This window comes from Myodes glareolus, chromosome 12 (assembly GCF_982192425.1).
Source record: "Myodes glareolus chromosome 12, mMyoGla1.1, whole genome shotgun sequence".
NCBI lineage: Eukaryota > Metazoa > Chordata > Mammalia > Rodentia > Cricetidae > Myodes > Myodes glareolus.
In genome coordinates this window covers 34,939,298-35,007,812 of record NC_142037.1, presented here as the reverse complement: position 1 = coordinate 35,007,812, position 68,515 = coordinate 34,939,298, and the positions used below count along the sequence as shown (strand labels likewise).

Here is a 68,515-nt window from a genome sequence, read left to right as displayed (position 1 = left end):
AGCACTTGCCGCTGCTCGCTGCCCTTTCAGAGAACCGAGCTTGGCTCCTAGGACCCAGGTTAACCAGCATGTCACGACCTTCCGTAACTGTAGCTCCAGGACGACCCAAAACCTCCTGCCTCCACAGGAACCTGCATTCATGTCCACACCTGCACGGACCAGTACACCTGCACGTAATTAAAAATAATTTTGAAATTAAATTTAAAAACTAAGTAACCTGGTTTACTTACCTTGTTTATCTGAAAGAATGTCCCGGAGCGGGAGAGACGGAGCAGTGGTTAAAGCACCAGGTGCCCTTTCAGAGGACCCAGGTTAAGTTCCTAGCAGCCACGTGGTGGCTCACAAAGCTTAGTAACTCTAGTTCCGAAGGCTCAGACACCTGCTTCTGATCTTCACCGGCATCGGGTATGCATGCATACGGTGTATATTAGACACAAGCAGAGCATTCATACTCATCAAGCTAAATAAATCTTTTAAAAATCTCCTTATAAAATGAAATTTAGGTGGCTGCATGAGCTACATTATTTAGATTAGGGAATATGAGAAAGGCTAATACAGTTCAACTCAACATTGCAAACGTTCCAGCCCCAGTCACCACAGTTTGTCGTCTTTAACCTCCTTGCTGGCGATGTCGTTAGGAAAGCGAGCACTATTTTTGTAGGCAAATTTGATTTTATCAGTTGTGGTATGGTCTCATACTCCCATACAGATTCTGAGAGTAACTTTCCATGTTCCCTTGATGTTTCCTGTCTTCCTATGATGAGTCACTCTGACCTGCCCGCAGCGTGAACCTCAGAGCCAAGCAGGAATGTTATCACGTTGTTTTGAACAATATCCATCCCCCACTCCTTGGTGTGTGAGGATGAGGCTTGCTAAGCCTCCATGAGTGTGAGGCTTGCTAACCCTGACCCTGACACGAAGCAAAGGACCTTAGAGGTCACAGGATCCAAAACCTTTCATTTACAAAGGAGAAGGCTGCTCCACAGAGGGAAGAGAGTTACTTCATCTGTCAGTAGCGGCATGGTGGGGAAGCTGCCCAGTGCTGCCGCCTGTCACCAGAGGCCTTTCTTTTCTGCTTTCCCCTTTGCTGTCGCTTCTATTCGAGTAAACCCAATCCTTGACTCCTCAGCGATGATGAGAAAGCTTTTCTAAGGAGACCCCCTCCACATACACGCACGCACACACACGCACACACACACACACACACACACACACACACACACACACATGCACGCTCCTACTTACCCCAAATAGAACGCCCACAACAAAACAAAGTAATGATGGCACCAAAGTCCAGCCTGGCGAACCAATGAGTTTTTACTGGTGTTAATGGTTGATGTGGGAGGGCCCAGCCCTTTCAGGCAGTGCTACCCCTGGCCTGGGCACTTGGTCCTGGAAGTGGACTGAGCAAGCCACGGAAAGTGAACCTACAGACATAATTCCACCATGGTCTCTGGTTTAATTCCTGACTCCATGTTGCTCCTTTGAGGTCCTGCTCTCACCTCCTTAATTGATGGATTCTGATATGGAAGTCAATGCCAAATAAATCCTTTTTTTTTTCTCAAGTGGTCTTCAACAACAGAAACACAGAGGTGCCAGCTACTGCTGCTTGCTTCTGTTTGACTGCAGCTGAAAGCTGAGGATTTGCTGTAGTCTCCGCATGCCTGGATCTATTAGGAGCAGTAGACTCAGGCCAGAGTCACAGCCCCAGGCTGTGGCCTGCAGCTGCCTGAAGGGCCCTTTCCAAAGGCCATTCTATTCGAGTAAAGATCCAGTCGTGGCATCACTGCAGGATGAGCTAGTATGAGGTAGCTCTGTAATTTATCAGGAAGAGATCTTTGGGGAACAGCAAGATAGCTCAGTGGTAATACATGCTGCTAAGTCAACTGACCTGAGTTAGAGCCCCACATGGGAAAGGGAGAAAACTGACCCCCCACTCCACCCTGCCAAGTTGTTCTCTGACCTCCCTAACATATGCCATTGTATGGACATGCTCACAAAATACAAACATTAAATAATAATTATAACGTTGAGTGTCAAGGTCAGGGTTAGCAAGCCCCACATTCATGGGATTAAATTATATCTAGAATAGGAAGAGAGGCATTCAGGGAGAGAAGAACTCACACCCAAATGTGTAAGTGAGGTGTGAGCTTCTCAGGAAAGACTCACACTTCAAGTCTCCTAGAAGTAGTTATATAGACAATTTTGGTGGCTCTCAAGTTATTTTTTTTGTTTTGTTTTGTTTTTTTGGGTTTTTTTGGTATTTTTTTTTGAAACAAAGTCTTACTATGTAGGCTGACCTGGAATTCACAGAGACCCACCTGCCTCTGCCTCCTCAGTGCTGGGATTAAAGGTGTGCACACCATGCTAGGTCTTCTCAAATTACATATTGAAGGATTGCAAAGGAACTTTCTACTGTCTCCTTTCTAATAAATAAGATTGTGTTTTGATTATTATGTGGCGAGGGGACTTCTTTTGTAGCAAGGCTCCTGAGGTGCCTTGGATAGATCTACAGTCTGATACAACACAACCACAGATCACAAAAGGGTTACGACGTGTCTTTGACTGCAAGCAAGATTCCTTGTAAGATTCCTGGAACTAGCCGCGGCCTGGAAAGGAGAAAAGCTGCACACCGTCACATTCACGTGGGCCTGGAGCATGGGCTCTTTGCTCCTTCAGCGTTCTTATCTGAAACATCTCTACACAAAAGGAACGTTATCTCTGTGTAGGCAGCTCTCCCAGAACGTTTTCTTACCCATGCTGGGTTCTCAGCTGGTGAGAGGCTGGGAGCAGACTCTAGGGTTCGTAACTGTAATTTTACTACTGTTATAAATCATAATGTAAATATCTGATGTGCAGGATACTTGATATGTGACCCCCGGGAAAGGGTGGTTTGAACCCCAAAGGGGTGGTGCAACCCACACACTGAGAAGCACGGCTCTAGGGTGAGGTGCAACTTTTTTCCCTTCCCGTTTTCCTTCTCTTTCTGTCCTGACACAGGGCCACTGGAGGTTGAAATTTGGAGTGAAAAGCTCCCTGTTTGCGTGCCTCTAGCCAGGAACCTCTGGCATCTAAGGCCTGGACCAATAGGCCCTTGGCTCTCAGGGCTTAGAGCTGTCTGTATCTGGGTTCACCAATCCAGTCACTAGAGCTTGGTCTCTCTAGGGGGTTTTTAGTGCCCCTCCACACGGACTTTCTATTAACCTCTGCAGCCACCCTGGGAGCCAGCGGCATGCTCTGCACCTCACACAGGTAGGTCATCAGTGTTTGTGACGTGCACCAGCTCAAACTGAAAACGTAAGCCTCTAAGACGTGACAGAAGTCGGAACGGCTTTCCTTGGTATTTATTGAGTCTCCAGCTCCTGAGGATGAAGTAAGAGGCGTAAGCTCATACAACCGAATAGGTTCACGTGCTCTAGTTGTCAATATAAAAGGAGGCTGAGCAAGGAACTATACAAACATTGGTCCACACATTTGGGAAAGAGATCTGGAAATGTCTCTCAGGGAGGGGTGTCTGCCTCATCTGGCCTTGGGGAGGGGATCGTGGCCTCTTATGTCACATAGTCCATGGTGGACAGACATCTAACCAGCCCTGTGATCTGGCTTCCACGTTTCTCATGATCACAAACCTGCAAATCTCTCACAATGCCTTTTAGCTGAGTACTGATTGAGACTAAAGAGGCTGCGCCCTCTAGTGGTAGATCCTTGCTCAACAATGAGCAATGGCTCTCCTGGCTACAGCAGAAAAGGTATCAAGAAAATTGTGCTTAAAACTACTGTGTTGCTCTTGATAACATTTACAAAACAGAATTGGCCTAGAGGACAAGATTTTGTGTTCTGTTAAGACAACTGTTGGTGTTTTCTTCTGATTTTGTCAGACTTTTGACTACTCAGGAAACCGAGTCTTAACCAAGTCAAGGTTCACATACTTGCGTAGGTTAAAGCCTTCCAATGTCCACATTATAAACAACTATTACTTTAAGGTGGCTCCGATACATTTAATGTCCTATTGTTGCACACATGTTTCCAGGTCAGAAATGGTTTGGCCACCTCGCCACTTCCACAGTCATCTCTTTACAATAGTTGAGTTAGTTTTGTGTTGTCTCGATACAGCCTTGTTGTCTGGGGACTTTCTGCAGCAGTGCAGCTCTGACAATATAACCCAAGCAGTGTGTTTGGGGGATGTCAGAACTTCAGCCATAGGGCAGAATGAACTCATCAAACAGAACAAGACAGTGACAGCCGGGTCTGTGATACCTCATGGGTGGGAGAAGAGAGGTGACACAGTACCGTCACCTGAGATTCCAGCCTTCCAGAGGGAGTTCTTCCCATTGCCCACCCTAGCTGCAAGTGATCCCGTTCCCACTGCCCACCCTAGCTGCAAGTGATCCTGAGAGATGCTAGGGTACATAGGAAATGGAAGGTCGACTGAAAGGAGACTCCACAATGTGGCTTCCAAGAGGTCATCATCCATGATGGGGTGAGACTTTGTAGTGCTGTAGCTCTTGGGGGCGGAGTCACCTCGCTCCTGTAAGTAGCCCCTTACCAGTCCTCTCTAAGCAAGCCCCTGGTTTACTGAGTTGAACTTTGTGGCGCTGTCTGCCATTAGTTCTCTGTCCAGGTGAACAGATGTTTGCTTGTGTCTCCCTAGGAAAGTTAACGCCACACATTGATGCACAGATGTGGAGCATGGAAACCAAAGATGAGTTTGGGAGGAGCGATCCCATTGCCCTTGCTGTGGGTAGTGAGGAAGGCTCGTGGCTGAGACTGAACTATCTGAGGGTGTAGTTTGCAGGGGGCAATCCTGACAGGGCTGTTTTCCCCCGGGGTATGCACTGGTGTGCCTTCCTGCTACAGCAGGTCGCTTGGGCTTTGCTATGGGTAGTAACACATGTAACAAAGCTGAGCTACATGGTGGCAGGGTGTCCCTGGGAAGAATCCTGGGGTGACTGTTTTCTTTGCGGTATGGGGCCGGGTGTCTTTTTGATGAGTGGGTCTGTTGTGTGAATGCAGGGACACCCCGAAAGTGGTTGATGGACTTGAAAAATACACTGCAGTCCCAACTGTGGCAGTTGCACGGCTGTTGTCATGGATAATAAGACACGCAGCTGAGAACAACATAATTTTATTCCAAAATGTTACGCCCGCAGGAGAAAACTGTGCTGCAGCATTGTCCGGACAACTTCAGTTGTCAGCTTCATGCGGCCTAGAGTCACCTGAAAAAGGGGTGTCAATTGAGGGGGCGTGTCTATGGGGAACCGTGCTGATTGTTAATTGGTGCAGGAGCACCATGCCCTGGACAGGTGGTCTCTGACTGTGTAAGAAACCTAGCTAAGCATAACCCTGTGCCAGCCAGCAAGCAACCTTCCTCCACAGTTCCTGGTATTTAAAACCTGGTCCATGTGTATCTGTCTTGACTCGGTAGGCTTTGTTATATATATGAACTCATTCCAGACCTCTGGTTTCTGCCAGCTCTGGGCACAGCTGAAGCAGGGAGAGGTTATGCGAGCTTTGCTACCGAGAGAGATGGGTTGGCATCTAGCAAGTTCCATGCCCTGGGTTGCAGGCCAGCTCACCTCAGGGTTCTCCGAGGTATGCCAGCAGCTCGCCAGGTGGCGTAGGGTTGGCTGAGGACAGCATCTGACTCTTGCATTCCAGCTGCTGGTATTTATGAGGTTGCTCCGTGCCCAGAGCCAGCCAGCTCAGCACCACGGGAAGGGTGGAAGGGTTATAAATCCTGTCCCATCCTGTGCTCCCTGCTCCTTTGATTTCGAGATCAGATGAAATCAGATCTGTTCTAGGCGCTGTAGCCGAGGATAGGCCTTACAGCTGAGTTTGAAGTGGCCACGGGTCTGCTAGAATCTGGGAGCATGAGGGGACATAAAGAGGAAACTGCCAAACCTTTGCAGCCTTAACCGCCAAAGCAGTAAGGACACCATGTGGTCATAATGGGAACTGCAATCCCTGTGATAAAACTGTAAATCCCAGAGGAATGGCATCTGGAAGTAGGGCTTTTGGGAGGGGTAGCAATTAGGGTTGGTGGGGGTCTTTCCTGGTGGGATTCACAAGGGAAGAATGGACAAAATATCTCTCTGATGGTAAGATAGGGAAAGACAAGCTTTTATGAATCAGGTAGAGGGCTCCCATCAAAAGCTTCTCAACCCTGCACTTCCCAGTGTGACCTAGACACGCCTACTTCTAGACCCCCCCCCAAGTCTATGGTGTTCTGTGACAGCATCCTGAGTTGACAGAGGACCCACAGTGGGTGCTCCTCCTACCCAGATCTCCCAGCCATGACCACCATGGTATCAATTCTGCTGCTCTGCCCAGTGTCTCCAGTTACTCATGATTCCCCACACAGCTCTCCCCTGATGCCCTACAGTACTTCACAGTAAAGAAATTAATCTCTTAAACCACAGTCCCCTCAGAGGCGGGGTGGGCAATCATATCGCCTCTCCTCCGGTCTTTCAGGCTCGCTGAGCTGTCATTCTCACACCCGAATCATTGACCTTGAGCCCCAGGTCCACTCCAAACCCTGCTGGCCCTGCCTTCAAAGCCCCCAGAATCTTCTGAGGCTTTCTTTGCCTGGCGCCCTCTCATCCCATCATGGACCAGGCATACTGATCCTTATACTCTCCCTTTGTCCCAGCATTCAATGTTCAAGTCCGAAGCCAAATGATTCTTTTGAAATGTAAGTCTGGTCATGTCACTCCTCCGATGAGCATTTTGCTGTGGGCTTCCCTCATGAGACTGGCGTGAAATCCTACAAGCTCCTCCCTTCTGCCTATGCACGCTTTCCCAACCTTTGCGGGGGCTTTGATTTTCTGCGCGTGCTCCACCACACTCCGAGCTGGTTTCTTCAGTGCCCCACTTGGCTCCTGACCCAGAGTCTGCACGTCTTGCTCTCACATCCTAGAACCCTCTTCCTTGGGTCTCCTTGGGCTCCATCCCTTTCCTCTTTCAGATCTTTGCTTGAGAGCATTTCATCTGGAGGAACACTTGGCAGCCTGTTCAAACTGCTCCTCCAGGAATTCCGGTTCCATTTCCTACCCTCTTGCTCTCTGGCTCAAGTTCCTTAGCAGGCGGTAAACGGTGCTCTGTTCTTCCTTAACGGAAAGTAAGCTCCACCAGGCCCTTTTTTTCCTTTTCCTTTTTATCTTCTCTTTCCCCTCGCTGATGTTTCAGGTACCCAGCGCCCAGTCCTGTAACTGTTTGTTGAAGGAATAGATGTACTTACTTCTTTGATGTCTCTGGCTCTCAGTACTGTCTGGAGGTCCTTGGGACAGTCAGTAATCCTTGCCTGCTTAAACCAACTCCAAAAGCAACAACTACAAAAGAATAATGGTACATTTTACTGCATTAAAATTAAGAACCATCCATCCAAGCACAGCTTACGGAGAGGGGAGCTATAAAACGGGAGAAGACACTTGTAAGAAACATAACCCAAAAGGATGAAGGCCGAGTTAGGTAGCTTTCAGAAATTGTGACCCAAGCGCTGGGAAGAAAGAACAACTTAAAGGAAGGAATTGTTTATTTTGGCTCAAGGTTTTAGAGATTTCGATCATGGGTTGGCTGGCTCCATGGCTATGGTAAGGCTTCAAATCACAGGGCAGGGATGTGTGGAAGAGCAGGCTGCTAACCTCTGGGTAGGCAGGGAGAGGAGTGGGGAGGGGGAAGGAGAGAGGAGGGAGGGAGGTATAGATGGAGGGAGGGAGGGCGGGAGGGAGAGAGAGAGAGCACCTTCAAAACAGCCCACACCAGGGAACTACTTCCTTCAGCTAGACCTTATCTCCTACTTTTCATCCTCTCTTCACAATGCCATCACATTAAAAATCTATCAATGGATTTTTGATCTATTGATCAGGTCAGAGCTCTCAGGGTGCAATCCCTTCCCTAAACCCTGCCAGCTGATGACCAAGCACTCACTGCATGAGTATGTGGGGAACATTAAATACTCAAACCACAGAAATACGATAATTCCATTATTTCATATATTATATAATACAAACATGTCAACATATAATATATAATAGAACATATAATACAAACATACAAACATAAGAAAGTTTAAGGCAGGATGGGGAGATGACTCAGTGGATAATGCGCTTGCTGTATAAATCTGAGGCCCAGTGTTCAGATCCCCAGAGCCCACAGAAAAGTCATAAACGCCAGACCAGCATGGAAATCCATTCGTCCTCCCAACACTTGGGAGGGGAGACAGGGAACCGATGAGTTCTGGGTTCAGTGGGTCCCTGCCTCACTAAATAAAGCGGGGAGTAATGGAGAAAGACACCCAGTGTCAGCCTTTGACCTACACACACACAATTGTATGTATACCCACAAGCATACACACATGCACACACACACATTCACACACATCACACGCATATGCAAAATTTAAGACATTTGAAAATTGTCTAATGGTGTGTGGATTACCTGCAACCTGCTCATCTACTTGGAATCAATTCAGGGTGGGGGGGGGGGGTTCGGAGCTCACGCTTTTGGAGTAACTCCCTCAAATCACTGCAGCATTTCCCAGGGCAGGCATCTCAAGGGTGCATTCAGGCTGTCTGTAGGGGTGAACACAAGCATCCTCTCTGGCAATTCCTAGGTAGTCCCTGGCAGTCCCCAAGATCTCTTGCCATGGTGACGTTGACAGGGTTTAAGTGGAGACTCTTTTGTCACTAATCCTGTGCTTTGCCTAAATTTCAGCTCTTTACCCGATACAGAGAAGGACAGCAACTGTTGTGCCGTAAGCTTGCTTCAGAGATCGAGATCAGCGTGCAGGGAAGAAAGCAACTCTGTGTCTGGCTGCCTCGTGCATGCTCAGAAACACCAGTTCTCTCCCCTGCAATGAACTCTCTCTCTCTCTCTCTCTCTCTCTCTCTCTCTCTCTCTCTCTCTCTCTGCCAAGGTCTCACTATGTAGCTCTTGGCTGGCTGGAGCTCACTAAGGTGGCGCGTGCCCACCACTCCTGGCTTGTTTTCAACTCTTTCAGGGGAGTTCTGAGAGAGGCATGACCGACCTAAAGGTATGAGTATTTTCATTTTTTGTTAGAGTCACGTGGTTACTTGTCTCAAAGCCTGACTCAAGCCACATGTGGAGCAACAGCAAATGTGAGATTGTACGGCACTTTTACCATACATCTGCTGCACTGAAAGGTTCTAGGTTTTGGTTTGTCAATGTGATGGGAAAATTTAATCAACTACCTAGTTTAATTTTTTGTCCTTATTCAATCACCCTGATAGATATATAGTTTTTATTTGACTCAATATATCTAAAATATTATCTCTCAAGTACCTATGGAAGGTTGGTATGTATAGGGCCTTACGGGGCCATTTTCTTTCTTTCCTTTGTTCTCTCTCTCTCTCTCTCTCTCTCTCTCTTTCTCTCTCTCTCTCTCTTTCTTTTATTTGAGACAGGGTTTCTCTGTAGCTTTGGAACCTGTCCTGAAGCTCACTCTGTAGACCACGCTGGCCTTGAACTCAAAGATCCTCCTGTCTCTGCCTCCAGATTGCCGGGATTAAAGGCGTGTGCCACCACAGCCCCATTTACAGGCCATTTTCACGGCAGCTTCAAGCGTCATCACAAAGCTCATTGAAGAGTTTTTTTTCCCCAGACCAATCACATAATCTGAACTAACTTTTGCAAGTTTGTCATGTTAGAAGACAGGCAACTGCAGGTGTGATTAGGCAGGGTTCTCTAGAGGAACTATGGCGTGTGTGTGTGTGTGTGTGTGTGTGTGTGTGTGTTTGCATGAATGCTAGCAATAAAGGAGATTTATTAGATTGGATTACATGATATAGTGAGGAGAAAGAGAGACAAGAGACGAGGAGAGGAGAGAAGAGGAGAGAAATGAGTATGAATCCTTGTGTGAAAGAAATACCATGGTTTTTCGGCTTTCGGCTCAGAGGAGGCAACAGTACAACTTTCTTCTATTGTCCTGAATCCGGGTTCATCTGACACCTGTCTCCACCATGCGGCCAAGTTCGACCCCAGTGAGATCAAGGTCGTGTACCTGAGGCACACCTGAGGTGAGGTCGGCGGAACATCTGCCTTGGCCCCCAAGATCGGGTCCCTGGGTCTGTCTCCGAAAAAAGTTGGTGATGATATTGCCAAGGCAACCGGCAACTGGAAATTCCTGAGGATTACAGTGAAACTGGCCATCAGAACAGCAGGCCGATTGAGGCGGTGCCCACTGCCTCTGCTCCGCTCAAAGCCCTCCAGGAGCCACCAAGAGACAGGAAGAAGCAGAGGAACATTCAACACAGTGGAAATAGCACTTTCGACGGGATCGTCAGCACCGAACGTCAGATGTGACACAGGCCTTTAGCCAGAGAGCGTTCTGGAATTATTAAAGAGATCCTGGGTACTGCACAGTCTGTGGTCGGCAATGTGGTTGGTCGCCACCTTCATGACATCTCTGATGACATCAGTGATGTAGTGGAATGCCCAGCTAGTTACGAAGCAACAAGAGAAAATAAAAAAAAAACCCATCTGATAACCAATAAAAAAAAAGATGAAGAGGAAGAAAGAAAAGAAAAAAAGAAATACCATGATCAGAGTACAAGCACCTGGAGTCAGAAGATATTTCGTAGCGCCACCTAGTGGAAAGAAGACTACATAACAACACTCGTTGACCACCAAGGCTGTTCTTCCTGCTTTTGCTAGAACAACCTGATCTTCACTTTCCCCCCTTATTATTATTGTTGTGTGGGGTATGTGTATGCCCTTGTTCCATGGCACAAAGGATGGGCACATGTATGAGACAGTCCTGTATGACGGGGGGGAAGGCAGTGTAAGGGTTTTCTTTTCAAAATCTTAGCAACAAGAGATTAGAAAGTGTTCCCTAGGCAAAGCATCCCTAGAACCCACTGTTAAAGTGATGCTAAGAGCAGGCGTTGGATTTGTGCAGAATTCCTAAAGACCACAGTCACAACACCATAGCCAGTTCTGCTGCAAAGCAACCTTGGTTGTAGCAGGACCACTTGGGTGCTGTGTGCTGTGTTAGGGGAGGGCTGTGGCATTGTGGCAGAGTGCTTGTCTGGCATTCCAGAGGTGCATCCTCAACACTGAACACCAAATTGAAACCAAAACCCCCCACCCCACCCTACAACTATGCTGGGTTATTATTTGGGGGCAAGTATGTTCTTTTAAATTGAACAAATTACAAAAACATAAATATTTTGGGGACCAAAAGTTCTGAGTTCATTCTTTCCTAGAATTTCATTTCTCTGAGGCTTCAATCATGTAGAATACTAAGAATTGTATTTTAGCATTTTAGTTGGGGATTAGGTTTTCAGTGTATGAACTTTATGGACATATTCAAGTTAGAGTAGAAAAATGACTGGGGTGTCTTAGAAAATTCTATGCTACCATAACCAGAATAAAAAGATTCCACAAATCTGAGTAGAGCTCATTAAATGTTTAAGAGTCAGAATCTTTTTTGGTTCTAAAATAAAGTTTATGGTGAGAGAATATAACTCTTTAAGAAAAGAAAATGCCCAGGCTGGTTCCTGGAGTTCAAGGCTTGGGAAGACAAAGCAAATCAAAGACAGGGCAGGCAATCTTTTCAGAACTATCTAGGGCAACAAGGATAAAATGTGGAATTCACATAGCCAGTGGTAAACCTGAGCGAGCTGGGATTTTTTTTTTTTTTTTTTGTTGAACTAATACAGTAAGGGCCAGTGTTATGGCTCAGTGGGAAAAGGCACCAAGCTCAACGACTCGAGTTCCATCCCTGAGACCTACATGGTAAAAAGAACCAACTCTTCCGAGTGGTCTGTAACCTCCGGGTGTATTCTGTGCTGTGTGCGCACACCCACACTCACAACAATCAATGTAACCCCAAAGTCATAATTCAATAAGCATCAGCCCTTTGCTAAGAACTCCAAAGATGCCTCTTTTGTCTTTCGGAAACTTTGTCCCACATCAATGTGTCCTTTTCCTGTCAGTCAGGGTCACTTGAATTCCCAGCTCCCATCAAAACAACATGATGCCTAGGACATTTATCAGCTGAGTGGCTGGACAGGAAGGAAGCCCTCTCCTTCACCCTCCATTTGGCTGAGTTTATTGTTTAAACAAAGAGTGTGCCTTTGAAACCTATCAACACTGTACTCAGTACAGAGCTCTCTGAACTTTACTCTGGGTAGAAACCCCTAAGGCCTGATTTGTTGTTGTTGTTTGTTTCAGTCTCTGACAAGTTACAGACCCAGGCTGTTGATAGAAGTGTTCAAGTGGCCTAGAAGTGTGGAGCCCAGTGTGATCCCCCTGCAGACAGGATTGGCGGGAGGGTGAAGATCAAAGACCAGTGTGGCCCCGCAGCAGGCCTCAGCCACTCCTAATGGCTCTTTTCATAGAAAGAGGGGCCTGCGGATGAATGAAAGCATGTCAGCAAATTCTTCCGTTGTGAAGGGGAGGCAAAAGGTTGAGGCCATCAGACCCCAGACATGGTGAGCTGGCGAAGATTCTCTGTGGTGTTGTGTTTCCAAATTGCCTGCATCTTGCAAGTTGTGCTTGGGGATTAGCAGGGCAGCCCTTTGTCTTTTGATGACATTTCTGAAAGAGGATTTGCTGACAGGTCAGGCAGGAACTTCTGGGCTCCTTGGCCAGCATGAGCCACAACTCCCCACCCTCCATGCAAACTCTTAGCATTTCAGGATCTAGAAGAACAAAGCAAAGTATAATCTAAAGTCATAGGACAAATGGAAGAATACTAAAACCAAGCAAAAACCCAAAAGCTGTGATTTGTTAGTGATGTTAAAGCTTTTGGATCTGGCACCTCCCTTCTACCCAAATGAATAACAGACACATCTTTACTCACATAGACATTTCTGGGTATTTATCTTTCTGTTCGTTTGTTTGTTTGTTTTCAAGACAGGGTTTCTCTGTACAGCCTTGGCTGTCCTGGAACTTACACTGTAGACCAGACTGGCCTTGAACTCACAGAGGCCCACCTGCCTCTCAAGTGCTGCAGCGGCTGCTGCCGCTGCCGCTGCCCTTGAAGGTGCACGCCCTCACCACCCAGCTGATTTCTGGTATTTACCTTTAAGCACCAAGCCTTGTGTTTAGTGCATGGTCTCAAAATGGGTTGTCTGTTTTCACACTCTATGCTTTTTCTTCCCAGCAAAGGCTGGGGCACCCTGCTTTAGGTTGTTCTCCGGACTCCTATTTCCCTTCGCTTTTCCCTTACATCCTTGCAGACAAATGCCTTAGGCTTTTTCTCCGTAGCTGCCATCAACCAACCATCTGTCTCTATATCTATTTTAAGTATGGCTCAGGCCCACCCTCCGCCTTCAAGAAAATCTGTTTATATAATTCTAAGAATGGCTGAAAGAGGTTTAGCTTCTAATTTGATCTTTTCTGGCAGTTGGTGGTTGGAACTGAAGTTCTCTGAGGAAGCCACACGTGTGGTGAAGATCCGTCAGACGGACCGACTGACTGCAGCTCTCTGTTGCAGATTCAGAGGCGAAATTATCTTGTACTCTTTAGCTCCCTAGTCTTCTCGCTAGCCTCTTACGACCAACCTCCACATCTTTGCGACTGTTGGGTAAATCTTTGGAAATTCACGGTTAACCTTTACCAACCTCCAGCCTTCCCTTACCCTACAGCTAATACAACTGGAAGAGCCAAAGTTAACCTGTAAGCCCCACCGGCCCAAGGGCAAGGTAACTTCCTGGAATGCTGGGGGCTGTAGTTCCTGGGAAATAACAAGTACACGTGTGCGTGCGTGCGTGCGTGCGTGTGTGTGTGTGTGTGTGTGTGTGTGTGTGTGTGTGTGCCTTCACTCCCTTAAACAAGTTTGTTTGACCCATCTGCATGGGATGTGCTTGATCACATGTGGATAGGCAGAATACAGGAAGAAAATACATCAGGATGTATGCTTGTCCCTGACTGGGACCTGATAGGAAATACTATGAACTGTGGGGTTTGCCTTCTCAAATCCCTGCAAAGAGGCCATTTCCTGGGAACCCAGGGGTGGGCCTGGCCAGAGTCCATGAGCCTGGTTGGTATTTAATTAAAGTTTGCTTTAACTTTGGCTCAGAATTGTGGAACTGGTTTCCCTCTCAAGAACCCCAGGATTAACAATGACATTTGAATCTTTCAGGAGAGGTTTTCCCTGCTGTAACCTGCTTATCTGATGCTGCCACCAACATACGTGGCAAATACACTGACTTGTGACTTTTGTTCTCTAACTATAAAAGGTTATGTGATCACTTCCACAGCATAAGGCATCATCCAGAGCAACCCGAATCCATGCTTCCAGGCCATGGCTGCTCAAGTTTAGCTCACAGCAAACTCAGAGCAAGTGATTCATTCTGATTTCACTTCTGTTGCTTTGATAAACTACCCCGACAAAAAGCAACCCCAGGGAGGAAAAGAGTCAATTTGACTTGCAATTCTGGGTCACAGGTCAACCACTGAGGGCAAGTCAAGGCGGGCACTTAAGCAGTTAGACACATCACATTGACAGTCAAGAGGAGAGAGAAACTAGTGCACCCCGTACCACCTGTGTGCTTTTGTTCTCAGCTAGCTTGCTCCTCTTTATACTGTTCTATACCCAAACCTAGGGAATGGTGCTGCCCACTGTGGGCTGGATTTTACTTCATCAGCTAACAAGACAGTGTCCTACAGCCATGCCAACCTGATGTAGGCAATTCCACAATTGATACTCTCTTGGTGATTCTAGGTCATAGCAAGTTGACATTTAAAATCATCCAGTGGGCTGGAGAGATGGCGCCACCTTTAAAGGCTGGGCTCATAACCAAAACCCAACCAGCACAGTAGTATTTTTGCATCCCTGTGAGCAATAGTAATACTAAAAAAAAATCTCTAGGAATAAAGGCTTTAACCTTAGCACCCTGTTGGTTTTTCTTGTCACCTGGGAAGAGGGTGACAATTCTATGGAAGAATTGCCTTGATTAGATTGGCCTGTGGCCATGTTGTTGAGAGACTGTTTTGATTGACGCTCAATGTGGAAGGGCTCAACCCACTGTGGGTGGTACCACCTCTGGGCAGGTGGTTCTGGGCAGTATAAGAATGCCAGCTCAGCACGAGCCAGAGAGCAAGGCAGTAAGGAATAGTCCTCCAAGGTTTCTGCTTCAATTCCTTCCCTGACTTTCCTCAATGATGAACCATGACCCGTGACAAGTGTAAGCTGAAACAGATTCTTTCCTCCCCAGAGTTGCATTTGGTCATAGGTTTCTTATGACAACAGAAAATGAACTAGAACTGCAAAGTGCTAGGGTGGAACTCACACTCCATTGGCAAACCTGAGGGGACAGCCAGGACCCACTGGGCATCTCTTAGCAAGGATACAATGAAAGCTGGCACCACACAAGGCACTGGAAGGCATTGGCTGTTACTAATATGGATATCGAATGAGAATGAAATCAACCCAGTGAAGAACAAAAATATATGTTTTTAATTTGGTGCTAATCAGGCTTCTAACTTGAAAGACACAAATTCAGTCTTGAAAATGGTCTCTGAGATGCTCCAAAATAGTGGCTGTATTGATAGCTTTGCTGACAGGGCAGCTGGAAATTACACTGTTTGTCAAAAATTATGATAGACACTGGAAAAAGCCGGGCTGTCTTGTAGAAATGGTTTTGGGTCGCTCTCTCGGTGTCTGTGTAGTTTGCATGGTATCAACAGCCGTGTGAAGCTGCAGGCCACCTCCGAGCAGGGGTTGCTCTGACTCAGACTCCCTTGGTGCCACATGAGCTTCCTAAAGAGTTTTGTTGTTGTTTTTATATTTGGGGAAGAGCAGGTTTCCTGATTTGGCAAAGTGGACCTTGGGAGTAATCCCCATGTGAGGAAGTGAGATGGATCTAAGCAGGTATTTTAAGACTGACGTGTGGTCACTTCCCATGTGGGAGCTGACAGTAACTCACAACGCGGCAGCTCCCTTGGAGGAGCAGGTTTAGAGCCACAGTTGGAATCTGCTATGTCCCCAAAAGCTCCTGTGTTAGAGGCTGGCCCCTGGCTCCGTGTTAGGGGAGGCAGAGGAACTTTTAAGATGAGGCTTGCTCAGGATGCTCTCAGGTCACTAGGGGTGTGCCCCTGAAGGGGAGCGTGGGACTCTAGCCCCCTTGCCTCAACCAAGACCACCCCACCCCCCTTTGCTCTTGGTTAAGAAGCAGGTGGCTCTGCTCTAGGCCTTGCTCCTTCCTATCATAGTGTGCTGTCTCAGCACCAGCCCCAAACAGCACCAAATGATCCCACAGAAACCCCGGAAGCCGTGAGATAAAGAAAACCTTTTCTCTTTGCAAACTGATTGTCTCAGGAGTTTGTTATAGTAACAGGAAACCCACATGGCAACAGTTAGCAAACTTTTCTATAAACGACCTTCCAAGGCCATGTAGAGTCTCTCTTGTACATTCTTTAACTTGTTTTAGTGATGGGGATAGAATCTATGTAGCCCAGGCTGCCTTGAAATCTTTATTCCTTTGTCTTAGCCTCCCTGTACTGGGATTACAAGTGTGTGCCACTTTGCCTAACCTTTTTTTTTTCTATTTTTTTTTAAATCCTTTTCTTTTTTGAAATAGTGATAGCCTGGAACTCCCTATGTAGATCACGCTAGCCCTGAACACACAGAGATCTGCCTGCCCCTGCCTCCTGAGGAATTAACATCAAGTTCAACTAAAGCAATCCTTTCAAAAGTCTTAGCTCCGAAGTCTTCTAGATTTCCAATAGTTGCAAGGTTTTGCTCTGGGAACTACCAGAGAAACATGGGTGGTGTGGCCCTGGGAACCCTACGCAGGGGTGGGGTTAGGGGCTGGGGATGTGGGGTGTTACTTTGGAAAGTATGGTTGGTCTTTGCAGCAGGGACCCTGTTACAGGCTGAGAGCGCCTGCTTCCATTCTGTCCCCAGACTGCAGGAGCAGGACCAGACCAACACCCTCTATGTGAGGACTGGCTATGTAGGAGCAGAAGTCCTAAGGAAGGCAGACTTCAGTAAGTTCTTATACTGGCTTTTCCGTGCCTTGGTTTTAAAGGCAAATCCCCCCAATTCGAGGCATTTATGAATTTTCATCACACAGATTATGAGGTCTCACTGTTCCTATGGCCCAACAGTGGGAGAGGGGTGCAGACTAAAGTCTAACATACTTCGTCTTTAGCACCAACGCCACAGAGAGTTCACAGGGCACCACCCCCTGTAGGAACTCAAAGAAAAGATGCCGGCATGACGACGGCTAGAAGCCCAGTGACAGGCTCTCCTGCGCTGGGCCTGAAGCTGCCGGTGCCCAGCTCTTCAGAAACCGGCCCTCTCAAATATGCAGCAATATTCATTCCAGGGCAAGTCCTCTGGGGCACGATCCACACGGGGACTGCTCAGCCCCACACCGTCTACCTCTCCACGAGGGCTTTTCATCTAGCACAGTCACTTTGAAGAGATGCGGAATCTGCATGGCTTTCATCAGTTTGAAGTTATTTAAGTGGTCAGTGCAGCGTGCACCACATCTTTTCTCTAAAGGTATCAGGGCTTTGGGAGCACCATTCTTCTCTCATCTCAGAGTTTTAAAGTAGCTGAAGGTTCTCAAAATAGCCATTTGCTACCAACTCTGTCAACTTAAGTGCTGTGGAGTTGGGAAATATGTGCTGCACCACCACGACCACCACCACCACCATGACCACCACCACCAAAACCAATGCCTTCTAAAAACAACCCCCCCCATAGGAATCCCCTGGATTTCAACTAAATGAACAACATAAAAACAAATGAACAAATGACACTCCACCAGCCTCACATGTGTCCCCCTATCGTCCTTCTCACGTTTCTGCTTAAAATGTCAAATGTGCTTTCAACATATGCATTTATTTTTTGTTTTAAATTCAGGCTCTTCCATGGTATGAGCTTACAGTGGCAATGCCTATGACGATGCAACCACAGGTGACAGTGAGAACTGTTACGCAGTGTGTGGAGTGTCCCAGAGAAAAGCACTGGAGCCATCTGAAAGTAGAAGAGAGCAGCCCAGCATAGGCCTGCTTCTCGGAAGTGCTGGAGCACCCGCAGGGGACACTCCAGTTCTCAGACCACTAAACCAGGGGACTTTAAAAACTTTCTGGTTTAAAAACAAACAAACAAGACAAATGAACATACAAACAAAAACCCCTACTGCTGCTATAAGAGGGCAACAGTTTCCTAAACCCAGGGACAAGAACGGCAATTCACAGGCAGGCATGTGCTTCGGCTGCAGCCAGACAAGGCTCTCCTCAGTGGTTTGCATCCGTCACGACTCTTCATTCAGTAGTACCTCCCTGGACCAACATTTTGTCAATTTTTGCTATGAATGACTGAATTCTTTAATCTGCAAAGAAAACATGGGTAGTGATGGACCTGAGTAGCAAATAAACTCAAACACCTCTCTCCCAGGTTGGTGATTCCAGAGAGGAGAGAGAAGACCTAACTCACTTCTAGGTTCCGTACCAGGCCCAGCTGAAGTCCCATCCTCACTGATGGAAACTTGCCCACTGCCCTCCACTATCCAAGTCATGTGCTGAGAATGCAGCCCATCCCAGAGACAACCAAAGACCTTACGGATGTGTGGCAGATACTGTGCAGTACAAACCAAGTGAATTCCCTTTCCCCACTCCTCCAGTTAAAGCTGTACTCAGAATGGCAACACCTCTAGACAGAAGGGTTTACAATCAGTGGGTTTCGTTGTAGCAGAAAGGAAAGGGGTCACAAAACCGTCTGAGCATACAGAGAAACCCTGAGGCGAAAATGGCTTTTCCTGTAGAGTCCTCCTCAAGCTGACACAGTGTCACAAGGGACCAGGGCCCTTCTGGGAGGGCAGGCCTTCCTCCATCCACAGAGAGCCAGTCCGGGGTGTCCTGCGGTGGATGCGCCGCAGTCGAAGCAGGTAGAGAAGGATGGACAGCAGGACGACCAAGAAGCAGCCGGAGAAGAGATAGTGGTTGTAGACGAAGGACACACCCCGCCAGTGCCCGTGGCCAGCTCGGAACACCTCCTGCCGGATGTCTCTGCAGGTGTGGAGACAAACAGAAGCAGTGAGAAGGGTGCAGGCTAGTTCCTGGCGTCCCTAACCTCTGAAACGGGACAGTAGCCCAAAGTGAGCTCCCTGCCAACGCTATGCTCCTAATGCTAAGACAATGACATGTGGAGGCATGTCCATAAGACCCAGCATTATAATCTCATAAATGTAAGGGCCAGGGTTTGCTTTACAAGGAAGCTAATGGAACGAACACATTCACATGGGAATTATACATAATCAATAACAGCTACTGTACAGAATGTTTGGAGCTGACTCAAATAAAACACCAGACAAAAATAGTTTTTAATGTGAGTCAGCCGAGCTGTGAACTTGAATGGGGAAATCTGTATGTCTATTTGACCAACCATGGACTGGAATTTAGAATTTCCTTTGGACATGAATCTATGTAGACAATGTCATAGTCTTAAAAGTAACCGACACTTCGATACTATGGACAATGACTGATGGTTTTAGTCCATTATGGTAGCCAATGTCTCAGCCGCCAGTCATCATCACGCTGAAGGAACAGACATGATGGTTCTGCTGCCAGACACTACAGGTTAGTGTGTAAATAAAGACGTCCTCCTACATCACAAATCTGTTTGCATCTCAAAATGATTTCTTCTGCAATCCCAGCCACTATAATAACCAGCGATGGGGCCCAAAGCCATAAGGGTCACCATGGAACAGAGCCTTCTGCAGGGTTAGGGAACAGACAATTGGGATGCAGAATGGCACCAGTGTTATGTGCTGTGGGATGGGCTGCTTTGAGAGAACAGGAAGCACTTGGGGAGGGAGGCAGAGAAGACCCAAGTTAAGTCTGGCTGGGCTCACACCTCTGAAAACACGGCCACAAAATGCAGTCACCAAGAGGCACCGTGCTTCAGAGAAGCATCTTCTGTGACCCTCCCAAGCCCATAGCCTACCTCAAGGGCAAAAAGCGGGTCCTGTAGAGGATGGCCCCCAGCGTCCACTGCACTTCCTTGTCATACACCTGCAAGGCTGTCTTCAGGTTTTTGTATGTGACAGGAAAGGAGAAGCCCCTGTGGAACACCTCAAACATCCAGGCTGATTTGAAACATTGATACCTACAAATGCCAAGCACAGGCACAGGTCAGGCAGGCACTCCTGTCCAAATGCACCAGGCAGAGACTGTCTCCAGCCTGCAGCAGACAGTTGCATATGTGCTCAGGTTCACCCGCACACAGGCGGGTCACCTGTCAAAACTGACAGCTGAAAACAGTGTCATTTCATCACTGCTGTGGACACTACCCTCCACGCACCTTCTCCATCATTTACTGAACAACACCGTCAAGTTCTACCCTCTTTACAACAAAATAAAAAGGTGGGAGGATCCTTCTCAGCTCTGATATTGCCTACTCCGAATGTTCATTAGAGGCTTTTTTTTTTACTGAACTCAGTAAGTGATGAGCAATGGCAGTAAATAATAAGGCCCAGTTGCTGCCTTATTAAACCAAAAGGAATTTTATAAATCAAACCAGAGTGGCTTCAGTTATCAGAGGAGTATTGTGAGTGTTGTGGGGTGGGATGGAGTCTGGCCGAGGGGGCAGACAGAAAGGGGCAGCAGCTCACACAACTCAATGTTCGTCAGGACATGAGCGAACAGGTACAAAGAACTTCAAAGCTGAGCAGCAAGCCTGTAATGAGAACTCGTCCCACTTGAGGGAGGCCAAGAGTAGAGGAGGACAGTGGGTAAGGAGGGTCAGCTGGCAGCTCAGGACTTGACTGTCCACTACTTACTTAAGCCGATGGAGGTCAGCGTGAGAGGCATACAGTCCTCGGTCAAAGCGTTCCCTCAAGATCGACCACTTTGTTGCACAGTAATCCTAAAAATAATTTCACCCTAAATAAATCATCCCTCAAAGTTTATTATTAAAGTACCTTTCCTACTTACAAATGGTTGACCATGTTCATCATCATAACAAGCACAGGAAACTCACAAGCAGAGCAAATGTCTGTACAGTTAACGTAAGACTCGGGTCTCAGTCCCTGGCAACCAGCAAACTCTGTACTTGTCTGTGCCCTGAAATCCTGCCCACGCAGGATGCACTGACCTCTCCAAGCCCATTTAGTTCTTCCGCCGTCACTGCACCAGAACAAACGTGGGCAGGGTGAAACAGCATTTGCCTGCTCAACTGAGTCCTCGGGTGAGGGGAAGACTTAGCCCTGGGTGAGGACGGCGATTTGGAGTCACACTGACTGCTCACAGCCCTGAGCACTGCGTCCTTCTAAAGGACACCTGAGCACTAACGCAGCTCCTCTTCTCACCTCTCCAGGGTGGCAAAGCTGGGCTTAGAGAAACAGTGTAACAGGGAGCACGGGGAATGTGCTCGGCCTGGGGCAAGAGTCAGGAAGGGAAAACATCAGGAAGGAAGACACACGAGAGAAGGTGCACAGCATAGGGGATACACCCCCGGCTGCTTGCCATGCTGAGAGGACACAGAGCTGGTGGGAGGAGGAGTGAAGGCTGAGGTCAGTGGATCCAGCCTGTGAAGCCGCAGAAGACTTTAAACAGGACAGCGAGGTGACAGTGTGAGAGCTCAGACAGAATGCCCTGGACAGCATGCAGGATGGACACCAGACACCAGACAGAGGACCAATTAGACAGCTCCGGGTGAGCTAGAGACTTGGCAAGGACAGTGACAGTAGAACAGGAAGCAGGGACAGGCTAGAAAAATACTCACGAGAGAAACTATCACTGATTATATGGGGTGAAGCATATTATATGGTGGGACAGAGAGAAGCAAAGGGGTTGGGGATGCAACTCAGTGAGGCAGCATTTGCTTGGCACATACAAGGTCCTGGGTTCTATCCCCAGCATTATAAATAAAACGTAAGGGCCACGTCTGGAGGTAAGGGACAGGATGCTTGGCCATACTGTCAACTAAGATAGCACACGAGAGAAAGAAAAGTGAAACACTGTGTATTTGTTTGGAATTATGAAACTCAATGGGTAAAAGACAGGGGTTAAGATTAGAGACCGAGTGTCAGCATCCAGACAACTATGGCATGGATGGGGCAATCTATGAATCTATGAACCTGGAGGGCAATGGGCTGTGGCTGGAAGACAAGGGCCATCAAGACTGAAGAGGTGGGCTGGAGAGATGGCTCAGATGTTAAAAGCATTGCCTGCTCTTCCAAAGGTCCTGAGTTCAATTCCCAGCAACCACATGGTGGCTCACAACCATCTGTAATGGGGTCTGGTGCCCTCTTCTGGCCTGCAGGCATACACACAGACAGAATATTGTATACATAATAAATAAATAAATATTTTTTAAAAAAAGACTGAAGAGGTCTGGCAGGAAAAACTTCTGACAAAATGGGAAAGCAAAGGGGCTCTGATCGTAGGAGTATCCTGGCTGCTATGTGGGTGGGAGCCTGCTGAAAGGATTTTGAGATATGGCAATCATAAGTCAACTTAAGACTCTGGTCTGTTCATTGCTGGTAACCAATGTGGTTAGTAGAACTTAGGTCTTCTGATGACTTCCCTCCCACAACAAAAGGGAAAAGATATCGCAGGGATGCACTGTAACTACCTTTCCCTCCGAGTATGATGGAAGCTGGACCTGCAGCCCAAAGGTCTCTATACAGCATGGACTTTTCCTGGCGTGTTACCTTGGCAGCTTTAGTAAATTTAGCAGCATTGTAGTCTCCTCCCATTCGCAAGACGTCCTCGGTGCAGTAGTAGAATTCAGAGAAGCCATAGAATTCACTGTTCTGGAAGTGGATCGGGGGCTGGTAGACTCCATTGAGGGAAGTCTGTGTCTCATTGGTTTTGTTCATAAAAGGCTGCAGGGTCTCCCGACACAGGTCAAAGTCTCCTGTCCCCCGAAGGTACAGGGTCTGCCCATTTTGCTGGATCTCATCCTTAATGTCAAGAGGCAAGCAGGGGTCCAGGAACGGAGCATCAGGAGTCAGGCCAGTCTGCTTACCCAGGAGCCTGTGGTACAAAGAACCATTTACCATGAGATTTATGCTACACTGTGCTCCTCGCATGGATCCACAGAAATGTGTGTGGGAACACAAAGGGTTCCAAACCAAGTTAGAAAAATGGTTACCCAGCCCTTTGAGGAGATCCACAATGACATACACATAACTATGGTTATGGTATTGCTGAGTCCAAGTAAACAAGCCATGATCTGACTCATTTATTTATTGTGTGTCTACACCATAACACGTGTGTGGAGGTCAGAGAACAACCTGTAGAAGCTGGTGGTCTCCTACACGTGCGTCTCAAGGATTAAGCTCAAGTCATCAGGCTTGAGCAGCAGGTGCCTTCAGCCACAGAACCATCTCGGGGTTGACCTGATGCTTTTGATTCCCCTCAGTACAGATATGATGTCTGCGGAGAACCCAGCAACCGTGTGGCCCACACCCCGACTCTGCCACTGCTGCCTGACTTTAACTGTACAGAGTTGGATGTAGAGTGGCTGAAAAGAAGTACCTGGTCCTGGAACACCAGGTTGATGTTTCAGAAAAACAAGACACACACTGCTAGAAAGCTACTGTCAGACTATGCACGGAAGATTAGAAAACTGGGGAAAAGTAATTCTAGAAGGAGGTGTACCAAATTGCTTGACAAAATGTCATTATCTTGCTGGTATTCTTTAAATAGAACCAAATTGACAGCTCAATGAAGACGCAGTGTGTGCAGGAGGATATGATTGGAGTCCAGAAAGGCAGTGATTCATAGCTAAAGACCACCCAAAGAATATGGGCGAGCTAACACAACGTGTAAGGTTTGAGCCTCTTCATCCAATTTTATCATGCCCACCATCATCACCATGAATCAACTACTGACCTAGACTGTAGTGGGTATTATTATTGCTATTGTTATTCATGAACTATTGGCCTAGACAGCAGTAGGTATTATTATCGTTGTTATTAATCAACTATTGGCCGAGATGGCAGTAGGTAGTAGCTGTTTTTGCTGCACTACAGGCTCTGAGAAGCCCTGTGAAAAGAACTGTTAGCCTTGCTATAACTGAGATACACCAGGCTTGTTACATCCCAAAGAGATACCCTGGTAAACTAACCCCTGTCCTCCCAATGTGTGTGCATATTCAAGCAATCAATAAAAAGAAACCAAAGTTCTGAAAATGGAAGTGATGTTCCCATTGGATACCATGACTCCCGGTCTGAGTGCTAGGAGCTGAATACTGCTGGAGCCACTCATTCACTGACAGCCTTTCCTGCCAAGCTGCGCATTCTTTAGATCTGGGTTATTCAGAATAGACTTGAGTGCAATCCATAGAACTATGTGCTCTAAAGAAATGAAGCACCACTGTAAGTGGCAGAGATGGGTATGAATTTCAAGGCTCAGTTAACGACATGCATATAATTATGAGGAATTCTGAGCAGTTAAATGTGTATCTCACACTTCTGTTTCAGTTGTTCTACATCTAGCTAAGGCGTGCCACTGGACTATACATTATGTAAAGCTTTTTCTTTTAAATTGGTAATAAAACCCAATTAGTAAAACTCAAGAGTCAGAAGAAAAGCGTTGAGTAAATCTAAGAAAGTGAGATTCAAACTTATATTTCTATTTAAAAATTTTAAGACTATTATAAAAATAGCTATCACAAAATGTTCTAGACATAATTTTAAAACAAAGCAAGCACCATGGGACTACTGCTGTTGTAATTAACATTTCTCAATTAGCTTTCAAGGTAATCAGAGAAATCACTTCTTACTTATGGACATGAATTCTGGGTAAACTTATACCAAGTAGCTCCAACTTGGTCTTCATTATGTCTTGGGCCTTCATGAATACATTAAGATTAAATTGGTCAGGGCTGGAGAGATGGTTCAGTAGTTAAGAGCACTGGTTGCTCATCCAGAAGACCTAGGTTGATTCCCAGCACTGACAGGGCAGCTCACAACCATCTGTAACTCCAGTTCCAGGGCATCTAATGCCCTCTTCTGTCCTCACACAAGATGTACAGACATACATGCAGGCAAAAAACATACACATAAACACAACTAATAACATTTTTAAGATGGATTAAATTGGTCAACGAAATACACTATTACTTAGCTCTAAGATCACCATTTCTCCTAAAAAATGTTCTATCCAAACAAACAAACCAGACGCAGGAAGATCAAGGTGTCTGACCTGCCAGATGCTGCTCTTCTGCTTCTAACCCATTCCCCGTTCTGATGACATATTTCAGATAAGTAACACCCTGGGTGGCCTAAAACCGTGCAGACCAGGCTAGCCTCAGATTCACAGAGAGCCACCTGCCTTTGCCTCCCAAGCGGTGGAACTAAAGCTGTGCACCACCACACCCAGCTAAACCTGCAACACTCAAGCTGACAGGAGTGGTGCCCTCTTTCACCTATTTTTCTATACCAGAATTTCACATACTCATTTTTTTTTTAAATTTCACTCATAGAAATAGTAGAAGGGGTTAAAAGCAAGGGATGATCTTTACTCATCTGTTAGAGTGGAAACCTCCCCATCACTCCAGACTAGTTCCCGGATACTAGTTGCAGATAGTTCCCTCTGCGACTGATTGCAGAGGCCTGGGAAAGCTCAGATAGTGACACAATGCTGCTGGTGCCCCACCCTGCAGGTCACACTCAGCAGGTGCCCCTGACCTCAGAAAGTCTCAAATAAGGAATATTCTACAGACATTGGACACCAGTATATGAGAACCATAGTGAAAGGGGTTAAGAGTAAGGAATGATCTCGAAATAATTTTAGTGGTATTAAAATATTTTTAGTCAGGCATTGGTGGCTCAAGCCTTTAATCCCAGCATTTGGGAGGCAGAAGCAGGAGGATCTCTGTGAGTTTGCAGTCAGCCTCATCTATAAAGTAAGTTCCAGGATATCCAGGGCTATTACACAGAGAAACCCTGTCTCAAAAAAACAAAAGCAAAAAACAAAAAACAAAAAAATCAAAAAAAACCAAAACCAAAAACAAAACCAAAAACAAAAAACAAAACAAGAACTGTGTGTGTGTAAGCTCAGTGTAACAGTACATGCCTGTGAAGATCAGGCAGAGAGAAGACAGGAGAGGGAGGGAAGAAAGAGAGACGATGCAGGTACAATAACTGTAGGACAGGGCTGGCGGCAGGACCCTGAGGGCCTCTCAGTCCTTCCAGCACAATGGCAGCTAATAGAAGATGCCTGGCCTGGATCTAGTTTTGATGAGGAGCAAGCTAGGCCTGCAGTGGTTTGCTGAGGAGCAGCAGGTGCTGTACCTATTTTTCTGAACCATGCTGGCAAACAGTCTGTCTTCATATCTCTGCCGAGCAGCATTACCACCGAACCCGAGAAATGTGGCCACATAGACTCGGTACACATGCTCAGTCTGGTGGACATCACACCCCAGGTTGAATTCAGCTAACAAGTTTTTAGCTACTTCCTCCTGTAGGCACAAGGACAACACATTTTAGTATTTTAAAGCAACTTTAGCTCCGTTAAAAAAGAAAGGTCTAAAAAGAGTTACATCTAAGAACAGCAAACTCTGTCTCTCTACCTCCCAAGGATACTCTGAGCGCTTTCATAATTTGGTACACTAATTCTAATTAGGGCCTGCAGATGCTGCAAATGGGGGTGTCAGGGCTTTCTGAAAAGGAGGTCAGGGCTACAGTTCCTCTCCTCTGACCCATAAGTCTATGTATGGTACGCCCTGCTGTGGAAATAGACCCAAACGCAGCAAAGTCCTGACACACAAAGACGCTTTTATAAAAACAAATAAACAAACAAATAAAAAAACCCTAAAAGGAAAGGCATCTGAGTATGCATCATTAAGGGAGGGTTAAATTAATTAATGGCAGTAATCAATAGTTTATAGAGGAACACATTATGAAGTTTAAATAAAAGGCACAAAATCATACAAAAGATAAAAGCATAAAAACCACATTGTGAAACTATAACAGGAATAAAAATAATGGAAAGAACTTCTCCAAAACACTAACAATGCCTTTTTTTATTATTAATGATGGTGAATCTAGGGGGAATTTTTATTCTTCTATTTGCTCTAAGCTTCCTTTGTGAGTTCTTGGTACCTCAGAGTGAGGGGAGAAAGCATGAGTGGTAGTCTCTGGAGGCCTATCTGGGATGGGAAGTGGGAAACACAGGCTCAAATACTTGGATTTCCAAGGACTTAATAAAGACAGCAATAACACCCACTGAGCACACACTAGGGAACAGAGTGCTAATCTCTCATCAGCCATTCAACGACCCCATGCTATAGGGCTACTGTTGGCATTTTTTTTTCCAGAGGAGACTGGCTCACAGAAGTTATAGGACTTGCAAGAAGGAGGAGCAGGGTGATGCTACCTGCTGGGCTTGTCCCACTCCATGGCCTGACTCTGAACCACTACCTGGTACTGATCCCTACTTTGGGGGAAACAATGTAGGAGACCATACTTTGGTGTCAATTTACATCTGGACATAAACAGTAACGAGAGATGTGGCAATTCTGGGACACATAAGGAAATGGCTCTGGTGTCCTCTTTGCAAGGATCACTGAGGTCCACAGACCTTGGCTGACAGCACTGAAGGGATGAAGGAAAGATGGAATGAACCAGATGTAGAGTAACAGGTACCAACATCAATATTTTCCAGAAGAGTTCAAAATTATTAAAAAACAAAAATGATTCTCCTGATTCTAAATTTAGAAACCTGATGCTATAGTAACTTTTAAGTGACCAAAGATAAAATGTAAACAAAAGCTCAAGCATGCGACTGACATACACCAGAGAACTCTATATTCCGAAAACAAACCAGCTAGGCTCAGTGTACAAACGTAATTGGCTTGGCTGAGGCCTGCCTCATTCTCCAGCCTCCTTCCTCCTGGGTTGAGAAGACGGAACCTCAGCAAGCAGAGTAAGGATGTGTTCAGACTCAGGAAACAAAACAAAAATGGATGGAGACATGTTAAATGAAAACGGAAGCAAACAGGAGGCAATCTGTACAGATAATAACCTGCTGTGAGGAGGCAAAGCTTACAGTTTTGGGGACTTCGTACGCTATCTGAGTGGACACGCCTCCCATGTCAAGAATACCGGCTGTCCTTTTCCGAACGATGGCCTCACTGCTCTCACTGCCAGGAACGTTGACTTCCACAACTGCCTCATCATCTGGAGAGAGAAGGGTCCACTGAGCAGGCACTTTGGGAGCCACACTCTGCTTTGAAGACCATGCAGTCCATCCTCCCGATGAGCTCACTGTGGTGTAGACAGCAGCTCTGCCTGCCCGGCCCCCACACTCAGCCATCTCACAACACTCAGCTCTTCTGCCCTTGGACATGAATTATGATTGATTGTAACTCAACCAGAGCACTAGAGGAAACAAACAGGCACTTACCCTCCTCAATATGCTCAAACCGTCCGAGGACAAAATTAATGCCAATCCAAGCATATACACCTAGACATTGCAGAGCAAAATTAAGAAAAATCAAGTTTTAAATCTCTGATCAATTTTGTCTGCACAAGCTTCTCACTTATTTTAACCTGACAGCTTGAGACAGAATCACCAAATAACACATTTCTACTGATATTTTATCTTCTTAGTAGTTTTATAAGAACTCTCAATTTTAATACTTATATCAGGTGTATCTGTTGAAAATATAAATTCTACGGGGATCCCACACTAGCTTCCCCTAATCTTCCCTCTATCTTTCTCATCCACAACAGCTGCCAAACCCTATCCTGTACATGTCCGCATTCCGTACAGTCTGTTTTTATCCATTCCCACTGCCACCTTGACTTGTGTCCTTATGCAGTGGAGATGACAAGCTAATCAGTCTTCCATGGCAACCTCCTCCATTCTATCCTGTTGGACTGGTCCACAGACAAAGTCCAAAGTAACAGGCTGATAATTCAAGATGTATCTGTTCAACATCACCACCACCTTTCCACAGAGCCACAATCCAGCAAGCGAAAACCCAGTGGTCCACAGTGGCATCCCCTCCCACCTGCAGTAACAGTGACTGTTTCTTTTCATTGGGCCATGCTTCCTCTACCTGCTCAGGTAACTTCCTCTGCTCCCCTCCCAAGGGTTCAACTTAGAACCATTCCTGGGCAGGGGGAGGAAGAGATGCCTTTCTCTTTCACACTCTCAGGATATTTTTTTTTTTCTGCATCTTCCTTTGTGTGCCTAATGTGACCTCTTACAATTCTGAGGGCCTTCTTTGTAAGGTGCTCATTGCTGATTGGCCCAATTCTGCATTTCCCAAGGCCTTCCCGTAGGGAACACCTGCTGGAGCAGTGAGTGTTCTAGAAACAGATCCCACACTTCTAGGTCTCTGCTCCTAGCAAACCATTACACTGACTGGTTGTTTCTTACTCAAGCGAAATAATTTGTCGGAAACAGAATTAATATTTTCTCAGTTTATCAAAGGCAAGAATTCCTCCTTACTAGAAGTCAGAGGTTCATGGCCTAAGACTTTTTAGCAGCCAGGCAAGGAACACAGTCTTCTTCTATCAGTCTGTTCAAAATACAGTCCCTAAATGTGGTAAGGACAGATGAGGTATGTTTAGCAGCTTTAGGGCTGTATAATAAAGACCGGCTATATAGGGCACTAACTTAGTCATTAACGTGTCTCTCAAAAATATGGTCTCCAGTGGTTCAATACAATGCACAGTGGGGAGGGGGCCTCTGAAGTAGGGGCCTCTCTCACTCTGTGAACTGAAGATCTGATACCAACCTTCTTGTTTCCCTGAGATGACTTCAGCATGGGAGTCAGAAAACAGGAAATCAAAGTGCACAGGGATGTCGGTCAAAAGGTCCTCCAGGATAGCTTTCTGCTGGCTTCAAGGCAAACCCAAAATTTACATGTCAAAATCTTATGCTTGATTTTTTTTTTCATTTTGAAAACAAAAACAAACAAAAAACCTTATGACTTTGTTATATCCTATATGAAATAGTTAACTGTAAAACTAAAGTGATTCATTGAAAAAATTGCTTATCTCAGGAATGTTCTTTTCCAAATGAAAAAGCTGTGTGAATCGTGTGATTCTTGGCTCGCTGGGTAGAATGCTTGTCTAGCATGTACCAGGCCTCAAGTTCCAACACCAGCACTGTATAAACTGGGTAAGGATAAAAGCCCATAACCCCAGCATGCAGGAGGTGGAAGTAAGTAGAAAGGTTGGAAATTTAAGGTCAAACACAGCTACATATTTAGTTTGGGGCCAACCTGGGATACGAGACTGTTGTAGGATATTTGTACACTGTATGTAGGTGACTGCTGTGATTGTTGAAATAAAAAGCTGAATGGCCAGTAGCGAGGCAGGAGGTATAGGTGGGATTTCCAGGGAGAGAAGAGAAGAAGAGGAGGAATCTAGGCACGCAGGAGACGTCAGGAGACAGGGAAAGGAAATAGGAGGTATAAGACTGAAGAGAGGTAACTCCACGTAATAGAACGTAGATTAATATAAATGGGTTGATTTAAGTTATAAGAGCTAGTTAGAAACAAGCCTAAGCTAAGGCAGAGCTTTCATAATCAATAAGCAGTCTCCATGTCATTATTTGGGAGCTGGCTGGCAGGACAGAGAGAGACTTGCTACAGGAAACTCTGCCCCCAAGCCCAACAAAGTTAACCTTATTATTTTAATCACAAATAAGTAGATTAGAAACTCTTTGATGAGGTTTAAGAGACTAGCTCTGAGACTAGTCCAGACTCAAGAAAGGATTTTCAGTGTCTGATGATAACAGTGATGCCCCCCCCCCCCGAGGTCCACTCTCCAGGCAGATCACCTTTCAGGAAGGACTCTCATCCCAGCAGTGCAGAGAATGTAGAGAGGTGTTTCTTTGTGTTTTGCCCGTGGCACATGTTCTGCAGCGAAGTTCAGAAGTGGAGAAATGTAATCGCTGACTTTTTCTGGAGAGGTAGCAAACTCTGAGATGCCTGCAGAAAGGGAGAGTCTGCTTAGCAGGGACATGGTGGAGCTAAGAGTAAATTTCTTCAGTGTGCTGAGTCTGTATTCTAGTTTTGCCTGTTCCTCTGCTTCCCACACTCTGCTGAGGCATGAAGGGTTGTTACACACCCTCTTCTTTCATGGATACTTATCCAGCTAGCATCTACTACGTGTCCCACATAGGAGCATATTCTTGCCCTTGAGAAATGTGTTCCTTTCTCCTCAGGCAAACTCCAATGGCTGCAACACCATCCACACACCATAGGTCTTCAGATTGTAGCACCAGCCCCCAGTGCACTCCCAACCTTCAGGTCAGTTCACAATGGCTACCTAATGCACACAGCACACTCACAGACTCCCTGAACATGACACTTGTTCTGCAACTGGTCCTACAGATTTGTCTCTGCTGCTTGTTCTACTTCTGCTCTCCTTGTTTCTTTGGACACTACCATCTGCTGCTGGCCTAGTGTAGCCAACTACCTTCCAGGCTCCACCGACCCCTCCATCTCCTACCCCAAGGATGATTCGTTTCTATTTTAAACCCTTCTATGGCTCCTCTAACCAACTCAGACAAATTCAACTTAGAGATACATAGCTACTCACACAATGGCCTACCTTTGTTTCCTCCCAAGTCCCTTCCTCCCATCTCAAAGCACCAAACTAACACTTCTGGCAATGTAACCTACTGTGGTCTTCAGGCCTCTGAGTCCCCAGCAGAAAGAGCCTTCTCTTCCCCTACCTCTTTTACCCAGCCAGTTTACACATGCCTATTCAGCTCTGTCTTCCACAGAAGTCTTACTTAGTAGAACCCCGATGGAGACTAGCTGTCCTGACAGCCCGTGCTCACCCTGCTGCCAGCTCTCTATCTAGTCACCACACCAAATTACTCACTTGCCTCATTACAACTGGCCAAGGGCACACACTATGTCTTGTTCAGTTCCTATCCCAGCACCGGACAGTGCCTGGCAAGTGGAGTGCTCAGGAACATCTCTTCAATGTCTACTATTAAAAGTGAGTGGGAGCCGAAGAGATGACTCAGCAGCGAGAGCATGGGCTGCTCTTGCAGAGGACCTAGGTTTGGTTCCCAGCACCCACATGGTAGCTCACAACCACCTGTAACACCAGCTGCAGGGGCTCCAGTACCCTATTCTGGCCTCCCTAAGCACTCACATATAAGTATACATGTACTCACACATACATGGTAAGCAAATGCATCTTTTTAAAAAGAAACTGAGTATTTACAGCTGTCACTGACCCTACACTATCAAAACAATGAAGGCCTGAGAAGTCCCACAGTTTCTTACTTCACACATTACAGAACTGTAGACCCATAAAGATGGTGTGTGAAAGGAATCATCAGAAAAATGGAGTAAAAGGCAAAACTTTGACTCTGCACACAGAGCTATTTCAGTAGAAAACCAAATCCCAAACTAACCAGAACCTATTTTTAAAACGCTTAGAGCCTTGTTTATATTAATTCTGGGAAACTAGGAGTGCTATAAAAATGGCACACTGAGGTCTCCTTGGACAAGGATGATGCTAAGCCAAACTGGCTGAGCTTCTAGCGTACACCTCAATGGGGCAGCGTCGCTCAGCCGATCCACCCTGTGAGGAAGAATCATGCTGACCTGCTGTGACTGAGATCCTGGGACACCTCCATGAGGACATACATGGGTTTCCTGCTCTCCGTGGAGGTATTCAGCTAGTGCTGGGGCTGTCGTGTGAGGCTTGGAGAAAGGCAAAGTGTTCTACTGAGCTTGAGTTCTGAGTCTCTTGGTAAATTTTTATATGATTATACTTTTATTATGTTAACCTTCAAGATGTTTCTTTATTAAGCATACATACAGAACAATGGAAAATTAAAAGTTACTACTAAATATTAAAATCTCTATTTATGGAAATTCATGGATGTTATTTGTGCTTCTCAGATGGAAGGTAATAAGCTTTACTCATTATTACTTATCAATATTCTACTTTAAACTTTTTAATGTCACATTACAATTATCTGTACTTGTGGGGTATAGCGTGATTATCAGACACATGAGCAAAGTGCAATAATCAAAGGGAGCAACTAACATGTCCATCTCTTTGAACACTTACCATTTCTTTTTGTCTTTCTAACATTTAAAAAGATAAATTCATTGGATAGTCTGCATTTAATATTTAGGTACTTGCACACTAGTGAAAGACAGATGTTTCTGTTACGTTCTATAGCCTACTGTCTTAAATCAGATCTTAAATGGAATAGCCCACTTGAAAATGCTCCATTCCCAATGCTTCTGACATGGTGCCAATCATGGGCAAGGCGGAGATCCTGAGAAGGTGAGAGGCTGAGAAGGTGAGAGACTGAGAAGGTGAGAAATCATTCAGTGAGGAAGTCAAGACTGGACTTCACAATGTTGCACTGGTTTAGAAATTTTTAAACACTGGGTGTATTTACATTCACTTTTTTTAATTCCCAAGGTTACTCTTATGAATAATCTAGAACATAAAAAATTCATCTGGGTAAATGGAGCCTAGTGACCTGAGGCAGAAGGATTGGATGCTGAAGGCCAGCCTGGGTATCTTAGTAAGATAATGTCTCAAAAAAAGAGTGGTAGGGATGTAGCCTGGGGTAGAGCACTTGTCTAACATATGTGACTGTTAGTATCAATACCACAACCATAAAAGAAAGAGAAAGGGGCAAGGGAGGTAGGGAAGGAGAGAGAAAAGAGAAGAGAAAAAGAGTAGGCAAGGAAGGAAGATAGATATCTGGGCAGTATTTTTTTTTAAAAAAATCACTAATACATACCAATATTTACACAAATAATATGCTAATATTTAAAGTACAGATTGTTAGAAGTTATTGAAAATGTCTGTCTCTACGGAAGAACTACCAAATAGGAAAAACAAACAACAATACCTCCCCAACAATGTTAACCGGTGTGAGCAGACATCATGGGGCTACAGTGATGATGGTCACAGGTGATGAAAAGACACAGGCTGTGGAGGTTTGATCAAGATGTTGGTCACACACACAAAACAGACAGAAAAGGAAATGGGAAGGGAAACAAAGGCAGCCATTAGGCCCTGTCTCGAGCTCAGAAGAGGGCAAGGCAGTGTGGGGTGGGAGGGGAGGAAGTGAGTGGTATCACAGGATACTGGAGCCCAGAACCTGGTGCCAGTCCTCAGCCATTCTTGTCCCGTACCAGGTTTAATTTTCATCACCACCGGCTTTCGGTTTTTGTCCCTCATCTGTCTGATGTCCAGCAGATCATGAGGATTGCCGTTGTGCCGAGGCCAGCAATAGACAAATATCCGAGAGCCACTGCTGCCGCAGTCCACCACAATGCCATAGTTCACGTTGGGGTTGTTGGTGTCGGTAGCCTCAACGTCTGTGACTCGGGACAAGTACCTTGTTCAGAAACACACAAGTGTTGTCACTGAAACAGAGCATCGCCCGCTCTAACAGAGAAGGCGCCCTACAGAAGCCCACATCACGACTGCCACGTTGTGTAATGACTCTCTCTCTAGCACTCCCTTCATGGCCAGATGAAGAGTCAAAAGAAGACCAAACAAAGGCTGCCCACAGGGAACCTCTCATTCAGGTCTGTGCTAACCTCTCCATAACACAGCTACAGGCTCCAGAGAGAAAACTGTTTCCAAAGTATAAACATTAACTCAGAAGGCAGTTTAAAACAGGCAGAGGAGCTCCTGACTGTGCCTATCGCAGGGCCTTCCCTGCGGCCAGCTGTCAGGGACATCCATACAGGCTAATTTCCTAGCAGGCAGTCAGCACCAGGCCCAGTTCCCACAGCCACATGTCCCTTATATGCCAGTCCAGTCATAACATGACGGTGCCTGAGCTGACCGTTCCTGTCCCTCTGATGTTAGTTTGCTGCGAGTCTAACCATGAGTGCAGCACTGTCCTCTGAGAGGCGGTCAGATCAGGAGGGAGGAGACCTCAGAGCTACCTCACCCCTTCCCACCATGCGAGCTGGGACACGGCTTTCACCAGATACAAACTTTACTGAAACCTAGCTCTTGAACTTCTCAGCCTTGAAAGCTATGAGAAAACAACTCTGCAGCTTATCAGCTACCCTGTGTTCTGTTATAGTCGCTGGAACACAATCGGGCAGAAGGTGTCAATTCCTTCTAGAACAAATCTTTATCTCTTACCTTTGAAATTTCTTGTCCTTCGACAGCCACCCATACTTGCTGCGTATGATGACAACAGAGAAGTACAGAAGGGAGACAGCGGCAGCCAGGATGCTAATGACGATGATCTGGCGTAAACTGGTGTTTAGGAACCGAGGACAGCCCACTGGAGAGATGCTAAAATGCCAAGAAGCAGGAAAGAGACAGGAAATGCCAATCCTGAAATTCCAAAGAAACAGATTTTAAAACAACACACTTGGATGAGACCTGGCCTCACCTGAACAGGTGCTCAGCACGCGCTCCCTCCGCTTGCTGTTTGCTGGGCCTGCTCTCCCCATGCTCCAGGCTGCTGTCTGGTTAGGAGGCACATTACGATAAAATGGCATAATAAGAACGACACCCTGCTGGTTATGATATTCCGCATGCCCCCTTTCTTAGGAGTATTACAAAATTTCCTGCTTTTTTCCAAAAAGAAATCCCAGTTCATAAGTTTAGCCAGATAAACACAGAAATCTATAATGAAACCAGGTTAAGAATGAGGACACCAAGGGAGACTGAGGACACAGCAACGGCAAGCTGCCAGCTACCCCATAAATGCCAGCAGCCGAGTGGATGACACATTGTGCATTAATGAGTCAATGGCTTAGGAGTAGTGAGATTTTCTTAACAAGCAATTCTAGAGTAAATTTATCCCCAATGGCCCAATAATGGGAAAGACAGTATTGCCATAATGAAGTCAATAAGGGAACTCTGAATTTAGAAAGAGTCCCCTGAGATATGCTTTATAAACAGAAAGGATTTCAATTTATGTCATGAAAAAAGAAGCAAACTGTAGAGCCATCAGCAGGCACTGCCTTTAGGGTAAATTTCATTACTTCATACTTTCTATCTTTGTGTTAAAAAGTCCTTTATGGACTAAAATCTCTCACTGAAGGAGGTACACTGCCAGCCCACTGGAAATTCCCTTCCTAAGAGTTCTGAGGACACTCCATGGCATGTGCCTTCCTCTTCTGCACCTCAGAGGCTCTAGACAGTTATCCTATGCTAATATAACATCCCAAGATGCCATGTGCATGCTGAGACTGTAATTTACACTAACCTGGCTCCATTCTTTCTGTGACAAGGGCCGTACAGGGCTCTATAAGACCAATGGTTTTAGAGCAGTACAACACAACTTCAAACACTTCTCTCTTCGGATTTAGATTTACTTCTCTCTTAAGACCCATTATTTCTTCAGCACCAAAATCTCAGGTTTACAGGCTAGTGACAAGACTCATCACTCACCTTCCCATACTGAAAGGCTGCGGACCAGGCAATGTTGTGGGAGTCAGCTCTTGTCATGCACAAAGACAGAATCAGAGCTAGGGTCTTCATGGAGCCAGAGCTTCCCTGTTTCAGGGTGAGAAAAAAAAATCAACAACAGTGAAATCAAATAAAATGTCTGTGGCTCTACTAAGTACATGGTTAAACTCAGCCATACATCATCTGACTGTGATCCCTATGTGGAGACCACTGGGTTAGAGTAACATGTTTGTACACCAATTTCATGCAGCTAGAGATACAGGCCTCAATCAAGAGATGCTAAGAGTAGCATGAGTTATTACTCCAAGCATCCCTATAATCTCAAATTTTCAGGGCATTGCTGAGGGACAATGGTCTGTATTCTGTCAATTATATTTTAAATAAACGTTGATTGGCCAGTAACCAGGCAGGAAGTATAGGCGGGACAATCAGACAGAAAGTAGAGGTGGGTCAATAAGAACAGGAGAATTCTGGGAAGAGGAAAGCTTGGTCGCAGGCATGACTCAGCCACAGAAGAAGTAAGATATGACTGCCTCACTGAATAAGGTACTGAGCCACGTGGCTAACATGGACAAGAATAATAGGCTACTATAAGTTATAAGAGTTCAGAAGTTTGAGCTAATGGGCCAATCAGTTTAGAACTAAGGTAGACCTTTGTGTGATTTTTTTTGGGACTTAATGATTATGGAAATCAGGCAGGACAGAAACCCTGACAATAGGGCATGAAATAATTATAGCACTGAAATGTTAAGGAAGATTAGGAGGTGGGGAACTCAACTGGAAGCATGCACTCACTTGATGGACTACCCAACTTTGCTTTGTTGTACAAAGTACAGTGTGAGGTGTCCTGTCCCTGACAGTGCTCCATCCTGTCACCATCCTCACTCCTCCAGGCCTCAGCCCTCATGTCACAACACCAAGGACTCCTTCCAAGCTTCTGGAGCCTGAGGATGGTTGCAAAGTTCTCCTTGCCTTCACCTCCCGGGGCCTCTGAGGCCTTCCACAGCCTAGTCAGCTTCTCAGCTCTGCCATCCTGTGGGGGATCCTTGGCTCTGTACCAAAGCTGTCTGTTCTTGAGTCCCCCAAAGTTCTGCCTAGGCTCCATTCTTTCCTAACTTAATCACTCCTGCTCTGACTCCATTCCCTCTTAATTTAATGCCTCTGGCTCAGCTTCATAACCAGAACACTTATCAGATAACTTGTTTCTTCAACCCAGCTCCTCTTCTGAGTCATGTACACATCCACCTTCAATCGCCAGGATCTCCATCTGGATGCTGCACGACCATGACCCACATTGCTAGGACCACACTCCCCATTCTATGTAATCCTAGCCACTGCTCTCCTCTGTCCTGATTCTCATTCCAGGCTCCTCTAATTCCCAGTATCACCATATTCCCCATCCAACTTCTTAGAATCCTTCCAGTAACTCCTGCTTACCTAAAACCTGTCCCTTTCACTTATGAATCCAATCCAGGCTCTCTCCTCTTCTCTGCACTCTTTTCTCCCTGAAGACAGGCCAGGACTCAAAACCTTCCAGTGGCCCCACGTTCTTCAGACAAATGCTGAAGGCTATCCTGTGACTTCCAGCTCTGGGCAGCCACTCTGCTCTGTCCTCATCACCTGCTCACCTCTTTTCCCAGCATCCCAGCTGTACCAGCAGCCCCACCAGCTTCTAGCAGTCACTCACTCTGGCCTGTGGCCTCCCTGCCCTCTGCTTTGGAGCAATCTTTACAGCTTAACACCTGACCTCCTTCAGGTTTTTACTCAATGTCACTGTCTAAGGGATCAGGAAACACACATATTACTTCCCACCCAGCTCTCATCCTTGATTTTTCTCCTTTAACATTTATCTTTTTGGTGCTTTTGTTTTTTTGAGACAAGATCTCTCTACACAGCCATGGTCGTCTTGAAACTCACTTTGTAGATCCCGAGAGCTGGGATTAAAGACACGCCACCACACCTGGCACAGTATTGCTAAATACCCACAAGAGTGCTCACGGTTATTCAGTCTCCCAACAGTAGTAGGGAATGCTACTATGATGTTTCACAGATGAGGCAGAGAGGTGAGGCTGGGATTCCAGTGTGTGACTCACACTGCCGCCCTGTCCTCTAACACACTATGCATGTGGTGTCTCCATTTCTCTTGTGCCGTGATTCCTGCTCTAGAATGATGTCCCACGGGGCCCTTAGCTGGTGCTGCATTCAAGTCACCCAGCTCTGGGAAAGGGCCTGACAAGGTGGCAAGGGTCAGAGTTCTGGGAAGAAGAAGGCTCTTTTCAAAGCAAAGAGAAACCACTGTCCCCTCTGTTTCTCCCTCACCGAGGGAAAAAGTCCTAACTCCTTAGATGTGGAAGAAGGCCCCCAAGACCTGTGTGGCTCATAAAGCAGCTGCCTGCTATGTGTGGCTATTTAAAGGAACTAAATGAAACATTTCATCCAGACGTGGAGGCATAGGTTTGTAACTCCAGCTACTTAGGAGACCGAGACAGGAGGGTTGCAAGCCAACATCTGCCTGGGCGACAGAGTGAACGCAGGAGTAGCCTGGGGAAGCTAGAGAAACCTGCTTCTGATAAAAAGTAAAAAGTAGGCTGAGGATATAGCACAGCTGTAATGTTTGCCTAGCATGGGTGAGGCCCTAGGTTTATGCCCACTAGAACAGATAATAACGATAATAACATTAAATATGAAAATGTAAATATAAAATGTTTAAGATCTTCATTGTACTAGCCTCATTCCAAGTGCTCAATAGCATACATGGCTTCTGCATGGTCTGTGCAAGCATTGGACATGGCATCACAGCAAAAAGCTTTTCAGACAGTGTCATGAACCCTAAAAGACCCCCTACACCAAATGCAAACTGTGGATCCCCACCTTCTGTAGAATATCCCTCTTTGGGGTCTTTGGGTTGGGATTCCTGCAGCACTGGGGCACAAAGGGAGCATGAGTCTCCGGGGAGCCTCTCTAACACAGCAGGGGACTCTGTGGTTACACTGTGTTGACTTCTCCTTATAAGGCCATCCCAGGCAAGGACAAGTGCCTGTTACACAAGCGATAAACAACTAGTGGCTAGGAGTGAGAACTGTAAAGAAACACACACACACCCCATTTGCACTGTACAAATAAATAAATGTAGTTAAAAACATTTTAAAAATTCATATAAAATTTAAAAAGTATTTTGATTAACTAGATATTTAAAATTAGTTTTAATGTATTTTATAAAATAACTTTTTAAAAGCATTTTAATATAGTGAGAATGTCAATGCCCTAAAGATTTAAATATTTAAAATACCCACTAAAAGGAAAAGTGATACTATAAGCAAATATTGGCAGAATCTTAAAAGAATTGAGGCCTTTCTCCAAATGATAGCAATGCCTCATCTATAAATATAAGAGAAAATATAATTTTAAACCTTCCATATGTTAAAACAATAAACGCTTCTCAAACACACATAGCTTGGGAACATAACATTTGTCACCTGAGATGAAAGGTAACCTTTTTGAGGCTGGAAAGATGGCTCAGTGGTTAAGAGCACTGGTTGATCTTTCAGAGGACCCAGATTCAGTCCCAAAAATCCACATTGAAGAGTCTGTAATTCCAGCTCCAGGGGTCTGATGCCCAGAGTTCTGATGGCAGAAGCCTCCAAAGGCACCCCCATTCATGCACACATACCCACATGTATATATACATACATACATACACATAATTAAAAGCAATTAAAGTAATTTTTCTTTTTTACTAAAAAGGTAATCATTCTTTACTTATAAAGCATTCACATGAAGTAATAAAAGAAATGTACTAACACAAAAACAGGCAAGGATAATAGAAGTTAACATGAGAAATGATGCAACTTCAGGGGTATCCAGACAGACAGAAGGAAAACAAGACCTGACAACTATCAGATTCATAAAAGTTTTAGGGGTAAGAAGTCAGGGTTATAAAGTACAGTTGGCTAGAATCTGAGCAGGTACTAACCTTGGGGCATTTGAGTGACATATATAGAAGGTTCAATGTTTATATACACGTCTATAAGTCTAGAAATTTACCCTTGGGAAATAACAGGATGAAATTTGACTAAAACACGTATAAAACATTGTCCTGCTATCTACTGCAAAGCTGGAGATGGCACTCTGTGAATGTGTATATGCCTTGCATGTGCAAGACCCTGGGTTCCTTCCCAGCACTATAAAAACACACGGAAAGCTAATGTGATTTATGGTGGTGAGGGCGTGTTTACACACGGGACAAAATATGACAATTAAAGGTGATGGTGTCACTCTATACTTGACTGGCAAGAGCACCACCATGTACAAATGAGAAGACTTCACTACACAGAGAAGGTGAGAAACAACGTTAACAGTGTTGTTTACTTCTGAATGACAATCAGATACCTGACAATCTGTACTTTACCCCCCAGGCTTGTCCATGTTTTCAAAGCGCATATATTAATTTCATCATCAGAACAAACCATGGAATTACTTTTGACAAACTTCCTGTGACCGATGCCTTTCCTCTTTTGGAAATATGAAGAAAGATTACTTGAAAAACTCAAGCCTAGGGCTGGAGAGATGGTTCCGCAGCTAAGAACACTTGTTCCCCTTGCAGAGGACCTGGGTTCCAGTCCCAGTACCCACATGGTGGCTCCCAACCACCTGTGTAACTCCAGCTCCAGAGGATTCAATGCTTTTGACTTCTTCTGATCTCTACAGGCATCAGACATTCATGTAGTGCAGACACAGAGGCAGGGAAAACATTCACAAACATAAAAGAAAAATAAATTTAAAAAACTCAAAAAAAAACCCTTAAGACACAGGAACTGAAATCTGAGTACAAAAGAATCAATGACAGTTGTGTGATGGTTGAGCTAAGAACCAAAGAAAAGAACATTGCTAAAGCTTCTATTAAACATAAATTAGTCATGGGAGAAGAAAAGTCATTAATGGCTCAGCACTATGAACATAACCATAAGGACAAACAAACCAAATTTCAAACAATACTAATATCCAAGAAATGATGGAGAAAGCAACTAACAACAATGTTAAATTCTATGAATTCTTGGCTATCTGCACTCAGAGCCCAAGAAGGCTGGTACCAGCAGGAGGTGGAGGTGGAGAAGAATCTGGGTGGGGTCAAAAAGGAGAATGTATTTCTAAGAACTCAGCATACTGAGCAAACTTTATGGCATCTGGCATTTGTCTTAGGATTTTCTTTTTAAAAAGATTTATTTTATTTTTCTTTATGTGTATGTGTGCACGGCCTGAGGCAGTCAGAAGGGGGCATGAAATCCCTTGAAGCTGGAGTGGTTATGAGTCACCTGATCTGGAAACTAACTATGAATTCTCTGGAAAAGCAGCAAGCACTCTTAATCACTGAGTGATTGATACTCTTCATCCCCAGAACTTTTTTTTAATGCATGAGAGAATTTTGACAAAAATGTCAGTTCATAAATTACTTATTACTTTCAGTTAGGACACATGTAAGGCTGACTGTTGCCAAGAAGTCACAATCCTGTAACTTGATCTTAAGATGTAAATTCTAACTGCTGCTTCAGCATGAGAAATCTGGGCACCAGAGCTCAGGCACGCAAACACTAATATTGCTATTTCAAACAAGTTCTAAGTTGCACCATTACCTTTGTGTTTTAGCATCAGGGTCCTCCCTGGCAGAATAAAGCCTGTGGTAATTTGAATAACAATGGCTTCATTGTATCTGATGCTTAATCATTAGGGAGTGGCACTATTTGAGAAGGATTAGAAGGTGTGGCTTTGTTGGATAAAGTTTGTCACTGAGGGTGACCTCTGGGAGTCTCAGCCTCAACCTTGACTGCAACTGGAGAAGCAATCTAAGAACAATAGCCACTGACTGCACCAGGAGGACCGCCCATCTGAGTTGCTGGCTGTAGTTAACTGGAGGAACAATTACAGAAGGTGCTGCCCTGCTTACACCTGAAGGAACGATCAAAGGAGCCACAGATCCCAACTACACCAATTGGAGGGTTAGAGACACCTCTAAAACACAGGCTCCACCTGTTCCAGTTGGAGGAAGAGAAGATTACACAACAGGGTAAGAATACACTCAATGGCATAAAGAGCAATCCAGCACCACCAGGAACGAGTGGTTCTACAACAGCAAGACCTGAGCATCTTAACACTGATAAAGCAGAAAAAAAATGACCTTAAAATAACTTTATGAAGATGAATTACAGAGGAAATAAAAAATTCCCTTAAAGTGGAGGAAAAGACAAACAAAAAATTGAAAGAAATCAACAAATCTCTTAAAGAAAATCAAGAAAAAGCAACCAAACAGGTGAAAGAAACAGTTCAAGACTTGAAAAAAGAAATAGAGGCAATAAAGAAAACACAAACCGAGGGCAATCTGGAAATGGAAAATCTGGGTAAACAATCAGGAACTACATAAGCAAGCATAAACAACAGAACACAAGAGATGAAAGAGAGAATCTCAGGTGTTGAAGATATGATAGGTGAAACAGATACGTCAGTCAAAGAAAATGTTAAATCCAACAAATCCTTAGAACAAAATATCCAGGAAATCTGTGACACCATAAAAAAAAAAAACCTAAGAATAATAGGAATTGAAGAAGGAGAAGCCCAGTTCAAAGGCACAGAAAAATAAATTCAACAAAATCATAGAAGAAAATTTTCCGACCTTGCCATATAATAAAACACTAACATACAGAATAAAGAAAGAATATAAGAGCTGCAAAGGAAAAAGGCCAAGTAACACATAAAGGCATATCTATCAGAATTGCATCCAACTTCTCAATGGAGACAATGAAAGTTAGAAGGTCCTGTCAGGAGTCATGCAGACACTAAGAGATCACGGATGTCAGCCCAGACTACTATATCCAACAAAGCTTTCAATCAATATCAACAGAGAAAACAAGATATTCCATGACAAAACCAGATTAAATCAATACCTAGTCACTAATCCAGCCCTACAGAAAGTACTAGAAGGAAAACTCCAACCAAGAAAGTGAGCCACACCCACAAAAACACAGAAAATAGATAATCCCACACCAGCAAATTCCAAAGAAGAGAAACACACATAATACCACCACCACCACCAACAACAACAAAATAACAGGAACTAGCAATCACTGATCATTAAAACCCCTTAATATCAATGTACTCAAACCGACTATAAAAAGACACAGGCTAGCAGATTGGATACTAAAACACAATCCATCCTTCTGCTGCATACAAGAAATATACCTCAACTACAAAGACAGACATGACCTCAGAGTAAAGGGGTGGGAAAAGACTTTTCAATCAAATGTACCTAAGAAACAAGCTGGTGTAGCTATTCTAATATCTAACAAAATAGACTTCAAACTAAAGTTAGTTAGAAGAGATGAAGAACACCATTTCATATTTTTCACAGGAAAAATACATCAAGATGACATCTCAATACTGAACATCTATGCCCCAAATACAAGGGGACCCTCATTCATAAAAGAGACATTACTAAAGTTTAAATTACACATCAAACCCCACACATTAATAGTGAGAACTTCAACACCCCACTCTCACCACTGAGCAGGTCTACCAGACAGAAAGTTAACCGAGAAATAAAGGAACTAATAGATGTTATGATTCAAATGGGCTTAATAGACATCTATAGAACATTTCACCCAATCACAAAAGAATATACCTTCTTTTCAGCACCTCATGGAACCTTCTCCAAAATTGACTACATACTCGGTAACAAAGCAAATTTCAACAGATACAAAAAAATTGGAATAACCCCATGTCTTATAGGATCATCATGGCTTTAAGATAGAGTTCAACAACACTAATTGCGGAAAGCCACAAACACATGAAAACTGAACAAAGCTCGAATGAACCACCACTGGGTCAAGGATGAAATAAAGAAATTAAAAACTTCCTAAAATTCAGTGAAAATGACTGCACAACATACACAAATCTATGGCACACAATGAAAGCAGTGCTAAGAGGAAAGTTCATAGCACTAAATGCCTACAAAAAGAAGCTGGAAAAATCCTACACTAGTGACTTAACAGAACACCTGAAAGCTCTAGAACAAAAAGAAGCAAACTCACCCAGAAGGTCTACACGACAGGAAATAATCAAATTGAGAGCTGAGATTAACAAAATAAAAACAAAGAAAACAGTACAAAGAATCAATGAGACAAAGAGTTTGTTCTTTGAGAAAATCAACAAAATAGGAAAACTAACCAAAAGGCTGAGAGAAAATATCCACATTAACAAAATCTGAAATAAAAAGGGGAAAATAACAACAGATACAGAGGAAATTCAGAGAATCATCAGGTCATATTTCAAAAACATGTACTCCATAAAATTGAAAAAACTTAAAGGAAATGTACAATTTTCTGGATTAAGTACCACATACCAAAATTAAACCAAGACCAGATAAGCAAATTAAACAAACCTATAACCACTAAGGAAATAGAAACAGTCACCAAAAGTTGCCCCCAAAAAGCCAAGGGCCAGATGGTTTCAACGCAGAATTCTACAAGAATTACAAAGAACTAATATCAATACTCCTTCAAATTGTTCCACACAATAGAAAGAGAAGAAACATTGCCAAACCCTTTTTAATGAGGCTACAGCTACCCTAATACCCAAACTATGCAAAGACACTACTAAAAAAGAGAATTACAGACCAACCTCACTCATGAATATTGATTCAAAAATACTCAGTAAAATACTAGCAAACCAAATCCAAGAACACATCAGAAAAATCATCACGAAAAGTAAGCTTTATCACAGAGATTCAAGGATGTTTCAACATATGAAAATCTATCAACGTAATCCATATAAACAAATCGGAAAAACAAAACAAAACACATGATCATCTCATTAGATGATGAAAAAGCCTTTGACAAAATTCAACGCCCCTTCATGATAAAGGCCTTGGAGAGAGCAGGAACATATTAAAGATAATAAAGGCAATATACAGCAGGCCAACAGCCAACATCAAGCTAAACAGAGAGAGATTCAAAACAATCCCACTGAAATCAGGAACAAGAAAAGGCTGTTCACTCTCTGCATATCTATTCAACATAGTACTTGAAGTTCTAGCTAGAGCATAAGACAGCAAAACATCAAGGAAATACAAATTGAAAAAGAAGAAGTAAAACTTTCATTATTTGCTAATGATATATATATATCTATATATATATATGTATATGTGACCCCAAAAATTCTACCAGGGAACGCCTACAAACTGATAAACACTTTCAGTAATGTAACAGGATACAAGATTAACTAAAAAAAAAAAAATCAGTACCCTCCTATATACAGATCATAAATGGGCTCAGAAAGAAATCAGAAAAATATCACCCTTTACAATAGCAACAAATAATAGAATATATCTTGGGGTAACTCTAACCAAACAAGTGAAGAACCTGTATGACAAGAACTTTAAATCTTTGAAGAAAGAAATTGAAGGAGACACCAGAAAATGGAACGATCTTCTATGCTCTTGGATAGGTAGGATTAACATAGTAAAAATGGCAATCTTACCAAAAGCAATCTACAGATTCAACGCAGTACCCATCCAAATCCCAGCAAAATTCTTCACAGACCTCGAAAGAACAATACTTGACTTCTTATGAAAAACAAAAAACCAGGATAGCCAAAACCATCCTGTACAATAAAGGAATTTCTGGAGGTATCACCATCCCTGACTTCAAATTCTACTACTGAGCTACAGTACTGAGAACAGCCTGGTATTGGCATAAAAACAGACAGGAGGACCAATGGAACCAAATCGAAGACCGATTATCAATCACACACCTATGAACATCTGACTTTTGACAAAGAAGCTAAAAATAAAAAAAAAGAAAGCATCTTCAACAAATGGTGTTGGCAAAACTGGCTGTTGACATGTAAAAGAATGCAAACAGATCCCTATCCATCATCATGCAAAAAACTCAAGTCCAAGTAGGTCAAAGATCTCAACATAAAACCAACCACACTAAACCTCATAGAAGAGAAAGTGGGAAGTATTCTTGAAATCATTGGCACAGGAGATCACTTCCTAAATATAACACTAGTAGCACAGACACTGAGAGCAATAATTAATAAATGGAACCTCCTAAAACTGAGAAGCTTCTGTAAAGCAAAAGACCCAGTCAACAAGATAAAATGGCAGCCTACAGAATGGGAAAAGATCTTCACCAACCCCACATCTGACAGAGGACTGATCTCCAATATATATAAATAACTCAAGAAACTGGACACTTAAGTACCAAATAATCCAATTTAAAATTGGGTACATATCTAAACAAAGAATGTCAACAGAAGAATCTCAAATGGCTAAAGACACTTAAGGAAATGTTTAACTTCTTTAGCCATCAGAGAAATGCAAATCAAAACAACTCTGAGATACCATCTCACACCTGTCAGAATGGCCAAGATCAAAAACACTGACGACAGCTTATGCTGGAGAGGCTGTGTGGTAAAGGGAACAATCCTCCATTGTTGGTGGGAGTGCAAACTTGTACAGCCACTTTGGAAATCAGTATGGCGGTTTCTCAGAAAATTAGGAATCAATCTACCCAGCAATACCACTTTTGAGCATATACCCAAAGGATGTTCAATTTTACCACAAGGACATTTGCTCAGCTATGTTCATAGCAGCATTATTCGTAATAGCCAGAACCTGGAAAAAACCTAGATGCCCCTCAACCAAAAAATAGATAAGGAAAATGTGGTACATTTAACACAATGGAGTACTACTCAGCAGAAAAAAAAGGCATCTTGAAATTCACAAATAAATGGATGGAACTAGAAAAAAACATACTGAGTAGGTAACCCAGGCCCAGAAAGACAAATATAGTATGTACTCACTCATAAGTGGATATTAAACATTAAGCCTATAGTCCACAACCACCAGAGAACCTAAACAACAAAGAGAACCCTAAGAGAGAAAAAAGACAAGATCTCCTGAGTAAACTGGGAGTGTGATGGGCAGGGGAAAGGTAGAAGGGGAGAAGGGAGGAAGGTAGGGGAGAAATGTATAGCTCAATAAAAACAATAAAAATAATTGCTTTGGTCATAGTATTTCTTCACAACAACAAAACAGTGACAAATACAAAGTCCATCTGGTTCATGCAGCAATTTTTTGGTGAGTCTCTCCCATTATGTCTACAGGAAGATGTCAGATCCCCTGGAATCGGAGTTACAGACAGATGTGAGCTGCTATGGAGGTGCAAGAAATTGAATCTTGGTCCTCTGGAAGAACAGCTAGTGCTGTTAACTGCTGAGCCATCTCTTCAGTCCTGTCTCTGCCATTATGAGAAAAGAAGAAGGAGGAGGAGGAGGAGGAAGAGGAGGAAGAAGAAGATGAAGGAGAAGGAGAAGAAGGAGAAGGAGGAGGAGGAGGAGGAGAAGGAGAAGGAGAAGGAGAAGGAGAAGGAGAAGGAGAAGGAGAAGGAGAAGGAGAAGGAGAAGGAGAAGGAGAAGGAGAAGAAGAAGAAGAAGAAGAAGAAGAAGAAGAAGAAGAAGAAGAAGAAGAAGAAGAAGAAGAAGAAGAAGAAGAAGAAGAAGATACACATCAGCCTTGAAGCTCATTTGGTGAAAAACACACACATAGTAAACAAGTATTATGGGACTTGGGTTAGTCTGACTCTTCATCCCGTAATAAGCCTCTGGGAGAAAGCCTTTTACAGTGGAAGGCCTCATTTTAGCTCACGGTTTCAGAGGTCAAGGCAGAGCAGCACATGGCATGGCAGCCAGGAAGTAGAAAGAGGGCACAGAAAGAGCATGCTGAGCTATCCCTAACTGGCTTCCTCCTTTTCCTCTTCAGACTCCATTGATGTACCTAGCCTATTGGGTAGTAGCTCAGATTCAGAGTGAACTAATCTGCTCTGTCAATCCCCCTCACAGACATGGCTGAGAGTGGCCTTACTCATCTCTGAGTCATTTCTCAATCCAACCAAGTCAACAACAGATACTAACAATCACAGCGCGTCTGAATATGGCCAATCAAATCCAGGTTAGACTAGGAGAGTCTAACTCCGGAGCTAGAAAGCTTGAGATGAGGTGAAGAGTTTCAAAACAGGATCATTTAAATATCAAAGGATTAAAGGAGAGCCTTGAACAATTGCAAACAAGGAAGAGCTTGTAAGAAATGACTGTCTGCCAGGGCTCTCGGAAGTGGAGGCTGCTGTGTAAAAGTGACTCAGCTGTTGGCGAAAGGCACAGCAGAACACTTTAAGATGTACAGAGCTGCACGCATGCTCTGTGGTTCTTCCATATTCATGTCCAACGGTCATTTTAAGTAGCACGTCCTGGTCAAGCTTTCCCTACTAATCACATACTACCCCGGTCAGCACTGTGAATGGTCATCTTCAGACCACACTTTCCCTGCACCAGCTCTGCAGTCTCCACCAGAATGATTTTCCTCAAGTCCGAGGTCCATATATCCAGTTTATTAAAGCCCTGAGACCTTAAACTCAGTTAAGTCAAGTGTGGGTAAAATACATCAACTTCTGAATTCTCCAGCTCCAAGAGAGGTAACACCACTAACATGCTTACATGGTCTTCAGCTTTGAGTCTCACTTTTCCTGTACCAACATTCCATCACTCATCAAGTTCTGTTAATTCTTTTGTATCTGTATGTTCGTATGTGTTCAGGTATACATGTGTTTGTGTATGCATGAGTGTGCACGTGTATACGTGCACACAGACCAGGTCAACATCAGGAGTCTTCTCAATCTCTACTTTAATTTCTGAAACAAGGCCTCTTACTGAACCCGGAGCTCATCAATCGGCTGGCTAGGCTGGTTCCCAATGCTCTCCAAAGATCCCCTGCTCCTCATCCTCTCCCAGTGCTGGGATGTGAACTTGGGTCCTTACCCTTTCACAGCAAACACCTTACCAACTATGCACCTCCCCAGCTGCAGGACCCTCTCAATTCTTCACCAGGCATCCCACACATCTAAGGTGACCACAGCAGACAAGAAGGCAGATCTTGTGGTAAACCGCTCTGCTTTTACTGTAAATACTCTTTATGAAACACTACCTTCAAAGTATAACCAAAGAAAAACTTGAAAGCCGGCAGATCAATAACAACTTCTCTGTGTAGTACTTGAAATCCTCACTCCATCAACTGTTCTGATATCGTATATCAACAACGTGTTCTTGCCTCACCCAATATCTCTTTGCTCTGGCAAGGTGGGCCTATTCTACACAAGCTCTTCTAATATTGGTCTCTAGCTTTTAATAACACTTCTCCCTCCTCACATCCTGCTTGCACTATTACACATCTTCCAAGGCCACTGGATATTATTTTTAAAAATCTAGATTTAGCTTGCTATACTTTCTAATTGTCTTCCTGCACTCTAAAGCTCATGATTCAGGTGTAGCCTATTTTAAAGAAACATACTAAACATACATAGAGAAGAGAGAGCCTTAGATCAACTCCCATGTTTGTTCCCTCTCAAAGTCTCAGATCACACATTCCCTGATAGGGCTAAAAGAATGTAAGCTATTGCCAGGTGGTGGTGGTGCACACCTTTAATCCCAGTACTCGGGAGGCAGAGGCAGGCGGATCTCTGTGAGTTTGAGGCCCGCCTGGTCTAGAAGAGCTAGTTCCAGGACAATCAGGGCTACACAGAAAAACCCTGTCTTGAAAAACAAAACAAAAGAATGTAGGCTATGAATTCGATGAGCAATTAAAACAGGTGGTAGAGGCTGGCAAGATAGTTCAACAGGTAAAAGTATTCACTGCCCAAGTCTAATTATTCGAGTTCACTTCCTAGAACCTCTAGAAAGTTGCCCTCTAAACTCCAGACTGGGGTGAGAAATATGCCTCTCTCTCTCTCTCTCTCTCTCTCTCTCTCTCTCTCTCTCTAGATGTGCCCCCCCACACACAGACAGCATCCAGTCACACAATATACGGTAATAATACTTAGAACACAGGTAGTAAGTCAACATTAAGATAAGCAAAAAATAAAAATAAAAAAGAAACTACTTGTATAAATAAGCATAGTTCTACAACTATGTCAAACAATTAGCAAAACAGAAACAAAGACAACTCACACATAACACCACGCCGATGTTAGGGCCCTCTGAGAATGGAGATTTAGGAAATTTTCCCTCACAAAAGTTGAATACATTAGAGACCGCACCCTAACGTTAACTGTCTAACTTAGAATTATTATTGACCTCTAGTCCACTGTGTAGCATGCAGGTCTTGAATTATAAAGCATCTCTTATTTTCTAGTGGCATACGGTCTCTGCACCTGTGTTCACCTAGCTGGGTTCTGCAGCGCCCTGAAGGTTCTGGGGTTATAGTTCTGAGAAGAGGAGACTTGTCCCTTAAAAGGGGGTCCTTGTATGGCTCAAGTTGAGGACCACAACCGTGCACCATCACTCTATCTCCCGGTCAGTTCCATTTTTCCACGGGGAAATCTAACAAGAAACTTCCCCAAATCGCAGAGCAAAGCAAATAAATGCCGCTATACATGCGACAGTGACAGATTTCGGGCGGCAGACGGGGATCATTAGGCCCCAGAAGCGACAGCCCTTTTCCCTCAACCCACAGTCGCCAGGGGTTCAGGACTCTCCGGAGATCCGCCACGGTGTCCGGGGGACAAGCACCTGTCACCGGGGTCACGGGGCTGCGGCGGGCCGCCCGGATGTGGCGGCGGGGACGACTGGACAGGGCCGCGGCCTCCCGTTGCCCTAGCTCCACGGGACTCCGGCCTCACCTGCTGGGCCGGCCGCGGCTCCGGGAGGGCGGGCGGCCACAAGCGCACCGCATCCCGGCCACCAGCTCACCAGCTTCCCGGAGGTTCCGCTCCTTTCCGGGAGGCACGCTGCGCGCGCCCGCCAACGTCACGTCACAGCTCGCGCCGGCGCGCGCACGTAGGGAGCGAGAGCGCGCGCGCTGGGGAAGGTGGGAAACGGGCCTGCGTGGGGCGGGGCCTGCCGGATGATTGGCACCGAGCACTGGGCTCCCACAAGGCTGAGGAAAGGAAGTCCTAGTGGCTCCTGGACTCCTCTCGCTCGCCTCGACGTCCGCAAGACGCAAAGCGATGATGAGACCGCGGTTTGTCTTTCCTTCGTGTTGCGGAAGATTCTAGGAGCAACACAGCCTAGCAAGGCCTCGGCATTGTGGCTCAACCCAGGACGCTATCATTCATTTATTCATTCATTCATTCATTCATTCATCATTGTGTGTATGATGGGCGGGGGCGCAGGGAGCACTTGAGCCTCAGTTCGCATATGGACATGTTAAAGATAAGTTTCTGGGCAAGGTTCTCTCTTTCCACTCCAAGTTACAGGAATTGAACTCCCGCTCCCAAGGCTTGCATGATAAGTACTTTTGCTCACTGGGGCTCTCAGCAGTCCAGTTCTGCATATTTTCTCATTCAGCCAGTAACTTCTTGCCTTCCAAAGAAGAAGGTACTCTTTCTGTAGGGTAAAAGAGCCAGTGAAAGAAACCCACCCTGGTTTTGACACCCAAGCCAGTGAAAGAAGTGCTTTAGCCCTGAACCCCCAAGCCAAAGAAATGACACCCTGGCCCTGAAATCAATGCCAAAGAAACACACTTTTGCCTGGCAGTGGTGGTGCATGCCTTTAATCCCAGCACTAAAGAGGCAGAGGCAGGCGGATCGCTGTGAATTCCAGGCCAGCCTGGTCAATAGAGCGAGTTCTAGGACTGTTACACAGGGAAGGGGGAGGATACACTTTGGCCCTAGAATCAGAGCTAGTGAAAGAAATATGCCCTGGCCCCAAAACTAGGGTCAAAAAAAAATTTAAAAAGCCAGGGAAAAGAACACAGTTTGACCCTGAAACCAAAGTCAAATCTGTCCCTGACCAACTAAGCTGGGAAGCAACCAATTCCTGTGCAAGGAAACGAATCAATCCCTGATCAGAAAACCAACTAATCCCTGAGCAGAGGTCTGGCCAATCTGGACTCAAGGGACTGAAATGTGACCAATTCCCACCCTGAAAATCTCCCTGGAAAAGCGCCACCCCTAAGGAGTCCTATGTAAACCCTGCACCTCTTCAGTTTGCTGCTGCCTTTTCCCCACCCTGGCAGAGGCAACCACTCTCCTGGATCCTTCCTTCCCAATAAATCTCTTGAATGAGGTTTGGGTGAAGAACTTCTTTCGCCAGAGAGGGAGGAACTGGGGAGGCCTTCCCCTAGCAGAGTGGAGTTGTTAGGCTCTGGGGCACCTGGGCTGAATTGTAAAAACTTTGCTGGGGAAGCCCTCTCCTGCCAGAGCAGAGCTGTAACATTGGGCAAGCCTTATCCTACAGAAGGGCTGTAAAGGGACTATGCTTACTATGACCTGTGCTAGTCCCTGGCTCACGACTGCCAGAATGCTCTTCCACCCGAGGTGTAACACTCAGTATTCCCTGACCCCTGACTGCCAGAATGCTTTCCAAACTGTAATGCTTAGTATTCCTTGGCTCCTGACTACCGGGGATCCCTTTGCATCTGAGCCACAATGCTTACACACTTAGTGAGTCTCCTGTCTTTCACAAGCCAATGGCCTATCCCGTGCCCTGGTTATGAGGAGAAATAAGGTAGAACTTGCAGACTAACTTCATGATGTGGGGATGAGTTCCTCGCTCAAGGTCTCCCCATAGCTCAGTTCACTGCTTTGAAGTTGCAGAGCTGTGTCCTTGAGAGCGGAGACCTGGAAATAAGGGCGTAGACCACAGATGGGACCATCCTACTAGACACCAGAAGCTATTTTTATGTTTAGAGCTTTATAACGGTCTATTTGTCAAGTAAAACATGGTGGCACAGAATGAGTAGTTCTCCGTCTTAAAACAGAATCCTTGGTCTAGCACCAATTTGGGTCACCTGCCCTTTCTGGTAATGTTACACTTGAAATTCTGTTAAATAAGAAATTCTATACCACGGGCAGAACAGTGGAGCAGTCCAGCTTAGAGCCTCACAGCTTCTTCTCAGATTCTGCTGGTTCCTTGATGTCCTCCACAGAAAAGAATTTCAGGGTGAGAGTGGGCCAAAGTCAGCAGATTTAGAAGACAGCACAGGAATGGACCCCAGGATCCCAGAAGCAGCTGCACATGTGACCCTGGACTTTGAAGCTACCCCACATACAAATAAGCTTAGATAGTCGGCAAAGTATATATATATATATATATATATATATATATATATATATATATATGCTGGTATATTTATTTTTGTTACCCTCAGAATTCTATCCTTGGAGAAAGAACTTTTTAAAGGTATATGATGAGGGCTTGCCGGTAGAGAAGGGAATGCCAGCCCAGATAGGAACCCGGATTCAACGGACCCTTATTTGTACATAGGTTACAGGAAGGTTGGACTGCATTTTCACAGGCTTGTTTGTGATGATTCTCCAAAAAGGGAGAGCAGTTCTTTTGCAGGTGACTGGTTAGTTATAAAGAAATTCCTGGGATTCTGGACAAAATAAGAACCAGGGATGAAGGGGGCCCTTCCCTGTTTCATGTCCCCTTCTATTTTCTAACTAGTTATCCTGCGTCAATTCCCTGCTCTGAGAGTTAGATCTCTTAATCTTGAGTTAACATGTCTGAAGCATCTGTGTTCTGTATAGGGTGTAGCTTCTGCCTTCCAGGAATTGTAATTGTGTGTGTGTGTGTGTGTGTGTGTGTGTACATGGATGGATGTGTGCCTGCAGGTATGTGTAGAGGCCAGAGGCCAAGTTGGACTATTGTTTCTCAGGATGCTATCTACTCTAGCTTGTTTGTTCATTTACTTATTATCTATTTTGAGACAAGGTCTCTCACTGAAGGTGGAACTCACTAATTTGGCTACCCTGGCTGGCCACTGAGCCCCAGGGACCTATCTGCTTCTGCCTTCCCTTCTCTAGAGCTACAAGTGCACCCCAGCATACTTAGCTTTTTTATGTAGGTTCTAAGAATCAAATTCAGGTCCTATGCTTGCACAGCGAGCTCTCTGGGATTGGAAGCTTTCCCATGCGTGACCTAAGGGAAACATGAGAAGGTTAACTTAGAGATTAGAGGGTTATTCTTTGGGAATCTGAAAAGATATCATCACCTGTGGCACTGGAATGTGTAGACCATAAAGCGTAGAACAGATTGTCAGAGCTGGTCTTAAGGTCAATGCTAAAAGAAGGACATTTTTCACTGTGTTAGTACTGTGGGACAATGTTCTGTACCCTGTCACGTGTATTTTAAATAAGCGCTGATTGGCCAGTGACCAGGCAGGAAGTAGAGGCAGGATAACGAGAATTCTGGGAAGAGGGAAGTTTCAGTCTGAAGTCATCACCCAAACACAGAGGAAGCCAGACACCAGAGCAAGCAAGACATGACTGCCTTGCCGAAAAAGGTACCAAGCCATGTGTCTAGCACAGACAAGAATTATAATTTATAATTATTATTCTAAGTTATAAGAGTTAATAAGAAGCCTGAGATAATAGGCCAATCAGTTTATAATTAATGTAGACCTCTGTATGATTCTTTGGGACTTAACGGCTGCAAGACTGGGCGGGACAGAAACCTCAGTCAACATGTTGTATCTGAAAGTCATCATGATAATCAACCATTGAAACTCAAAACAGAGTAGGTCGTTTTAGTATAAGTCTTGTGGGGTGTTATATACACAGCATTCCACAGTGAAGATGGCACAGGTTCCTGCTTTCACTCAGTCAAAATCAGTTTTGTAGGATGGCTTCGGCATCATTTACATGGTGATGCTCACATTTGACCCCAGCATTTAGAAAGCAGAAGCAGGTGAATCTCTGTGAGTTTGAGTCCAACCTGGTTTACAGAGCAAGATCCAGGATAGCCAGGGCTATGCAGAGAGACCCTGTCTCAAAATGAAAAAAAAAAAAAGAAAGAAAGAAAAGAACGAAAGAAACAAAAAGTTACCTTTGAGTTTAGCAGTAAGATCCCTTGAGGTGGATCATTAAGGGTTTTGGTGTGTACTTTGTGGTCCCAGATGGCATAATATATCTACTGATCCTATTTGAGGGATGTAATTGGAAAGCAGATGATTATGCCAATGAAAGTCAGATTTCTGTCTGTGTTGTACAGTGGGGAGATTTGCAGGAGGACTCGCAGTTTCTATCCAGCACCCTTGCATCCACAGGGGTCCTAAAGTCCTTTGCCAATCCATTCTGGAAGAAGCTGTCAATGGACAGAGGTTAATACCACAAAACCACTTGGAACCACTAGAAGCAGCCCGTCTGGTTCCAGTTCTCCAAATCTATTTGCTATCAGAGAATCAATTTCCTTTAGTAATATGGTTGGGTTACAATCAGCATCAGGAATCCATTTGAATTGCCAGGTGAATCTTCCATACTTCACAGGAATGACTTCTTTGTTCCTCTGGAAAGGGAGGTCTTCTGTCTGTAGTCATCCTAAATCTGGAAATAGCCTGCATCCGTGATTATTTGGTCAAATAAGAGTAGCTGTGGAGGAGTTATTTAATTGAGGTTGAGCCAGACTGTGCTCAGAAGTTAGTCTCTACCAAAGAAGAAACATTCTCCAGCATGGGGAAGCACATCTGTCAGGAAGCACATTGTCCTCACTAGCATAAGGGAAGAGGACGCAGGAGGACAGGGCATCAAGGTCAGCCTCTCGGCTACATAGCAACTTGAAAGCCAGCCTGTTACATGAGACTTTGTATCAATCAATCAATCAATCAATCAATCAATCAATCAATCAAAACCCAAACAGACCAACAGATAGACACACACACACACACAACATGCTTATGTATATAGGTAAAGTTTTCATAATCTGGTGAATGAACACTGTGGCACCCTTGACTTGGTATGTTAAACTACAACTATGACCGACTCTGGCTTGAGTTTTTTGTCTTTTAAATATTACATATTGGGGCTGGAGCAATGACTTGCTGGTTAGGATCATGGGCTTCTCTTCCAGAAAACCCAGAAAACCAGTATGGCTGCTCACTACCATTTGTAACTCCAGTTCCGGGGGATCCAATACCCTCTTCTGACCTCCAAGGTCACTGCATGTATGTGGTACACAGACATACACGCAGGCAAAACACTCATATACACAAAATGATAAAAATAAAATAACTTTTACAGATTTTATTTAGTGCACATGGGGGTTTTGTGTGCATGTATGTCTGTGCACCACATATGTGCCTGGTGCCCATGGAGGACAGGAGAGGGTGTTGGATTCTGTGGAACTGCAGTTCCAGACAGTTGTGAGCCCCTGTATGTGCTAGGGAGGGTTTTCTGCAACAGCAGCAAGTGCTCTCCAACCCCATCTGCCTTGTGGTTCAGTGATTCATGGCTAGCATTCATGTTTCCCAAGCTTCTCATGTGGGAAAAGACACTTTATTTTGACTGTTGATTTTGAGCCTAGCCATTACAATCTTTACTATGCTTTATTGTTTATACAGCCCAATGTATCAGAAAAATGTATCATTTCTTCTAGAATCCCATGGAGCCATGATCCTCTATTGTCCAAGATCTGCTCTTCTCACACCCTTCCTCCCTTCCATTAGGTAGGTGGAGACTTTCAATTCCTGGATAGTTAGGGTCGGTGTCCCAGCCCCACACCCAGGCTTCAGAAGGCTGATCTTCAGTCACAGTCAACCCCGAACTTTAAGGTATCCAAGTCCCACAAGGGGGAACTGACATAGGATAGTTTATAGGAAGTAGAGGAGATACGAGGAAGGAAAGATCCCTGGTTCTGATTTCTGTCTCTACCTATCTGAACCCCAGGAATTTCTTCTTCTTTTGTGACGCTGAAGTGCATTCCTGTCCTGATGCCTGCACCTGCGTCTCTTCAACTGAGTCTTGGTTTTCTATTTAGTCAATAAACTCTCTGACTTTGCTCCACTCTGACTCACTGTGAAACTCTTTTCTATGGAGGATATCAGGGAGCAAGCGGCATCAAAGCAGAAGTCCCAAGGCTCTGAGCAGGACTGCTGGAGTTTGCTCTGTCTGCGTCCTTGAATTCCGTTTTCTGTTGCCCGAGGCAGACAGAGCTGCTGTTCATAGCAGTAACCAAGGCTTCTGTGCTTTAGGTTAAGCAGCACTTGTCCCTTAGGGTCTATGGAGCATTAATTCCTCAGTTATCAAAATCCATATGTGTTGAATAACTCATCTCGAGATTGCGTATAAGACCTAATATGATATAAGGTCTGTGTGTGTAGTTGCTATATTTTATTGTCAGAGAATAAGGACAAGGAAAAATCTGTACATGTCTACTACTGATGCAATGTATAAGAGATATTTTCAGTTCATTGTTGACTGAAAATCATGAATGGGGAGCTGAGTGCACCAACTTTGAACTATTCCCCTGTAATCGAGCCATACGATCACGTTAGAATGGAGCCAGAGAAGGAACGGCCTCATCCTTTGTCATTTCCTTTAACAACCACGGAACTGAGAAACTGGGGAGGTTGGAGTGACTTGTGTAAGGTCCTAAGGGGAACGCAGGGATTCCAAAATGAATGTTTCCGATTTCTACTTTGGGCTATTTGTTGACAGTCTGTGACTATTAAAAAAATCACCAGTTTGGACAATTTACACAGTAGAAAAATCCCATGATGTGCATCTAAGGCCAGCTGGGGTGTTCGGACACTGGCCTGGGTGGTGCTAGGGTGCTCTGACTTAAGAACTAGGCTACCTCAGAATGTTCTGACTTTTAAAATTCTCACTATTTGAGGAGGTGATTGGGATTATGGCAGTATCTTTGGTTTTTCAAGACAGGGTTTCTTGGGGGTAAGTCTGGCTGTCCTGGAAGTCATTCTATAGACCAGGCTGGCCGTGAACTCACAGAGATAAGGGATTAGGGAGTAACTTTTAAGGGAACCTCTATTAATATTCTAGACTGGTTTCTGTGATTCCACCACACATTGAAGAAAAATATACGAAAAGGTGCCACTGTATAAAGCTGCCTTAGAGCTGCCTATAAGTTACCCTGCACTGGATAGCTTCAAGCGACAGAAATCAAGGTGCCAGTGGGGCTGCGTATTTGCTAAAGATTCTAGGAGAGGATCTTTCTGTTGTCTCTTCTAACCTACGGTGATCCTTGGTCTTTCTCAAAGATGTCGATGTCACTTCAGTCTCTACCTCACCACCATTTGTTATTGTCTTTGCACAAATTTCTCTCTTCTTTCAAAGTTATGTTTATGTGTGCATGCATATTTATGTGCATGTTTTTGTATATGTGGGTACAAGTACACATGTAGGGTGTGTGTGTGTGTCCATGCACACACATGTGTGCATATGTGATTATAGAAGTCAGAGAACAATCTTATGTGTCATTCCTTAGGTTCCTTCTACCTTTTGTTTGGCATTTTGTAAACACACACACACACATGTATTTGTGTATATATATGTGTATATATATGAATGCTTTGAAATATCATACAGTCTGTTTCGATTATACTTGCCTTCCATCACCCAACTCTTCCCAGCTCCACCCACTTCCTTTCCCACCCAATTTTGTCAAGGTCGATTTGTACTACCCAAATATTCTTGATCGAGTGGCCTTCAATTAAGTGCTACACTCTTAAAGCAAATCTTAAAGCAAACTGACCCTTCTTCTAGCAGCTGACAATTGCCAATAGCTTCCTTGGCTAGGGATAAAACTTTGTGCTCACCTCTCTCTTCCTTCTGGGATTTGGTCTGGCTTGGGTTTGTACAGGTCTTGCGCATGTTGTCACAATCGCTGTGAGTTCATACGTGCAGCTGCCTGGCTTGTCCAGAAGATTCCTTGTCATTACCATCTCTGGCTCTCACTCTTCTTGAGTCCTCTAGCCTGCAATGGCTCCTGAGCCTTTGGAGGAGAGTATGTGTGTATACTCCCCTAATCCTCTGCGCCTTGCTCTCTTTTTATAAAGACATTAGTCGTGTGGGATTTAGTTCCCGCTTTTATGCAGTATGAGTTTGTCTGACCTTGACTGCGTCTGCAAAGACCCTGTTTCTTATGAGATCACATTCATAGGCTCTGGGTGGACATAGAAGGGGGCACTAACCACCTCAAGACATGAGAAAAACAATCTAATATGAGTTGTCAGGGAAGACTTTCTTGAAGAAATTCTTCATAGTTCCATGGTTGTCTAAATATTCCTGGTATACCCAGGCTGGCAGAAATGAAGATGTTCCGAAGAGACACTATGTGCTTGCATTTGACTGTCAGACTGTTGAAACAATGGACCGGAAGAAGCTGCAGTTCCCCCAAGACTGGACCAGCCAGAGAGGAAAGTCATCCCCTGGAACTTAGTAAACCACCCTCCATTTAAACCATCACGTCTGCTCAGGATCCTGAAGATGGACTTGGAAGGCTGCTGGGACTCAGTATTTCTTCCTAGTGTGGCCGTATTGAATTAAAATCCCCCTTCTGCTTTCACTATTAATTTAGATCTATTAATCTCCTTATCTAAGGCAGGTGACTGAACCTGGCTTGTCGTGACACAGACTGTGATCTTAAGTCCAGCAACACTGGTGTCAGTATCATCAAGAAGATGTCTTTAGATCACAGATGCTTATGATGTGTGTTTAACTGAGCTTCTTCTCTGTCAGTCTAGCACAGACACTACAATTGCAGTCCGCTCAAAGCGTCACATGGGGAAACTGAGGCCATTCACAAATAGTAGCAAAAAAACTGGGGCAATGTGACACATCTGCTTTCACTTAACCTCCTGGAAGCTGGGAGACAGATCTGGGACAGGTGTGGATGTCCCTCTGGGCCAGGTTTAATACAGTAAGAGTTTCTCCTATACCCAGAGAGCATCCGTTCAAGCTCCAGTGGGGCCTCCCCAAGCTGACCCCACCTGGGAAGCGCCCTGTGTGTACAGCTGGCTTTCTCCCTTCTTGCTGGGAAAGAGGCTGGCCTTCTGACCTGCCAGGCTGTTGTTTGTTGTGTTTCTAAACAATGCTTAAAGTTCTGCTTCCTCTGGGGGGGGCATATGTGAGGGGAAGGGAGGGTGGGCGAATCTGTTGCCTCCCAACACTACTGTCAAGGGAAGCAAGAAGTTTTACATTTCTTCCCGCTCTATGCCTGGGTTTCGTTCTGTAAGGATTATAACTGGAAGGGTGTTATGCGAAGGTTAAGTAGAGGGTTTAACGCATTGCGACAATACGATAGGCCTACATTGCTAGCACGTCACCTACCACCAAACAGATCAGCTACGTCTTTACGGTTATAAAATGGCATGCGGAAACCTACGAGAGCAGGGAGCATATCTAGCTTGGTGAATGTTAGTATTAGAGGCTTGGCGTTGCCATGCCAAAGCAAAGCTCCTACCTTAAAGAGGAAAAGGGTTTCTTCTGGAGCTAAATATGAGACCCATGTGACCATGGCTCGGGAACATAGATGCAGGATCCCCCAGATTCCATCTTCCATATGGAAGCAGCTTCATGAGCTTTTAAAAAATAGTAACAGAACAAAGAACTTCCTAAAACAAAGAACAAGGCCTTTCCCAGATACGTCGTTGGAAGAATTAAGGTTACAGAAATGACAGCTTCTGTGGTCCTTGTCTCATCTGTAGCCCCTTCCTGCATCTCCAGAACCAGCAGCAGTCAGCTCTCTCTCTGGCCAAAGCCCAAGAAGGTTTTCTGTAGGGCTGAGGGTGATTATGTCACCGTGATTCTATGCTAAGGGAGAATGGGCTCGCACCCTGCAGGTCCGGGAAACATTCTAATTCTACAGAGAGACAACTGTGTCCTCCATGTGGAGGATGGAGTTAGTGAAGGCAATCTGAGGCCTAGCGAGCGGCCTTCCCCTATTAAATAGCCTCACAGCCAAATCTGTATTTTGGATAGGAGCTAGCTCCCTGTACAGGCACGGGCCCATGACCAACTACAAGTTAGCCATGTAACCTAGGAACAAAGAGAGAACATAGTTTAATTAAGGGCCAGTAAAACAAGTCAAGGGAGAAAAAGAATGAGCCGAGATGACCGCAGCATGTGGCTATTCCTCTGATTGGGTTGATAGCATGCGATCATCTCCCTGGTTGGACCAAGAGGGCCTATGAGGAATGTGTGAGTCTACATTGGCTTAGCCTGCGATATAGTCAGAAAAGAACCAGTTTCAATCAAATTCCCTCAGTCTTTGCTCAGTTCCTGCCGTAAGTCCAATAAGAAGCCTCTACATGACACGGCTCAGTGGGCGTCCTCTCTTGGGACTGCTCCTGCTTTCAGGAGTCTTTCTCACTTTGTCTCAATAAGCTTTCACTTTGTTCAGCTCTTTGTCCAAGTCCCTTATTTCCCATCAGCTTGATAGCCACTGTCTCAGTGTGGCTCTGGTGAGCTCTGATCATATGGCACCCTAGTCCCTTGGGTTAAGCCCACCAGAGCCGAGAAAGGCTCCGCTGCTCTCAAAGATCCGACATCAGTATGTCTTGGCCTTTGTCTCATGCTCTCTATAAATTGTAAGACTGCCAAAGACACAGAGAGGAAGCCGCCCCTTTCTTCTCCTATGTCCAAACTATAAATGAATTCTTTTTTTTAAAGACCAATTTAATTCCTTATCTCCTTTGGAATCCAGGGGAACTAAAGTGGAGGTTTATAGGCCTGAGTGCCCAAGGTTAGTTGTAAATTATCTCCTCATCTGTGGTTTTTAACTTTAACAAGGCTCACTGTTGCCAGGTGAGATAGTGGGTAGGGAGAGCGTACACTTTCACTACAAAACCTGAAATGGAAATGAAACTTTTAAATGAAAGAATATATACATCCATTGACTATATAGCATTATTCACCTGCTTACTTAACGAGTGACCAAATTACACAAATCAAGCACAAACGCTGTCCCAGAAGATCCCCAACCCAACCAGAGGTTTCTTTTGCTGTGGCTTCAGTTATCCTTGGTCAACCACTCTCTGAAAAAATCGAATGGTAAATTCCAAGAACAATTCACGAGTTTGAAATTGCACAACGCTCTGAGTAGTTCAGAGAAATCTTGCACCACCTGCTCTGGATGCGAATCACCATTTTGTCCAGTGTGTCCATGCTGTGTACACTACCTTCTCGTTAGTCACTCAGGGGTCGTCTCAGTCATCACATTGACGATCATGGTACTGCAGTGCTTGTATCCAAGTAACAACCCCAAAGCCCAAGAGAAGTGATGCTGACAATTTTATTCTGGTATGCATGATAATCTATTTTATTTTTAACTAATAGAACCTCTTACTGTGCCTAATTAATAAATTAAACTTTATTGTATATATGTATATATGCTTTGGAAAATCACTAATAAATATTAACATGTATGTATGTATATGTATAATATGTAATATATGTATGTAGATGTATAACTGGGTCTTGGAAGGTAACCCCTGGTGATGGGAGGACTACTAACTACTGCATAGCCCCAGAGAAATCACCACCAGCGTAATTCCTAAGATACCAAGAGGGCTTTCCATTGCCTCTGACCCTGGCCTGACCTGCACGTAGGATCCCCCAGCAAAACTGTGTTCTTTCTTCTTGTCCACTCTCAAGTCCTGCACTGCAGCCTTCCTCTTTCAGAAGGTTGGGGTGTGGCCAAGGTGTGCACTGTGGTACAAGGTGGAGAGGAGAGCTGAGCAAAAAAGGAGGCCTCCAGGTGGTCTCTCCCTCAGATGCCAAAATTGCTAAGGGTACCCCATTTCCCAGGCTTTGTTGGAATGGACCTTGTGCTCTGCATACATTTGCTCTTGCACTCCTAGGGATGCTGAGGTTTTGCTGACTTCCCTCTGTATTTGGAAAGAGATTCTTGGAGAGGCTGTTTGATTAGAAACAGAGAGGAGAGCAAGGCAGGGCATTCGGAGGCTCTTCTGGAAGCCTGGTAGGTGAGGGTGCGGTGGAGGGAGGCTTCTAGGTTCAGGGGTGTGGATTTGGGTGACATGGACATCTTTTGAGATGCTTTGATGGGGGCTGGGATTCAGAACCCATCACAACTGACTGAGCATTGCCTTCTTAGTCTGTGTCACCAACTCCTGGAGCTTTATACTGAGACTGGGAACGTGCCACTAGAGGTCACTGGAGTTTGTGACTCTGCACCTCAGCGCAGCAAGGGGACCAGTGTTGGATGCCTCCGAGTGGAGGCAACCAAATCAACACTGGGTCACGGTACATAGTTTTCAGGGACCATGAATGCTCTCCCTGGGAAGAAAGTTCACTCTTTTACTGGACAGTTTTCCATGTCATTCATTCCAATCTCCCTCCCATTTCTACTCTCAGATGCTAATTCTGTACTGGGAAGACCTGGCCACTAACACCTCTGGTGTTTGATCCCCACTAGGGCTAAGAAAGGAGATTTTTAGCTTCATGTCCTGGATCCAGTCATAAGAAAAATATGATCCCTCTGTGCTCCCAGGGGGAATGTGTCCCAAAATGAAGGGTGTTGCTTTCTTTACTGAAAATTCAGTTGTTCCATAATTGTGCTTTGTTTAGTTCTTCCAGGCAAAAGGAGGGAAGGCTGGTTTGATTTGAGGTTTGGGTCTTATTTTATGAGCAAAGTTCTTTCCAGACCTAAGGTCCTTATTTTAAAATTTTATTTTCTTTGTGTGTATATATACCTGCATGTGTGTGTGTGTGTGTGTGTGTGTGTGCTCGCACACACACGCACACATGCCTGATGGGGAGTGGCAGGCATGCCAAGCTGTGTGCCTGGAGTTAAGAGGACAATTTTATGGAGTTGAATTTTTTCTTCCACTTTTACATGGACTTCAGGGATCAAGCCTGCTGAGTATCTTGCTGGTGCCCAGGGTTCTTATTTATTCTCTCTCTCTTTTTAATAAAACTAGACTTCTTGCCCAAGAGATCTAAGGGCAATGCATGACCTAAAATGTATACACAGCACAGTGTGACACTCAGTAGACGCTTTCTCATGACCTCATTGCTACTCCTGAGGGATCCAGGTTCTGTTTATTTACATCTGTCCCCTCTTGGATATCACAGGGTTTAGTATGGCCATCCTTATGTGTCTTTAGCAAACAACCGAACTAGCTCACAACTAGAACTTAGGTACACAGATTTTAACCAACTACTATTTAATCTTTATGGAAGATTCAGTAGGTTATATTAGACTAACATGATACTGCATGCCTGTGATCCCAGAGCTCAGGAGGCAGAGCAAGAGGATCTTGAGTTCAGAGTCATGCTGGGCTACATACTGAGTCAAAGTCAACCTGGACTTACAGGATACATGAGACTTTGCCTACATCCTTGTCAAAGACGTGTATCTTATAAAATTCCCACCCTGGTTCTTGTTGTGGAGTATTCACCAGAGAAGACTGCTCAGAAATAGATTTAAGTCAATAGAAAATCTTTATTAGCCAGTCAATGCCTACACTGGGTGTTTGAGATCCTAGTGCAGCCCTGAACCTTTCTCAGGGTGAGCACAAAAAGCCATGCCCTGGATTGACATACTTAAGTGAACAAGAACAGTTAGCCAGAAACAGAACTACCAAAGCCAAAAAGCAAGGTTAGCACATTTAGAGACCTGCCCAGAACTATGGACTTTGATGGATTAGGTCTTTGTTTTCATTTTTGGTAGATGGTGCTGTCTACACGCTGAGTTTTACAGCTCAAATGGCACTTCCATCATGGAGTCAGTTGCGCTAACGTCTGGAGGCCTCTTACAGTTCTAATGGTCCAACTGGGAGAAGCAAAATTTAAACACAGCTAAAGGGGCTCGTACAACGGCTCAGTAGGTAAAGGCGCTTGCCAGAACCCATATAAAAGTAGCAGAGAACCAATTTCACAAAGTTGTCTTATGATCTGAATATGCACACACTGGCACAGCTCCTCCCCACCACACATTCATACAATCGTAATAATTAAAGAAAAAACTAAGAGTAAGCACAGCAATGAACACACAGAAAGTGACGAGTTGTTTAGAAAGATACATTATTTCTTAAGCAGAGATCTAAGATGAGTTTATAGCTGGACTCTTGCCAACAGTGAGCTGTGTCAAATGCTGGAGTTGGGGAGAAGGGGACCGACTATGTAGCAGAGACATGTGCTGGGGAGGCGGATTTTAGGGTGTAGGCAGTATTGAGAGAGCATTTGGCTGCCTGGAGGTGGAGTGGGAGTGCCTGGCTACAGACAAAAAGCCTTGGAAAAGAGAAGTTAAGGAGAAAGACACCATTGTCTCTTCACCATTTGGCTGTTGATTTCTTTCCCCGCCAAGGTATAATAAAGTTATAATTAAAATCCAGAAGTGCTCTGGCTGGGCCCCACACCCGGTGTGAGAGCCTCCACGTTACAGCTCTAAGTTAGAGCCATCAAATCACTGCTTCACACACCATAAGTTCAAGGAACTTACTCTCTAGGAGGAAGTCCCACTCCTCCACCAGACAGTTCTAAGTGGCATTTAATCCCCACTTTCCCTTCAGGGCAGCTAGTGCCATTCCAGAGCCACAGACTGAGTTTCTTCCATATTCCCGGATGCCAGTTATACTTGTCAACACCTGCTTTCACATCTTAGCTTTGTGTTTCCAAATGCCACTATCACGATCAAACTACTGTGAAATGACCCCTTGCCTCAGCCTGCCACCCTTTCTGGTAGCTGATTGGGGAGCCTCCATCCAGATGCTTTACACTGAGCTTCCCTGCTATGCCATGATACAACACTAGATGGCACTGTGGACAAGCCCCCGTACGATGCTCCAGGACTCCAGGCTAACCCACTATGATGCTTCCTAATCCTGTGTTCTTGAGTTCTTGAGTGCTGGACTTCTTCAGAATGACTACCCTTGATCCCTTTGCTCTGTGAGGTGATGAGTGCATCAGATTCTTGTCTATTCAGCACCCAATCCTCCATTCCGTGACAGCCCAAGGAACTTTCCTTTGAAGAACGATTTCCTCACATGACATGATGTAGTTCTTGTGGGTTCTGCCACTTGGAGATGTGTCCACATTGGCTAGTCCATTTTGGAATGTATGTTGTTATGGGACCAGGATGAAGCAGAATGGGGACCATATCCATAAGTAGGATAAGTTAGTTATAGCAGTTAACTATTAGTTAAGTAGGATATCTAACATTTGAACCCAAGGGTCCTGTAACAGGACCCCTTAACTCCCTTACCCCTCCCTTCTGGAGTGACAAGTCTTTGTGTCCACTTGGAGTGCTTACTGGGCAAGCACCACACTCTCCTGTACTCTCACCTTCCTGCCTAAATACTCTGCCTCCTTCTCTGGGTGAACCCGGCTTTTCTTTCAGGACACCAGCAACTTTGAAGATGCTAAGAAAACTGCCTGTAATTCCATGGCAGTCACTAAGACTAGTGTTTGCATTTGGTGTAGAGTGCAGTGGTGGGAAACTGGGGCTAGGCCTGAGAAAGAGTCCAACAACAACAGCTAAGAGGGAAGGTACATACAGTGGGAGGTTCTGTAGTGATTGACAACCATAATCAAGGGGCTGGGGAGGTGGTTTAAGTAGTGAAAGTGTTTCTTACACAAGAGTGAAGATGGGAGTTCAGATCCCCAGAGCCTATGTAAATGTTTTTCTGCCTGCCTATAATCCCAGCACACAGGAGAAAACGGGATACCTGGAGCTAGCTGGATACTTAGGCTAGCTGAACTGGTGAGCTCTGGCTTTAAGTGAGAGACCCTTGCTTGGTACATAAGATAGAGAGTCATCTGGAAAGATTCCTATTTCCTGACCTCCATACGCATGTATCCAAACTCACTTGTGCACGCGCGCGCACACACACACACACACACACACTCTCTCTATACATACCCACTTTAAATCCAAGAGATGACTTTATATGAAAAAGTTAATCAATTTCAGTGGTAGGATTATTAATAATTTCCCATTATTTTTAAGATTCTATTTTTAACATTTTACAGTGAGAATGTACTATATATACTACAGGAAGAAAACTAGAAGATATTTTGATGTATTAATAAAGTATTAGACATTTCATTCCTATACATGTTTATGTACATTAAGTAGATGAATTCCACCTTGGAAATTTCCTCTAAGAAAGCAGATGAAGTTACAAAATAAGATGTTTATATGACCTTATTTGTAACCATGTAAAGCTTAAACAGTCTAACATTATAAGAATGACAGAATATATCACCTCTTCCATATCAAAGGAAGACTGTCAAGACTGTGTCTATTCTGCCCATCCTGGTGGTACATGCCTTTGAGCCCAGCACTTTGGAGGCAGAGGTAGATGGATCTCTCTTTGAGGACAGCCTGATCTACATAGCGAGGCTCTATCTCAAATGAGAATTGTGTCTAAGTTTGTTATGGCAATGACAGATTATGAAATATTGTGAGGTAAGAAAATGTAGAATATAGTTTTATTCTGATTATTACAATACCTTTTTAAATGCTTAGAAAGGATGCACTATATGGGTCTAGAATACAGGTTATTTTGATTGATGTGACACAAGGGGACTTTAGGATCTTATTTTCGCTTGTCAGCATTTTCCAAGTATGATCATTAGTCACTTATGTTAACAGGAACAAGCATATAATTATTTGGAAACACGGCATGCTTGAGTGCTGAAGGAATTTATCAGTCTCTGGAGAGCCTCCTAGGACTGGGTGGAGACAGAACGATAAACTTCTGACCTTTAGGGTCCCAGGGATCCACCCCCAGAGAACAGGGCCTCCAGGCACCCTTTATCATATGGAACATACTGATCCCAATCCAGCCTGGGCCCTAAAGGTCTGTCTCAGGGTTGGGGTTCCTCCAAGGGTTGTCTGCCACCTCAGAGAGCTAGCACAGTGTCTTCTACCAGCTCTCTCCACCTCAGGCGGCCCCACCACAGTGGGGTGAGAGAGGACTCTTCCCCCATCACTTAGTCAGCATCACTGAACTTGAGCCTCACCCAGGCCTCCCCCACCCTTCCACAGAATGGTCTACCCAGCTGCTGGCATGGCCCTGCTTATCTATAGGCCCAGCTGTGACTTGAAGTGCCTTTGACTCCCTTAAGCATCTTGCTGGCTTGACTCACTGGAAGAGACAGCTGCCAGAGTATCAGGTAGTTGTAAGAGGGGGTATTGTTAGAGGGAATCTCATCTGCAGGTACAGCAGGTGAAGCCAGGTGAACAATGCCTTGCAGTTTTTTGAGATCCTGCCTCTAGAAGCTATGTATGGACACCAGAAGGGGTTCCTTGCTTTCTTAGAGATGGCATTGGATTTCCAGGCCACTTAGAGCTATCTGTTTGCCCCTAAGCCTCAGACCATCAAACAGCAAGTGCCCACAAACCTCCACTGTGGACTTGATCACTTTCAAGGACACAGGGGC

At 44.7% G+C, this 68,515-nt stretch overlaps 1 protein-coding gene and 1 pseudogene across 3 annotated transcripts; one reads left to right on the top strand and one right to left on the bottom strand.

Annotated features, from left to right (window-relative positions):
* Positions 1 to 9,962: 9,962 nt before the first annotated feature.
* On the top strand, positions 9,963 to 10,892 carry LOC125392325 (large ribosomal subunit protein uL11 pseudogene; annotated as a pseudogene).
* Positions 10,893 to 17,799: 6,907 nt separating this feature from the next.
* On the bottom strand, positions 17,800 to 51,194 carry Entpd4 (ectonucleoside triphosphate diphosphohydrolase 4). 3 transcript variants are annotated; one of them, XM_048421837.3, is made up of 13 exons: positions 51,050 to 51,194; positions 36,312 to 36,416; positions 35,049 to 35,246; positions 34,079 to 34,284; positions 30,730 to 30,880; positions 29,681 to 29,784; positions 28,339 to 28,398; positions 27,958 to 28,112; positions 26,226 to 26,392; positions 22,635 to 22,959; positions 20,760 to 20,845; positions 19,925 to 20,086; positions 17,800 to 18,987 (listed from the first exon to the last, which is right to left on the bottom strand). In XM_048421837.3, the coding sequence occupies exons 2-13, from the start codon at positions 36,317 to 36,319 to the stop codon at positions 18,768 to 18,770; spliced, it is 1,842 nt and encodes a 613-aa protein (XP_048277794.3). In that variant the 5' UTR covers positions 36,320 to 36,416; positions 51,050 to 51,194; the 3' UTR covers positions 17,800 to 18,767. The 3 variants fall into 3 exon arrangements, with proteins under 3 accessions (XP_048277794.3, XP_048277798.3, XP_048277796.3); XM_048421841.3 differs by having other exon boundaries at positions 27,982 to 28,112; XM_048421839.3 differs by lacking the exon at positions 51,050 to 51,194 and adding an exon at positions 50,940 to 50,962.
* Positions 51,195 to 68,515: the final 17,321 nt, after the last annotated feature.

Excerpts from the sequence above, each read along its gene's own strand:
- Entpd4 (XM_048421837.3), bottom strand. Across the intron at positions 30,881-34,078 it reads GGTGATGAAAATTAAACCTG|GCATCTCAGAGTTTGCTACC; the intron begins GTACGGGACAAG and ends CCCTTTCTGCAG. Across the intron at positions 20,846-22,634 it reads AATTTACTAAAGCTGCCAAG|GATTACTGTGCAACAAAGTG; the intron begins GTAACACGCCAG and ends AATTATTTTTAG.